The sequence below is a fragment of the Adiantum capillus-veneris genome, chromosome 1, assembly GCF_014529385.1.
Source record: "Adiantum capillus-veneris isolate H3 chromosome 1, ASM1452938v2, whole genome shotgun sequence".
Lineage (NCBI taxonomy): Eukaryota > Viridiplantae > Streptophyta > Polypodiopsida > Polypodiales > Pteridaceae > Adiantum > Adiantum capillus-veneris.
In genome coordinates, this window is record NC_140931.1 from 80,251,969 (window position 1) to 80,312,916 (window position 60,948).

The window sequence follows — 60,948 nt, forward strand, 5'->3', positions numbered from 1 at the left end:
AAAGCGCATATGGTCGACTCTCGGGAAAAATCTGACAGAGTCTCCTCTGTACGGGGAGAAGAATCTCAAACCCGACATGAGAAAATCAACGCATAAATTGACAAAAGCAGCCATTGGGCATAAGACTGACATAACAAATTGTCACGTGACCGCCAAAACTCGACGTCAAAAGCAAAAGTTTCCTTTTAGATACATGGCCTATGATGAGGATACTGAAAGAGGGGTACTGCAACAACTTGTATCACCAAAAGTGTCTTAACATTCGAGAACACCCCACCTCAAGAAAACCTCACACAAACGACCCTCCAAAGGCTAAGCAAACTCAAGACTAGCCACAATTTCAGAAAGGGCTCTTTTGAACCGAGTTTCAAAAACGACCGAGAAAATTGCCGAGATAGCAAAAAAAAAAGGCTCCACACGATACCATGGGCAGTAATTGCAACTCAACGTACATGAGAAATTGTGCACAAATAGGCACCAAAAAACTACAACATGCAGTAGACAAATCTCTGTGGGGATATCTGCTTTCAAAAGAGCTCAATGGCCTGTGTGTGCTCAAAAAGTATGCATCTGTCAACGCATAACCGCTTGCAGAGAAACTGCTACCAAAATGACTGCCAAAAATGCATGGAAGGCATTGTACCTGTTCGTATATGGAACCTATAAACTTATAAAACTCCAGTTGTAATGTCGATGAAGAACACTATGCCTTAATCGGAAAGCGATCTACCATCGGATCTCCAACGCTAACACCACCTTTAATGTCGATGCCGAATCTACGCCTCCAAGCAGTGTGCTCATGAAAATGCGTCTCTTGAGAGACCGCTAGCATAGAGAGTAGCTGCTCTTTGTGTTCCACTAATCGAGCAAAATTCTGGCTTGCGGTGAGACCAGGGACTCGGCAAAATTCATAGGTGTATGCAAGAAACCACAAAAGAAATGCATCCAAAACTCTGTTTGTGTCTGAGAGTGATGTCAATGCCGTAAAAGCAGATGTCAGAGATGTCGAGAAGAACCGATGCCAAAATTGATGTCGATGGGTGAAAATAAAAAACGAATAAAGCCAATGCCAAAAAACTGAGACGATGCTGAAAGGTAGAGTCGATGTCAAAGCCGGATGTGCACACATACTCTCTGTGTGTCGATGTCGGAGAACGGATGCCGTATACCCGGAGTCGGAGAGACAAGGCCAATGTCGGAGAAGCGATAATGTCTCTACTCTCTCTCTCTCTCTACACACACACACATGGCTGAGAACTCTCTCTCTACGCACACATGTGGAGGGAGATGTCTGTCTCTCTCAATCTCTCTCTCTCAACGCACACAAAGGACTAGAATTCTCCCTCCCCCCCCCCCCCCCCCCCCCCCCCCCCTCTCCTCTCTCTCTCTCACACACACACACACACACACACACACACACACACACACAATTTTTCTCACATGTAGCGTTCCTGAAGAAAGCATTGAGTTTCTTTTCTTCTCTTTTCGCTATCTGTTGAAGCTTGCTCTAGCATTTTGAAAAGATTAACGGTATGCTCAACTTTTCCATAGCGCTATCTTCAGTGTTGCCTTAGCGTTGAAAAATTAACGTCATTCTCTTGGTTCTATAGCGCAGAAACAAGCCAATGATACGTTGTTGAGAATTAATGCCTATTGCCTTGCTCCATTAGCACAACTTGCTGAGAACCTTAGCGTTAAAATCAAAGGGCTACTTCCTTGCTACTATAGCGTGATTTGCTGAGAAATTAACTCTTTGCTTCAAAGTCTGTAGCGCAATATTTAGGAGCTCCAAAAACTCTTGTTCCTGCTTAGTGTCGAATTGCTGAATTGAGTGTCGAGCTGCTCTAGATCTCTGTAATTTCCTACTGTAAGGCTTTGAGCCTTAGCTAAAAAACGAGAGCTCGTGCACGTGCCACCGTCAGACTCGGGAGAGCCGCTGTGCTTTGATACCACTTGTCAGATGAGCGGATGCGTGCAAGTGCGAGTGCTCGTGTGCATGAGAGTGTACGCCCCGTGTGGGTGGAGCTATAGTGGATAATACACCACTGCTCCTTATTGCTTTATGTCTTAAAGAATAAGGCTATAATTAGAGATGGGTGGCATCCGACGCCTGACCAATATGACATGCACCCTTACACTTTTCCTACACCATGTGCTTTCCCTTTGGGATAATCATTCTTACCATGACTACGTGATAAACAGTTGAAACAAAGGTTTGAGTTCCTTCAACATGGAGACATCTCTGAATTGAATTTGTCAATGAAAGAGATTGTATAAGAATAGTGCAACCTTTTACAGACACAAACAGGTAAATTTTGCAATCTTCAGCATGTTTAGAAGGCCAAGAGCCGTTGAGTATTGGAAAATGACTGCTTAATTGCGAGCTTCACGAAGATTATCTAGGAAATAAGGGAAATGATTTCTGCCATTGAAAAAAGGAGGAACTCAGATGGTGGAATCAGGCCATTCCCTCGCCTAGATGGGTAGGTGATCTTGGATGCTGGCTTTCTTAGGACAGTCCTTGTAATTTGGTATGGTTAGTAGACACCTCAAGGCTCTTATAACAAGCTAGAAGATGCTTTGTACATGTCGTCAAGATTATAATACATACACCCACTCACAATTGTGAGTTTGGCAAAAAAGAAGAAGAATAGTGGAGTCTTTGGATTATGTGCGGCCTATCATGCCGTGTTCTCTACAAACATCTTCGCCAACCAGTGAGAAAAAGAAACAAAATTAGAAGTCTGCCTTAAATTTAGTTGTAGAAAGGACTAATTAGTATGTAAAAATTTAGTTGTAGAAAGGATGAATGAAAACATTTGGGTTAAAATTGGAGTGCGGCCGGCCGACGGCGCCGGCCGAGAACTGGATTGTGGGCGCGCGCGCCACTGTCTCTAACGGCCGATTCATCAGAGCTACTTCCACGGATCCCCATTTACCCTTTCCTTCACTCAATTCTTCCCCTGGGGCCTGCACTCTCTCTCTCTCTCTCTCTCTCTCTCACACACACACGTACACACGCATCCCCAGCACACGCGCAGCCTCCGTCCCTCCTCCCACCCTCCCACCCCAGCAGCCCCTCCACTGCTCCCTGCGCAGACCCAGGCCCAGCGTCTTTTCCGAGACGGGGCCACATGCTGCCTTGCACACCCCAAAACGGCGGCACACACACTTTCGCGCATTGTCGCAGGCTTTTCGGTCCCCCTCTCATTATCGCCACCACCACCACCACCACCACTCTCACCTTAGCCCCTCCTTGTCCTCCTCCGTCTGTCTGCTTCCAGCTCTCCGCAGCCATATTCTTGCACCTGGATCCACACACACACGGCCTCACACCATGAGTTGTCTATGACGTTTCATGGACCCGTTTGTGAACTTCGTAATTCGACCTCCCAGGTGATTCTCTCAGCTGAGTAGCATCCTCTTCGCTAGTGTTTCTGCATTCTTCCTGCAAAATCGATACCAGAAAACGCTTGTTCCTGACCCGTGCATTTATCCATAGAAAAGTTCAATTTCTATCAAGATGGCCTTTGCTCATCAAAGCAGCTGGCTAATCAATCTGTTTTCCTTTGTTTCATCGTTTTTGCAGAGCTGATTACAGTATTGAAGATCTTCTTGAGCCCGAGTTTTCCATCAAGGGCCGCAGATACCAGAGGAGGGACATCGAGGTATGTGTTAATTTCTTCAGCGGATTTCACAATATTCTTGATTTTCTGCTAAAAATCTGGTTCTAGAGGTAGCATACAGCTGCTTTATGACTGAATGTTTCAGCTAAAAAAATTCTTGTCCTCAATGTACATGTTTGTGTTTCCAGCTTTAGGCTTCATTGATTTGTTTACAAATACTTCTGGCCATAAATGAACCCAGTAATTTGCACAAGTTTAACGTCTATTTGGGTGCAATTTTTACACTTTGTTCCCTTGTTCCGAGACAATTTGTCTAGCATGCAATTATTTGTTAGCAGGGTCTGATACTTTTTGATGTTATTAGGGTTACTAGCCCGCGACTTGTTCAAGGTTAATTCAATATAAGGCCTTGCAAAATGCTTTAGGTCATCTTGGGAAAACAATCTTTCTAGTTCATTGGAATAGAGCATCATCCTATAATAATTAAAAGATGTACCGTGTTTTTTCCTGCAGATTAGGAATAGCAGAGGTTATCTTTTGCAGTGCACGCATTACTTACCTTTACTTATTCCTGAGGCCACGAAACTACCCTGTGTTATCTACTGCCATGGAAACAGGTTTGCCACAATTGTTTACTATCCTTTTAGCTATTTTCAAAACATGGATTGCATTTGTCCCTCTCTAGTACCGCTTGATGAGTACAGAAACCTCATAAAGCACAGTAAGTAAAAGAATTTTGATTTGCTGAACAGTGATCTTTTATGGATCCCATGGGCCATGCAACAAGCTGTTTTCATGACATGTTTACATAACAGTGTACTGCATATGTTCAAGCATTTGGTTGTATAAGTAGTGAAGATTTGCTATGAGAAAGATCTTGTCTCTATGTGCTTATCCTTGGCATAAAAAGAGAGCATATTTGAAATTGGCTTCATTCATCCCATTTATTAACTTTTTTTGTTTTTTTGTTTTGTTTTGAAAAAAACGTTTGAAATGTATTAGAAGAGAACTGAATATCACAAGCAAACAAGTCATAGCTAGTATGAGTATGAACTGCAATATACATATGGGCAAACTTACAAGTTTTTACAACAAGACATCAGCAAAGAAGAGAACTGAATATTATGAACAAGACAGAGCTCGTATGACTATGAACCACAATATGCGAATAGGGAAAAGTGCAAGTTTTTACAACAAAACATCAGCAAAATTTTAACCAACACTCCAATTGTCCTAACTCCTTTGGTTTGCCTGGGCACTTGCTGCCACATTGCTTGATCACTTTTTGCACATGCTCAGTGAGAATCTCTGATGACAGAGGTAAATCTTCAGTCTGCTCCTGGAGCTCTGCTTGCCACTTGTAGACAGGCTTGAGATAGGGTTCAGTGTATTCTGTGGCGTTATTCATGCAACACTGCCGCTCTTGTTTCACACAACTTTCCAGGTGTCTGCGTCGAATGAGAGCTTGAGTTCCAAGTTTCTTCGGAGATTTGCAGCCCATAGCAGAATATTTGCAACCGTTCATTGCCAACTGGCTGTGAAGCATTAAATACTTCATTCTTCCTTTTTAACAAAATCTAGTCTTGTCTTATGTAATTTCAGAAGTGTTTGGGAAGCCCTTGAGATCCCCCAACAGCAACTGAGACTGGTGCATTTAATGGCCACCAACTTATGTAGGATTTCAAGCCCTTTTTTTCAATCATCATTTCAAATAAGAAATAAATATAAATTATCCTCCTGCATGGAGTTATGACGAGCAACAACATACCCAATAGAGAGGGCATCGGCTGCAGTCCATACTCCCTTATAGAAGGATGAGCCTCAGGAGACAGGCTGTCTTTGGAGGAGTTAAGGGAGTGCCATAGCCTTTTGAAGTTCGACTTCCATTGTTTTCGGTCAAGGGAGAACATTCCACCTGTCATTCAATTTACTGTGCACTGATTGGTTGAGAGGCCTCCTAATTTTGGATACCTCCAGAAAGGGTAATCCCCCTGACCATTGTAAACTGTATATAACAAGGTGTCCTTAACAACTGATTTTCCAGCTGTGTCCGTCTTGAAATGAATCTATCTTGGCACGTAGTTCCTCAAAACCTAATTTAAGCCATACGTACCACTTGTGTAGATGCCAAAATATTGTGTTAGCACATAACACACAAATGGTTTCCCCATTTCCGAAACTACTCTTCGCATTCATGAAAGAAGGTAGCCTTAAAAGTTTTAAGCACACAAGCACATAAATATACTATGCAATGCAACATCGGTATGTATGTTTCTTTTCATGAGCCTATGACTAGTGGATATTCCCACAGAAGTATATGATGGTACCAAATCCCACGGAAAGCTAGCCCACATGAATTCAAGGTCCAAGACCCAATGGAACACAAAATTTAAAACACTGAGAAAGAGATTTCAAATTATGAGGTAACTTCATATGATTTTCCTCAATGCAAACATTGCATGTAAACCACATTGACCCTTTGAGAGATCAAAGGGTGATAGTAACTAGTAGCTACCAGGGTTTATAGTAAGAAAAAACGGATCCTTTGAGTGGGAAGAGTAGTGAGGAGAACAAATGTAAAAAAAAGGAAATAGAAAGCATGCAATGGAGATCATTGAGAAGGACGTAGGAATCGGAGGATTGGAACCACCAGTGCAAGGACATGAAAATATTGCTGTATTGACTGAGTTATCTCAAGCAAATGTGCAGATTTCATTGGAAGAACTATCAAGATTGTTTCCACCCAACCTTCAGGGAGCACTTATTCATGAAGTTTTTGTAGGAAGACCAGGAATTTGCCAAGCCAATCCAGGTTGTTTCTGTTAGTGTTAATTCTGAGGATGTTTAAAATGCCTACATTAGAGGTTCATTAAGCAGGTAGAGATTTTGATGAGGTTAGATTGAGGTTCGGGGGACAATTTAATCCCAAAAAATTGCTTATCAAAGTTTTAAATACAATAGTGAATAGTCCAAAATGTCTAAAAGAAATTTTCTTAGAACCTAAATCCCAGTGGGTACAAGTGTCTTTTTTCTACTTTCGGGCTTTCAGAAACGTATGCAGATGTTTTCCTTTAAGAAAATTTTTGAGTTAGCCTATTAACATTTTTTAATGGTTATTGCTTGCTTACCAGTGGGTGTAGAGCTGATGGAAACGAGGCTGCTCTTGTTCTCCTCCCTTCAAATATTATGGTCTTCACCTTGGATTTTTCAGGATCAGGTCTTTCTGATGGTGACTATGTGAGCCTTGGGTGGAATGAGGTGAGAGACTAGTCTTACTTGTTTGGGAGTTTTTTTAGATCTTTGAAAGTCAGTCAGTTTTCCTTTTCTACCTTGTAGAAAGATGACTTGAAGGCGGTTGTGTCGTATCTGAGATCACTGAAGCATACCTCGTGCATTGGTCTTTGGGGCCGCTCCATGGGAGCTGTAACCAGGTAGTGCTCGCTAAGGTCTCTAAACTCTGTTGTTTGTTTGTTTTTTTTGGGGGGGGGGGGGGGGGGGGTGTTCGCTCTCACGTTACTTCAGAGCGTATCTTGCTGTATGTTTTTCAATTGAATTCTGGCATGTGCAGTCTTGCTGAGTTTGTTATTTACTTCGTAGGAAACCACTGCTGTGGTTTTAGGAAGGTGTAGGCAATATAGATGGGAGTCACAGGACTGGTTCACCTAAAGATTATGGATTTCCTGCTTTGTCACCTCATATATTATTTAGGCTGCAAGTTGATAGAAGGATATGATGTCCTTTGGAGGGGCACACATTGAGAACAGACATCAAGAAAGAAGAATTCTACATAATATCCTAAAAATCCTGCCAGTGGATAGAATGCACAAAACTTACTCTAGAAATATTTGCAAGAGAGAATGATAGAACTCTAATTCCCTTCATTTCAAAGTAAAGATGCTGAAATTATTCGCCTTGATTCTCAAAACAACAGAGCATAGATGGCTCTGTTCTAGATTGGGATCATCCAGCATATAAATTTTTGCTTGTCATGCAGCCTCTTGTATGGAGCTGAAGATCCATCAATTGCAGGATTGGTTCTTGACAGCCCCTTTTCCAATCTTTATAACCTGATGATGGAGCTGGTTGATGTGTACAAGATCAGACTTCCCAAGTTTACGGTATGTATTCTTGTTTTGTGCTTGTGATTTGCAGAATTTTGAATGTTTGTGGTATTCTGTGGGATAGCTTCTAGGCCAAAAGACTGTATCATTGAGGACATGGCCGTTTTGTTTTTGTATCGATATAGCAGGTACCTCAGTATGGGTTCTTTTTCCTCCTATTGATTATTTTGGGGCAGCTTATTGAACTTACCATGAAGGAACTTGTCCCCACTCTGTTAATCAGGATGTGACCACTTTCAGATCCCCTCATGTAGAGGGGATTGAAGGCTTTTAGCAAACAGAGTTTTAGGAATCAGACCTGATAGCAGTAGGATCAGGTGGATGAGAGGAAGCACTGCTCTTTCAAGAAGGAGAAGGTATGCCACAATTAGGGGACGGAAGCTACATCAGAGAGGAGTACTCGTAGAAGTTCACCAAGAAACTCGGAAGTTCTCGGATTCCAAGGCTTTTGATTCTAGAGCAGTCCTTCATTCGTGCATTTGTGCACACTGAGGTACTTGACAGTGAGGGTTCCTCTTCTGATCGAGCAGTGTCTGCAATGTCATGTTTCTAGCACTGGAGTGGATTATGGATAGTGGTGCCTCTTGGTACTTGTCTTACTTATGCGAAAGTCTTCATAATTTCTGGCTCTGCTCGTGTAGGGATATGGGGTCCATCTCTTTTCATAGCACTTGTAATCTGTCTTATTTGGAGGAGGCGCTTTCATGTCTCAAGCTTTGTATGTACCTAACATAATTGCTTTCATTGAAGGAGATTTGCAAGTTGGGCCTTTTAGTGGAATTTGGTGAGCAAAGCTGTAGTGCTTTGGATATGCCAAGAAAGCAATGTATGACTCTATACTTCTGCCCGGGACATCTCTTGATTTAAGAGCACCTTTTCATAGGCTGCCAATTTGTGCCTTTACAAAATAGGGCTTTCTAAATCCGAGGGCCGTTTGTCAATGGTCTTGCATCTCATACCACGCTGCCACCAGTCTCTATACGCTTCTTTTCTGGTGATTGTCGCAACTGGTCCAGTCAAAAGTGTATTGCAGGTGGCAGGACCTCGCCGTAAATAGTTGCAGCGGCAATTTCGGTTTGTGGAGGGTGGTCGAACCACCCTTTGATTTTGAGGTGACTTTCTGCCCAAAACCCTCGAAGGAAATTTTTCAAACCCCAATGGAAATGTTCGTTTCTAATTGGTTGGTCAACTAGAACTGCAGCTAGCAGTACTGAAACCGGCCATGGGACAGCCAAAGGCGGCAAAACACAAAATGGAACCAATTATTGATGTCTAGATTCCTTGTAGCTTTTGACAGGGAAGTTCATGTGACTTGTCACCTGTGAATGGAATCCAACACTTCACCTTTATAGTGAATGAGACAGGGGGAGAGAGAAAATGACACTAGATTGGTGGCGTCCCTTTCGGTATGCTTTTCTTGTTTCACCTGCAGAGAATTACGTAGGAGGGCTGCCAAATTAGAGATGTGCCAAAGAGTTTTGGCAATCCTCTCAGAGAATATTCGAGTAGGCTATTGTCTGGCAACTCCTCATCACCCACACAGGAGATCCAGTGGCAGGTATACCACCATGACACCTCTCTTTATCTTGTCTTGGTCCATACCACCAAATCCAAAGTACACATTAGAAATCAGCCTCCAATTTGATCACTTTTCGACATGCAAAGACGGAGAAAATTGTACGAGGACATGCGGAATTTTGTGTTGCAGGATCTTCTTGTTCATAAAGATTTGCGCAATGAAAACAGAGATCTGCGCAAAACAGTGCATCAGCCTTGTCTTTTGCGGATTTCCACAGCAATTCAAGTACATAAGCATCACCCACATCAGTGTATGCCATAAATGCAAGAACCCATATACACGGATGGGTATTATGAGCTGAAATTCATTTTTTAGAGAATTTGCAGCTATAAAAACAGCATGCTATATCGAACAGGGGGGTGGGAGTGCATTACAATGAGTACCACGGTATTATGATTTGGGGAAGCTCTGCAGCTGCATAAACCCGCAAAGTCTGTGATAATCAACCCCCAAATCATCGAGAAACTGATTTAGCGCCTTTAAGCTGCTCCCCCTGCTTCCTACATGATGACATGTCAAGCAAGTATGTTTCCTCTGGCCATGTGTCCCCACTTTCTACTTAATGCAGCCTCTAACTTTTGGCGGGTGAAACTTTGACCAAGTGTTATATCAAGGACACATATTGTCCTCTTGTTTATTCATTTCCCACATAACCTTATTAACAACTTTGTCCACATTTTAAAAGGTCGTCAACGAACCAAGAATGGGCCCACACACTCTCTGATTTTAAGTAGGGCTCAAAAACAAGTCATGCTCTTGGCCTATTGGACTTGGTCCATTTCACGTTGGCCATGCCTTTTCTTGGGACTCTTAAGCCTTGTCTGCTTGGAGCATGGCCTTGGCCCATTTCACATTGGCCATGCCTTGTTTTGAGACTCCAAACCTTGCCAACTTGCTCATATCAAGAGCTTAAGGGGGAAAAAAGTAAGTCAAATAAAAAAGAGAAAATAAAATAATTGACACCTGATGACATTGCCCCCCTCTTGAAAGATTCTCTAGTTTACCTACGTGTGGGTGTGTAGAGTGTCGGTCCTTCGGGGGTTGGCCATTGAGAGGCGTGTCGAGAGTGCCTCTTTTCATCAACTCGCCTCGTTGAGGCATCCCTATCTTTTTTCACGATCTCTTCCTTTTCCTCGTGTTGCAGCAGCTATCTGAATCTTAAGGCCTTTCATCCATGACATCAATTTCTTGGAGTTAGCACATAGGAGTGCTCCAGCCTGCCAGAAGCATTTGTACAGCTGAGTAAGGCTAGGTGGCATGCACTTTTTGCTGCCTCTTGCATACTTGCTGTTGACTAAATCAGTGCCGAGCGTTTTCCGCCGTCTCTGATTTCTTTGGCTTACCAATCATTTCTCTCCGAGCAAGGTGCCGAGATTACCTACCAATCACACAACAGTGGTTGAGCAGCCTGGTTGCTGCTTGTGCTCAAGATTGTTGCTTCAGCCGGCCAGCTTTCTTGGTACCGAACCAATGGCTGCTGCCCCATGTGCTAAAACAGTTACCAATCTCTCTTGTAGTGGCAGATGGCTTGCTCTCAGCTGACCAGCCAGAGCAGGGACTTAAGTGTGCATGGCAGCACTGTTTGATCACTGAGAGGAGGCTGGACCAGCTCCACTCTTTATACAGTCTCTAATCTCTGCCTCTCCCTCTGCCTTCCTTCCTGCTGGCATGATCTCCTCTAGAGCCACCCTAACTATCTGCTGCAGGTGCTCAAACAGTTACCAATCTCTCGTAGTGGCAGATGGCTTGCTCTCAGCTGACCAGCCAGAGCAGGGACTCAAGTGTGCATGGCAGCACTGTTTGATCACTTAGAGGAGGCTGGACCAGCTTACCAGCTTCACTCTTTATGCAGTCTCTAATCTCTGCCTCTCCCTCAGCCTTCCTTCCTGCTGGCATGATCTCCTCTAGAGCCACCCTATCTGCTGCAGGTGCTCAAGCCTCTCTCTTCTTGTTGTCAAGCTCACAGACCCCGACAGAGGCTCCCTTTCTGGGTGCTGGCTGCACAAGCCGATGTGCTAAGGCCATCTCTCTCTCTATTTCTCGCGTTGTTTTAGTGTTTCTTCTCTCAAGACCCTCTGTCTCTTGTACGGGTGCTTGGCTTGCTTCCTGCCTGCACCGGTGCTTGGCTTGTTCTCTGCTACCATCTTCACATATAGTTTGAAGTAGTTCGTACATTAAGAGGACACCTGTCATGTGACAATGAGTTCCAGAAGTATCGATTTGATCTCATGGCCCCTTTTATGGGACGCTGGTGGTTTCCTTCCAAACAGGTGGCTTCACAGTATGTTCTTTTTGTAGTCCTTTGTTCATTGCTGGAATGTTTCTTTTTGTGATCCTTTGTTCATTGCTGGAATATTTCTAGGAGGCAGTGGCATGTGGGGATTGAAAAATCTGGAAGAGAGTTCTGATAGCTCTTTCTCACTAACAGTTGGGTGTGGTTCTTGTTGATTTTTGCTATTAGTAGTCTAGTAGTTGTTTTCAAGGTAGGTAAGGAGATTGAGTGTCGTCTTGTTGTTTGCAGATCAGAGTAGCTTTGCAGATTATGAGAAGAATCATTCAGAAAAGGGCACTATTTGACATTATGCATATGAACATTGCCCAGGTAACGGAACATGCTAAAAGTCAAATGCTGTTGATATATAATGAAATGCCGCTCAGATTGTCTTGAAGCCATCAATGGTGCAGCATGTACCCAGTAGACTTTTTTGTTGTGTATTGCAATAAAGCTGCTACAGTTTACCTATCCAAAATGAACAACCTTGTTCCTTCAATTTTGATTAATCTGTCTATTGAACTTGCAGCTAGCATCCAAAACCTTCATGCCGGCACTCTTTGGGCATGCTAAAGGGGATGTTTTTGTGCCACCTCATCACTCTGACCTTATCCACCAAGAGTATGCTGTGAGTGCCTGATGATTTCTGGCTCAATAAATTATGGTTTTTTCTCCTCACCCGTGGTGGGACATGTTTGATGATTGCTCCAGTAATACATAATTGATTTGCAGGGTGACAAGAACATTATCAAGTTTGAAGGAGATCACAATTCTTTAAGGCCGCAGTTTTACTATGACTCAGTGACAATTTTCTTTCATAATGTGTTATGTCCTCCAACAAACTTAAGCACAGAGGATTCATTCAACCTCCTGGATTTTGATGTGAATACCTTGAATGTTTACCGACAGTCACTAGAGGTACTAATAGTTGTTTTGGTGGGTGATTCCAAAAAGATGAATTTCAGCATGCTTTTGTCTATGTGCTCATAAAAACAGTGTGATAGTCATTCTTGAGGGATTATTAGAGAGAAGTTGCTTTTTAACATTTTTCAAGAGGCAAGCTTTTAATACATCATGTGTAGATTTTCCTCCCAAGTAGAAGGGGTTCTTCCTGCTGGACAGCGTAGATATTTTCAAGGGGCAAGCTTTTATTGTGTTCTGTTCAGATTTTTACTATTTATTAGGGGCTCTTTCACCGAGTACGGGAGATGTCTGATGGAAATGAGGGCTCACATGGATTGCCCATACTTAATGGCCTACAGCCTACGGTACGGGCCTGCAATGTAAGCAGTGATGTACTATAAATAGGGGTCATTTGAGAGTTCTGGGAGATTTTCAAGTAATAGAATCAGCTTCTTTTTCTTGCTATATATATATATATCCTCTGTAAGCTGGAGGAGATTCTCTCCATAGAAAGCCATCTTCGCGCCCGGCTCCGCTGTATCCAGGTCCACCTGGTATCTAGCTGAGTCAGGTCCTGGCGGATTAGCTTGGTGATCTTGGACTGTGTAAAAGTCAGAGAGGGTGCATCCAAATGAGTACTGGAAGGGGGGCAATCTGTTAATGCTGAACCCATGTACCTGAAACCATGATGTCATCTCCCCATACCAGCATGCTGTATCTCCCTGCATAGCTAACTGTCAAGAGGACTCAAGTGCTAGGCAGGCATAAGCGATGTATAAAGGAGATTGATCTGGTGAGCGCCTCAACCACTAGTGAGGGGGGCAGCTAGCTCTGCCGAATAATGTCATGTGGTATTGAAGCCTTGGCTCTAATAAGCCGCGAGATCATAGAGACCAGAGGCTTCTCCATGTCTCTTCACCCATCAGTGCGACCGGACCTCCCATGATGGTCCAATGAAGGCCCCCATATTTGAACTCCATAAAGCAATGCAGAAGCCACCAGGGTGTCAAAAAGCAGAGCTCTGCTCGAGGCTCCTGAAACTGAATCTGTGAACACATCCTCTCCAATCCACCCAATGTTGCAGAGGCTCTGGTCAACTAGTGTTTGCTGCTCTCCTCAATGAAAATGCTGGTTCACTAAAGACCACCCCAAGGTAGGTGTTAGTATCTGCGTACACCACTGTCTCATGGCCATATGTGAATACGGGTGCTGATCTCTTGATCCAATGTGGGGTGGTGTATTTTTTCGACACACCATAAGGCCCACAGGGGGAGGTGCTTATCCCTTCCAAATATTAGCCATGTTACATGGTCGGGCAAGGGCCGCGTACCATCGGGCAAGAGCCACGCGTAGGCATCACCATGGCCACCTAATTGATGCACCACATGGTGGGAACAACGGAGAGAACTCGTAGCAACCAGCTAGGAACCTCCTCCTCGGGTGACCCACCCCAGGAGGAAGATGCACTGGAGTGTCCCAGGGCAAGAGCCCTAGCAACGTGAGCACCAGGTGAGCACAAGGTGTCCCTCTAGAGTGTGACCCAACAAGGGATTTGAACCCATAACCCGTAGGTTGTGAGGCCAAAGCCTTACTGTTAGACCAACTTTTGGGGACAATGTGGGGTGGTGTTAAACACCATAACCTTGGTTTTACCAAGGTTAACAGACAAACCCACTGTCTTGGGCAAACCCATGCAAAGCATCCAAGTGATTTTGCCCTCGGGAGAGTCTGAGATCGACACAATATCATCAGCATATAACAATAGCGGAATCCATGTCCCTGCCAATTGTGCACCTCTATCACCATCCCTCTCAATATAGTCAGAAACCTCATTCACATACGTACCATATAGAGTAGGAGAGAGCGGGCAGCCCTGCTTCACCCCGATCGTGGAGTGAACTAATGTAGATAGCCCCTTTGGAGTGTGTACATGCCCCACTATTGACTTGTATAATGCCATGATCCCCCATATCAGCTTTGTAGATACTCCCATCTCTTGTAGTCTGCGCATCAGCCTAGCTCTGGGCACTGTGTCAAATGCTTTGCAGAAGTCCACAAAGCTACAATATAACCGTCTCCCTTGTGATCTGTCCTCCGGCTGCTCTGAGTGTCAGAATGTGGTCAAGAGTAGAAAAACCTCCCCTAAACCTTGCTTGCCCGGCTGCGCGTATACCCTCCTTCTCTCCCCATCTGCTCAGCTGCTGCTCAAGAATGGATGCGTACAACCGTGCCAATGTGTGTCCAATCATGATAGTGCGATAGTTCCCAAGCTCCATAGGGTCTCCTGACTTGAATATAGGTACAATAGTGGATAGACTCCAAGTATCAGGTAGCCCCTCACGCATGGCACGGTTGAACATCACTGCTACAAGCTCTACGAGCAAATTCGTGGCATGTATAAAATGCTCAGCTACTAAGCCATCATGATCATATGCTCTCCCAGTCCTCATCCTATCAATGGCCTTCTTTACCATCTTAGCGGTGAAAAAAGCCCATGTGTGTTGGCATGGTTTGGGGCCGGGGGGGGGGAGTGCCCATAGAAGAGTCGCCATGCCTCACCTGAGTCCTGACTCAAGAATAGCTGATATAGATCTTGCTCTAGTCGAGCCAAAAACGCCCTCTTCTTCCGTCACACTAGGCGTTGGAAGGCAGTCTGTGAGTGTCTATGAGTGATATCTCACAAAAGTACCTCCCTCTGAAGTCTGGCTCTCGTCTCGAGGCACTCCTCATCATATTAACTATTGTGGGGCATGCTCCTAGAATGTCGTCTCTACTCAGGCTGGGTGTGTGGGTATGCCTCTGTTGCTGCATCATGTAATGTCCGTGTCAGTATAATAGTAAGCTCCTCCAGAGGTCGCCCTGGCTCCTCAGTGCACAAGCGTGTCTCCCGTGTAAAGGTGTAGGGAGTAGGGGCTGCTACCCGTGGCATGTGTGCTATACTAAATTGGAAAGAGATGGTCATCGACACAAGGGCATGATCTACTGCCACACCAATAGGTCTGGGTCCAACTGTGAGGTCTTGGATACTGGAGATGAGGCTCGGTTGTGCCATGATATAATCCACTGTGCTGGCTCCATGTCTGTGTGGGCAACGGGAAATCTTTGTAGGCTATTAAAAATGGCCAATCCATGTGCAGTCCCCTTGTCTATCAAGTGTTGTCCATACTTAGTATGCTTCACATCCTGTGAAATCTAGGTAGGCCCATCTGTGCAACATTCTCCTCTGAAATATCTTAAATTACTGTTTGGTGATGGGCAATTCTAGCATTAAAGTCCCCTAGGATGATGATGTTACCATCCCTAGAAAACTCCCATATGTCATGTAACAAGAGGGGCACCACGTGCCAACGGAAAAGAACATACTGAACAATTTTAAGCACTTCAAATAACAACTTAACTGAAAGAGATGCACGATACACAAGACGGGGAGTGGTGGAGTTCCACCCCAAGAGAGCACTAGCCCCAAACGTTGGTGCCCCTTTCGGTATTTCTTTATATTGCTTGAACTTAGTACAATGCCCGTACTCCATCAGTTCTATGCGAGAGCGTGCCAGAGAATGAGCCCTTGGTCCATATTTAAAGGCCCTTGGCCATGAAAAGCAATGACAATGAAAAGGTTCAAGTTTTAAAAGCATTTGGTCCCAAAAGCTAGCGCCCAAAGCTGTCGGCGCGATTCACGGAAATCCGTACACTTGCCACGTCAGTAGCGTAAAATGCGGAAATCCATACAATCTACCACGTGAGCATGTCAGTGTGAAATCCAGAAATCCGTACTGCTGCCACGTCATCAACTTCTACGCAAATGAGTCTCTGTGTGTGCGCGCATGCGTTGGTCCTGCTTTATTTTAATATCTTTAGGTCACTTGGCCCCATCAGAGGGGGTCCCATAAGTTGGTGGAAACTTCTGCTTCTTCTTTTTGTTCTGCTGTTGCTTCTTAGGGTTTAGGCCCCTCGATCGAGATGTGCAGGTTGGCTCCGTTCTTCAGTGGCTTGAACGTCAGCAGTTTGTGACATATCATTCAATACAGAAAAGGGGGATTGTCCTCTAGGTGGTGCATATACTAACGTACTCGAAGGAAAGTAGCAAATAGCAAGGTAGAGATATTTGCCTATCTCTGCCTTGAGTCTCACCCACATGTACCTAGCCTGCTCATCCCTGCAGGCTACATGTATCAACGGCTGAAAAACTGCCACCCCCCCCGAGCCCCGTCCTTTGTGCTCTGATCGAGTCTCGTGTTTGCAAGGTGTTTCGCGTCTGTATCCACTGACATGTGGCATAGACTGCCCTTGTGTTAGTTCTTCGCCGGATCTAGGTCTGCACAGATGACATGGCACAAACCAAACTCACACCTAGGCACAAGTAGTGAACGGACATCAGGCTCAACTCCCAACCATAGAGCCAATACGGGCTCATCCCCGAGCTTGAGAGCCTCCAGCCAACAAGCAGGCTAGCCTCTGACCGAACCCACACTAGTACGGGTGTGCGGGTAGAGATGCCAAGGGCCAAGAGTCCCAAGTGTGGTGATCACACAAGATGTCTCACAAATGAGACTCAAGTCCTATTTATAGGACTTCATAACCAAAGGGCCATGTTCACACTCGTCGGACATAACTACAGGCGCCCATTGTGATGTCTGGGGACGTAACGCTAGGGGCTTGGTGTGCCTTTGAGTAGAAGATGATGTCCCTCCCAATGAAACTATCCTCAAAAGCACCCACGAGGCGTAGAGATCCATTACAATTCCAAGTAGCAACTCTTGAGTGTGGTCCCATAGGTCTCGCACCGGCATGCGGAGCGTTGTTCCAATATCACCACTCTTCCATCTCGGTAAAAGCAATCTTACCTTTTTCCCTTCCCGCTCTAACATCCGGCATTAAATCCTGCATGTGAGCGATTTGCGAGAGCATGAGGTTATCTCCAAGAAAGATGCCCGTCTTCTTAAGAGTTGTTCTCTTCTTCAGAAAGTACTTCGCTTCCATGGAGGGGAAATGCAAGATAAGTGCCCTTTCTTGTGTGTGTGTGTGTGTGTGAGAGAGAGAGAGAGAGAGAGAGAGAGAGAGAGAGAGAGAGAGAGAGAGAGAGAGAGAGAGAGAGAGAGAGAGAGAGAGAGAGAGAGAGAGAGAGAGAGAGAGATGAAATGTTAATGTCTTCAAAAGGCCAAAGTGACCTATGAGACCAAAAAGTTACAACGTGGTGGATTTGATACAAAGGTCCAAGTAACAAAATAACAACATAACAAAGCAAAAATACTATGGAATCCTAAGCTGCTCGATGTGAACTAAACAAAGTAAGCAGCTGGCTTGGATAGCTAAATAGCTAAATCACAGGATACCTAGCATCGATCGCTTGCGGATCCCATCAATTTCATCCATGGTCAATAGTCTGACCGGGCGTCGTGTATGCCTTGCCAAAGTGATCCGAATCTTCTGATGCAGCCTCCGTCGATGTTGTGTAGTCCTCCACAGTCGTGGGCGTTTGGATCTCCCCAGCTCAATCGCTCGGTCGATTAGTGTGCCTCTGGTGTGAGACGAATGTGAGCTCTGCTGTGGGAGTAGCTCCTCCGGCTGTCCAGTGTCTGCTCTAAAGAAATCTGTGATCTGTCTCTGAGACTCGCTAGCCTCTTCTCTCATCAGGCTATCTTTGTGTCTGCGGAGTTGGAGCAGGAACAAACCCAGGCATCTCTGATCCTCGTACCCCATGACTCGGGAGAGTGGTCCAAAACTCTCTCTAAACAAGCAATGGAAGCGGCCTCGTATCTCGTAGTAGACGGAGCAGCGGCATGTGTAGTGCAACTCTGTCTCAGGCTCCATGTCACAAAAGGGGCATGTCCTGGCCTCTGCTGGTACTCCGATGTATCTACCAGTCTCATTCCGCAGCTGGTGCGAAGATGTGCGTATCTGGCCAATAGCACATCATATCCCATGAGACAAGGTTTCTCCATGTTCCCCATCCATCAGCGCGATCCGACCTCTCGTGATGATCCAATGAAGGTCGCCATATCTCAGCTCCATAGAGCAATGCAGAGGCCACCAAAGTGTCAAAGAGCCAAAGCTTCGTCCGAGGCTCTTGAAACTGAACCTGTGAACACATCCTCTCCAATCTACCCAATGTTGCATAGGCTCTAGTCAATCTAGTCTCTACTGCTCTCCTCAATGAAAATGCTGGTCCGCTAAAATCCACTCCAAGGTAAGTGTAAGCATCCGTATACTTCACGGTCTCCTGGCCGTATGTGAATGTAGGTGCTGACCTCCTGATCCATTGTGGGGTGGTATTAAACACCATAACCTTGGTTTTACCAAGGTTGACAGACAAACCACTTACGTGGGCAAACCTATGCAAAGCATCCAAGTGACGTTGCATCTCCTCCGGAGAGTCGGTCATTAACACAATAAACTCAGCACGCTGAACTTTGTGTTGATGTATGCTCATGTGTGTGTGCGTCTGGTGTATGTTGTGTTTGGGAGCATATGTTTGTACCTAGTTCTACACCCACTATTGGGCACCGACGACGTTAGTGGGGATGTCGTGGTATTTAGTCAATACTATGCATGATGGAGCTGATAGTTATATTGTCTTGTGGGTGACTACCATGAGTCTATACCTTGCACTTTCCTTCAAGGGTGAATCTGGGTATATCCTGGATTCATCTAGGTATATTTTTTAGTCGTATAGCGGACATGCAGACCTCACATTGTGAAGTTTTCGTCCGAGTTACGACCAGTTGATATTGTGCTAATTCTTTCTATCTTTTGTGGTGCGTATGCCCTATCAACTACCTTTTCTTTTGTGCTAATTTTTCCAATTTAACGCTTCTCTTAGTGCTAGGCTTCATTATGGCTGAGTCTGCCCTTGATCTCCGGAGTCATGACAGAAACTCAGCACGCTGAACTTTGTGTTGATGTATGCTCATGTGTGTGTGCGTGTGGTGTATGTTGTGTTTGGGAGCATATGTTTGTACCTAGTTCTACACCCACTATTGGGCACTGACGATGTTAGTGGGGATGTCGTGGTATTTAGTCAATACTATGCATGATGGAGCTGATGGTTATATTGTCTCGTGGGTGACTACCATGAGTCTATACCTTGCACTTTCCTTCAAGGATGAATCTGGGTATATCCTGGATTCATCTAGGTATATTTTTTAGTCGTATAGCGGACATGCAGACCTCACATTGTGAAGTTTTCGTCCAAGTTACGACCAGTTGATATTGTGCTAATTTTTCCAATTTAACGCTTCTCTTAGTGCTAGGCTTCATTATGGCTGAGTCTGCCCTTGATCTCCGGAGTCATGACAGAAACTCAGCACGCTGAACTTTGTGTTGATGTATGCTCATGTGTGTGTGCGTGTGGTGTATGTTGTGTTTGGTAGCATATGTTTGTACCTAGTTCTACACCCACTATTGGGCACTGACGACGTTAGTGGGGATGTCGTGGTATTTAGTCAATACTATGCATGATGGAGCTGATGGTTATATTGTCTCGTGGGTGACTACCATGAGTCTATACCTTGCACTTTCCTTCAAGGATGAATCTGGGTATATCCTGGATTCATCTAGGTATATAACATATAACAATAGTGGAATTCATGTCCCTGCCAGCTGTGCACCTCTATCACCATCACTCTCAATGTAGTCAGAAACCTCATCCACGTACATACCGAATCGAGTAGGAGAGAGCGGGCAGCCCTGCTTCACCCCAATAGTGGAGTGAACCGGTGTAGATAGACCCTCTGAGGTGCGTACATGCCCCACATGCGTACATGCCCCACGACTGACGAGTATAATGCCATGATCCCCCAAATGAGCTCTGTAGGTACTCCCATCTCCTGTAGTATGCGCATCAATCTAGCTCTGGGTACTGTGTCAAATGCTTTGCGAAGTCCACAAAGCTACAATAGATCCGTCTCCCATGTGATCTGCCCTCCTCAATGATGGCTTTGAGTGTCAAGATATGGTCAAGAGTAGAAAAGCCTCTCCTGACCCTGCATGCTTGGTTGCACGTATCCTCTCCCTCTCTGCCCATCTACTGAGTTGCTGCTCAAGAATGGATGCGTACAACCGTGCCAATGTGTGTCCAATCATGATAGTGCGATAATTCCTAGGCTCCATAGGGTCTCCCGACTTGAAGATAGGTACAATAGTAGATAGGCTCCAAGTGTCAGGCAATAGTAGATAGATTGCTAGAAGCTCTACTAGTAGATCTCTGGCATGCATGAAATGCTCAGCCACTAAGGCATCATGATCATATGCTCTCCCAGTCCTCATCCTATCAATGGCCTTCTTCACCATCTCAGCGGTGAAAAAGCACATGCATGTGGGCATGGATCGGGAGGGTCGGGAAGGGGCGTCTGTCTAGGAACTGTGTACAAAGATGAAGCGTATTGGCCCCAGGCCTTTGTAGAGGTAATGGCAGAGGGGGGGGGGGGGGGGGGGGGGGGGGGGAGAGTGCTCATGGAAGAGCCGCCATGCCTCACGTGAGTCCTGACTCAAGAATAGCCGATATAGATCCTGCTCAAGTCGAGCCAAAAATGCACTCTTCTTCTGCCGCACTAGGCATCGGAAGTCAATCTATGACTGTCTGTGAGTGATGTCCCCCAAAAGCACCTCCCTCTGAAGTCTGGCTCTAGTCTCGCGGCATTCCACATCATACCAATTGTTCTGCGGCATGCTCCCAGAACGGCGTCTCTGCTCAGGCTGAGTGTGTGGATATGCTTTTGCTGCTGCATCATGTAATGTCTGTGTCAGTATAGTAGTAAGCTTCTCCAGAGGTTGCCCTGGCTCCTCAATGCACAACCGTTTGTCGATCCCATCTATATATACAGAGTCCGTCTCTCGCGTGAAGGTGTAGCGAGTAGGTGTTGTTGCTCGTGGACTGTGTGCTACATTAAACTGAAAAGAGATGGTCGTCGACAGAAGGGTATGATCCACTACCACCCCAACAGGTCTGGGTCCAACCATGAGATCTTGGATACTAGAGATGACACTCGGCTGTGCCATGACATAATCCACTGTGCTGGCTCCATGTCTGTGTGGAAAGCATGTAAAACCCCCCGCAGCGGGAAATCTCTGACTGGCCATTCAAGATGGCCAGTCCATGTGCAGTTTCCATGTCTATCAAGTGTCGTCCATACTCAGTATGTTCCACAACGTGTGATAGTCTGGACATGCCTGTCTCTACAACATCTAGTCCTCTCAGCATCTCCTCTGAAGTATCATAAAATACTGTCTGGTGATGGGCAGTCCTAGCATTGAAGTCCCCTAGAATGATAATGTCGCCATCTTTAGAGAACTACCATGTGTCATCATCCAAAATAGAAAAGGGGGACTGTCCTTTGGGTGACGCATAGACTGACGTACTCGAGGGAAAGTAGCAAATAGCAATGTAAAGGTATCTGCTTGTCTCTGCTCTCAATCTCATCTACATGTACCTAGCGTGCTCATCCCTGCGGCTGATTGCGTCTCTTGTCTGCAGGCTGTCTCCCATCTGTATCCATTGATGTGAGGCATAGATTGCCAAGGGGCCTAATGTGTCTCGGAGTAGAAGATGATGTCTCTTCCAGTAAAACTATCCTCAAAAGCACCCACATCAAGGCGCATAGATCCATTATAATTCTAGGCGGCAACTTTGAGTGTGGCCCATAGGTCTCGCACCGTCATGTGGTGCGTCGCTCCAGTATTACCACTCTTCCATTTTGGTAAAAAGCAATCTTGCCTTTTTCCCTTGCCGCTCTCATCTCCGGCGTTACCTCCTGCATATGAGCGATCTGCGAGAGGGTAAGATCATCCCCGAGAAAGATGCCCGTCTTCTTAAGAGTTGGCCTTTTCTTCAAAAAGTCCTTCGCTTCCATGGAGGAAAAACGAAGAATGAGTGTCCTTTCTTTGGAGGTTTCCCCATTGCTTCCATTTTTCTTGTTGCCCACTCTCCAAGCTCTTGTGTGCATCGGTTCATGAACCCCCATCAAAGCCATGAGTTCTTTCACCTCTTTGTCCACATTATTTGTCTTTAAGGCTACAAATTCTCACATGTAAAGCGTGCACACGTCTTCTTTGCTCCTCCTCTAGTGTCAGATAAATAATAGTGGGTGTGGACGCGGACGTTATTTCCTTGCCTTTTCCTTTCTTGGCAACCTCGGTCATTTCTCGCCTTCATCCGCCTTCTGTTGAGTCTTTGTAATAACATCCACCCAAGAAGTCGTGACTTCTTTGTGCTGCTCTTTTCCCTCTTTGATGGCCCGTACTTGCTCCTTGATTGTGTTTAGTTCTTCTATTAATGAGGGTGGCAATTCTCCCTCTTCAAGTGTGTTTCTTGATCGTGCTTCAGCGAGATCCTTCTTGAGTGAGGCAATCTCTTTACCTTGAGCCGTCACACGATCTTCTAGTGCATTTATCTTGCTTTCTTGGATCAAAACGCGTCCTTCGAGCATTTTTATTGTGCCCAATAGGTTGCGGCTCATCTTACTAATGGTTTCTATCATTTCTTCTTTGCACTTTTGAATGGCATCCTCTAAGGAGAGAAGGAGAGAAATGAAATGTAATATTAACGTCTTCAAAAGGCCAAAATGACATGTGAGACCAAAAGGTTACATGTGGTGAATCTAATACCAGGTCTAGGTACAAAAAGTACAAAGAACTGAAAAGAAAATAGTGGGTAGGGGTGGGGTGAAAGCTGATACAAAGGGAAAACAAAAAGGGGGAGGTGTGAGCCGATACAATGGAGCTCTCTGACAGTCGAGGCATCATATACATATACATCAGTATCCAAAAGGCTATAGAGATTCAATGTCCTCCAAGGTAGGTACTCTATCGGGATGGCTCCTATGTCGCGCCAGTATGGTATGGATCCTCTGTCACAATCTGCGTCGATGTCGAGAGGGCCCCCTCATCCGTGGGCAACGTGACCGCCCCAACTCTATCGCCCGATCAAGCAGTATGCCTCTGGTGGTGTTATGGTGCTGGGGCTGCCCGGACTCCTCTACCTGTGACTGAAAGAAATCTGTAATCTTCCGCTGTTGCTGGATCTCTCTCATTGTGCCCCTCTTCAAGAGGTCCTCTCTGTGTTTGCGAATCTTCAGTAAGTATAATCTGAGGCATCTTTGATCCTGGTATCTCATGACTCTAGAAAGTGGCCCAAAACCCTCTCTGAATAGACAGTGAAAGTGGCCTCGTATCTAATAGTATACTGGGCAGTGACATGTAATGTAGCTCGCTGCTCTGTATCTGGATCTATCTGGCACAATTGACAAAGCCTGGACTCAACGGGTACTCCTCTAAATCTACCTGTCTCGTTCTCTAGCTGATGTGAGGATGTGCGTATCTGACCAATAGCACATCGTATCCCGTGGGATAGATGAGTGTCCATGTATCCTGGTCTGATCACAAAACCATCCTCCGTGAGTTGGAGAAGATCCTCTCTATAGAAAGTCATCTTCGTACCTAGCTCATGCGTAGGTTGTATCCATGTCCTCTTTGTATCCAACTGAATCAAGTCCTGTCTGATGAGCCTGGTAATCTCTGCCCTAGTGAGGGAGATGGAGGGTGCATCCAGAGAGTACTGAAATGGGGGTAGCAGATCCATACTAAAGCCATGTAATTGAAAGCAAGATGCCTTCTCTGCATACCAACATGATCTATCTCCCTGCAATGCCAGCTGTCGCGAAGACTCTAGTGCTAATTAAGCATATCTGTCTCTAGGGAGAGCCCAAGTGCTATGTGTCACAAGACGGGCACCACGTGCCAATAGAAAAGAATAGACTGAATAGACTTTCAACACTTCAATAACAACTGAACTGAAAGAGAGAGACGACACGTGACACGGAGCAGCGGAATTCCACCCCAGAGAGTATTGGCCCCAAACCTTAGCGCCCCTTTCGGTATTTCTTTTTATTGCATCAACTCAGTACAAAGCCGGTACTCTAGAATCTGCACCTTCTCCAAGAAGCATGCCAGAGAATGAGCCCTAGCCTCTTATTTAAAGGCTCTTGGCTTGTAAAGCAGTTACAGTAAAAAGCCTTCAAAACTCAAAAAGCTTCTGGTCCAAAAAGCAATGCCAAAAAGCTTTCAGCATATTTACGAAAATTCGTACAGTCTGCCACGTCATCAGCCAGTGCAAAACGCAGAAATCCGTACAGCCTGCCACGTCATCATGCTAGCGCAATTTTCGAAAATCTGCCATGTCATCAGTTTTGGCATGTGTCCGGATCCTGCTTTATTTTCTTCCTTTATGTCACTTGGGGCCCCATCGAACGGGGTCCCGATAAGTTGATAGGACTTCTTCTATTGCTTGTTCTTCTTAGGGTTTAGGCCCCTCGGCCACATCTGTAAGTTGGCTCCATTCTTTAGGCTTTGACATGTCTGCAGTTTGTTACACTATGCATAAATGAAACTGATCCAGTGAGTGCCTCCGCTACCAATGAAGGAGCAGTGAGCTCCGCCCTAATAATGTCATGTGGTACTGAGGCCTTGGCCCTAATCATCCGAGAAATCATAAACACCAAGGGCTTCTCCATACATCTCCATCCATGAGTATTACCAGCTCTGCTATGATGATCAATTGAGGGGCCCCATATCTCCACTCCGTACAGCATGGCCGAAGTGACCAAAGTGACCAAAGTGTCAAAGAGCCAAAGCTTTGTCCGAGGTTCTTGGAACTAAACTTGCGAACATATCCTCTCAAGTCTCCCCGATGCTGCATAGGCTCTCGTCAATCGCGTATCTGTTGCACGTCTCAGGGAAAATACTGTACCACTGAAAACCGCCCCAAGATAAGTGTATGTATCTGCATACTCCACAGTCTCTCGACCATATGTAAAAGTGAGGGCGGTCCTCCTTACCCACTGCGCTATGGTGTTAAACACCATTACCTTGGTCTTACCAAGGTTCACAGACAATCCATTGTCCCGTGCAAATACATGCAATGCATCCAAATGACGTTGCTTCCCCTCTGGAGAATCTGAGATCAACACAATATCATCAGCATATAATAGCAACAGAATCCATGTCCCTGCAAGCTGAGTACCTCTATCAACCTCTGCCTGTACATAATCTGAAAACTCATCTACATATATCCCAAAGAGAGTCGGAGATAGGGGGCAACCTTGCTTCAATGGTGGAGTGAACCATGTCGGACATGCCCGGAGTAGTGTGTACCTGTCCTACCACTGTCTTGTATAAAGCTAAGATTCCCCAGATCAGCTCTGTGGGCATCCCCATGTCTTGCAATCTGCGTATGAGTCTCGCTCGTGGCACTGTATCAAAGGCTTTGCAGAAATCCACAAAGCTACAATATATCCTCCTGCCATGGTGTCTACCCTCCTTAATAATGGCTCTGAGTGTCAAAATCTGGTCAAGAGTGGAGAAACTCGTCTGCGTGTAGGCTGGTTGTGGGGATATGCCTATGATGCTGCATCATGGAGCGTCTCTGTCAGAATCTGGGTGAGCTCATCTAGTGGTCGTCCTGGCTCCTGTGCCAGAGTTACCAGGGAACGCCTCCCTGTGGTTCCAGTGAGCTCATCAGTATATCTCATCAGTGTACACGTGATCCGTCTCCCTCGTGAAAGTATACCGAGTATGTGTGGAGGCCTCTCCTAATGGAGCCGCGTTGAACTGGAACGATAGAGTGAAAGACAAGATAGCATGATCGACTGCCACTGCAACTGGCCTAGTTCCCACCATGAAATCCTGAAAGGAAGGGAACGAGTCTTGGCGGAGCCATAACATAATCCACTGCACTAGCGCCATGACGATGTGGAAAGCATGTAAAACCACCTGCTGTTGCTGCTGCAGGGAATTTCTGTAGGCCATTCAAAATGGCCAATCCATGTGCAGTCCCCATATCGATCAAGTATCTGCCATACTCAGTGTGTTCCTCATCTTATGAAATCTAGATAGACCCATTTCTGTAATATCAAGCTCCCGCATCCACTCCTCTGAGGTATCATAGAGTACTGTCTGGTGATGGGCAATCCTAGCATTGAAATCCCCCAAGATAATAATGTCGCCATTTGGAAAAATCCCATATATCATCATCCAAAATAGAGAAGGGGGACTGTCCTCTAGGTGATGCAGATACTGACGTACTTGGAGGGAAATAGCAAATAGCGATGTAGAGATATTTGCCTGTCTCCGCCTTCAGTCTCACCCACATGTACCTAGCATGCTGATCCCTTCGAGGTATATGTATCAGTCTTCAGAGACTGTAGCTCCTCCCTGAATAAGACTGCCACTCCTCGTGAACCTTGTCCTCTGTGCTTTGATCTAGTCTCTTGTCTGCAAGTTGTCTCCCGTTTGTATCCGCTCACATGGGGCATGGACTGCCCCGGGGCCCGATGCCAGAGTTACCAGGGAACGCCCCCCTGTGGTTCCGGTGTTCTGGAGGGTTTTCATGGCCCGGAATGGTCCAGAACGGCCAGACATTCCACAGGGAGTTTTGGTACCGGAACGGCCAGCTCGGAATGGCCCGGAACGGTTACGAATGGCAAATCCCTTGCGGAGTGGCTGGGAACGGCTTGTGAGGCTCCCCCTTCTTAAGTGCCCTTCCCCCCACCTCTTACCTTCACAGTGCACACAAGCTTTCAAGGGTCAAAGCTCAAGCTCTACCCTCTCGAATCTCGAATCTTGACTCTCAAGCTCTAGCCTTGTTAGTCTAGACTTTAGACTCTAGAGTCGACAAGGCTCTCTCCCTTTCCCCCTCTCTCTCAAGCTCTCTCGAGAGTCGAGTCTCCCACTTTTAAGCTCTCTCTCTCTCTCTCTCTCTCTCTCTCTCTCTCTCTCTCTCTCTCTCTCTCTCTCTCCCTCTCTCTCTCTCTCTCTCTCTCTCTCTCTCTCTCTCTCTCTCTCTCTCTCTCTCTCTCTCTCTCCGTCTCCGCGTCCCTCCCCCCTCAAGCTCTCAAGTCTATACGACACACTAAGGTTGAAGGGTCTTCATCAACTTTTTGTGAGTATTAGAGTCAAAGGACTCTGACACTACTATTATTCAATCACACAGAGCTTAAAATTGCATTATTTGGGTGTTTTTATGCCTCCCATTCCGCGCCGTTCCCGTTCTAGACCCCTCACCGTTCCCCCGTTCCGCGGGGGATCCCGTTGCTGTTCCCGTTCCGCGTTCCGGGTAACTATGCCTGATGCGTCTCAGAGTAGAAAATGATGTCTCTCCCTGTGAAACTATCCTCAAAGGCCCCTACATCAAGGCGCAAAGATTCATTACAATTCCATGTAGCCACTCTGAGTGTGGTCCCATAGGTTTCGCACCATCATGCGGGGCGCTTCTCCAAAATAACCACTCGTCCATCCCTGTAGAAGGCCACTTTCCCCTTCTCTCGGGTTGTCATTATCTCGGGCGTAACTTCTTTCATATGAGCAAGCTGTGTGAGTGTGAGGTCATCTCCAAGGAATATGCCCGTTTTCTTTAGTGTAGGACGCTTCTTCAAAAAGTCCTTCTTTGCCTCCATGGATGGGAAGCGCATGATTAGAGCTCTTTCCTTTAAAGTCTTCCCATTTCCTTGTGTCTTCTTCCCTACCCTCCATGCTTTCGTATGAGTAGCCTGACTACCCATCATGCGGAGAAGTTCGTCGACTTCCCCTTCCACATCGACCGGTTATTCGTATGTGCAGAGGTCTAGTCTTCCTCCGTTGCTCTTCTTCTAAAGTCATGTTGATGATTGTAGGAGTGGGGATAGATGTGGTTTCTTTCCCTTTCCCTTTCTTAGCGACTTCTATCCATTTGTGAGAGAGAGAGAGAGAGAGAGAGAGAGAGAGAGAGAGAGAGAGAGAGAGAGAGAGAGAGAGAGAGAGACCCTGCAGCAACTGTGTTTACCTCTTACCACATAGGCATGGGGCTAGCACAATGGACTATGTTATAGCACAACCGAGCTTCATCCCTTGCATTCATGATTTCACAATAGGACCTAGACCAATGGGTGTAGAAGTGGATCATGCTCTTTTGACACTTTTAGTCTCTTTTCAGTACAATACAGCTAAGGTGTCAAGGAGGAGGACACATACCTGCTATACATTTACACTAGAGACTGACTTTGTCTATACAGAGGAGATCTATGATCTTCTATGTACAACAGCCATGCAAGGACTCTCAGTGGAGGAGATCACCACCTTACTGAGCAGAGGCATACCCACACTCTCAGCCTGATTAGCGACGCCGTCTTGGGAGCATGCCTCGGTATGATGAGTGTAGAGAGACGAGAGCACAACTTCAGAGGGATCTTCTCCTAGGGGTCATCAATCACAGATAGTCTCGAATAATGTTGAGCGACGGAAGAAGCGAGCACCTTGTGTGATGGATAGCGTTTTGGCACCTTGTGCGACGGAAGAAGCGAGCGTTCCTAGCTCAGATGGAGCAAGACTTATACTAGTTGTTCTTGAATAGAGACTTAGGAGAGGCATGGTGTCTCTTTCATGAGCACTCCCCTCCCCCAGCGATGACTTCACCTGATGTGTGGGGTCAGTATGCAACATCTTTATATACGGTCCTTGGATAGACACTCCTTCCACATGCTCTTGAGCCATGCCCATCTATCAGTACCTTCTTTACCACTGAGATTTATAAGGAGCTTGCCGTACTATCAAGATTGGACATACAATGGCACGGTTGTATGCATCTATTCTTGAGCAGCAGTTGAAACTTGAGCTGATTGGCAGAGAGTGAGGTTGTACATGCAGCGGGACAGGCTGGTTTCAAGAGATGCTTCTCCACTCTTGATCATATTTTGACACTCAGAGCCATCATTGAGGAGGGTAGGGCACATGGAAGACATATTTATTGTAGCTTTGTGGATTTTCGCAAAGCATTTGACATGGTGTCCAAAGCCAGATTGATGCGCAAACTACAAAAGATGGGAGTGCCTAATGAGTTGATTTGGGGGATCATGGCTCTATACAGATTAGTACTATTAGAGTGAAACAAGGTTGTCGATTGTCCCCCACTCTATTTGGTATGTATATAGATGAGCTTTCTGATTACATTGAGAAAGGGTGATAGAGGTGCCCAGCTGGCAGGGACATGGATTCCATTGTTGTTATATGCTGATGATATTGTGTTGATCTCGGACTCACCAAAGGGTATGCAACGATATTTGGATGCATTACATAGCTTTGTCGAGGATAGTGGATTGTCTGTAAACCTTGGTAAAACCAAATTATGCTATTTAACACCACGCCGTAGTGGATCAGGAGATCAACACCTACATTCAATAATGATCAGGAGACTGCGGAGTATACAGATTCATACACTTATCTTGAGGTAGTCTTCATTGGGCCAAGGTTTTGTTTGAAGAGAGCAGCAGAGACTAGACTGACAAGAGCGTGTGCGGCCTTGGGAGGATTGAAGAGGATGTGTTTACATGTTCAATTCCAGGAACCCGGAACCAAGCTCTAGCTCTTTGATACCTTGGTAGCTTCAGCTATGCTCTATGGGGTTCAGGGTTGGGGCCCTCAGTGGGTCAGGATGGGTGGAGAGGCCTATCTATGATCTCTCAGCTGATGAGAGCCAAGGCCTCCGTGCCACATGAGATCATTAGAGCGGAGTTAGCAGGACCCCCCCCCCCCCCCCCCAAAACCCACCCACCCTCTCACAAAAAAAGTAAAAAAAAAAAAAAAGAGGAACCATGGAGATAAAGGCGCTTACCAGATTAGTCTCCTTTATGCACATACTACTAGAGACAAATATTTAATATGCCAGGTCGGCCTTGGAGTCCTCTAGATAGTAGCTTTACGGGGGGGTACTGTCACAAAGTGATGACGTGGCGGACAACAGAAACCCTAATTTCTGCCAAAAACCCTAATTTTTGGAAATCGCGGAGGCTAAAAATATATATATATATATTTTAATGATGAGCGATTCGAAACTTGCTTTTTCTCCACGCCATGAGAAAGAGAGAGAACTTGCTTTTTTTTATAAAAAAAAGACTCTCTAAGAGAGAGAACTGATGCTTTTTATTTTAAAAGCTTTTGGGGCTTTGCTTTTGGGCATCCCTTGTACCTTTAAATACGTGGTGAGGGCTTCACTTCTCATAGCATCTGGACGCAAAGTCTGAGAGTGAATCCTGACCCACTCTCTTGTACTTTGGACTGATTAATATAAAGAGAAATACCGAAAGGGGCGCCAGTCTTTGGGGCCAATATCTCTAGGCACGGAACTCCGCCGGGCCAGTGCAAATCTATTGTGATCTGTGAATTGTTTTGAAGTGGTTATTTGGTGCTGTCGCGGTGGATTATGGACTTGGAGTGTCCAAGTCTGTTACAGTGGTATCAGAGCACGGCTGATTTCTCTTCTACAAGAAATCCGATCCCCGAATTTTTTTCCCGCGGCACCTATGGCTTCAGGCAATGATTAGTCGACTCCCTCTGCATCTGGAGATGCGGGCAGGGATCACAACGAAGATTCCAGCACGGAGTATGGCCCGCCTAGGCCTACTCCAGCGGAGCAGCGAGAGATGGAGCGTTGAAAATTGATCGATGATGCAACAAAGATGATGCTCAATTTTGCCAAGGATCCGAAGATGGAAAAATATATCTCTTTGGAAGAGGTACAGATGGAGTGGCAGAGAACCACAACACCACTCCCAAAACCGGCTCTCAAGAAGCCTTCTGCCTCCAAGAAATATACGGAGAAGGAACTGGAGAACGTGGTTGATGTGCGGATTGCTCAGCTTTTCAACGTGCAAAAGAAAGGCAAAAAGCACGGCAAAAAGCAGAAGAAAAGTACGGACTTCCCGGGATATTTGGGTCGTCGGTCGACATTTGACAAGGCAAAGAAATTGAAGAAGCGCGTCAAGTTTGAAGACCTACCCAGTTCTTCTTCTTCTGACAGTTCTTCTAGCTCTTCGGACTCGAGCGAAGAAGACAAGAAAAGCAAAAAGCGAAGCAAGAAACAACGCTTCGGAAAGGGCAAGAAAAAGGCAAGGAAGTCTAAGTCTCGCCCAGTGAGTGACACTTCTACAGAGAACTCGTCTACGAACAATTTAGACTCTGACAACGGAAACTTTTATGCGAACAAGAAGAATTTTTACAAAGCCAATCAGTATGACTTTCTTGAAGATAAAAGCAAGAAAGTCCGAGAGTTTAAGGAAGGTGGCCACTCGATCAAGTTTGATACCTTTTCAGGATACTCGGATGCTTCGAAGGCTTTGTCTTTTATACAGCAGTTTGACATCGCTTTCGCGGGAGGACGCTATTCAGAGCACTCCAAGATTCGGAGAGCTGCCTCTTACTTTAAGAGGAATGCTCGTACTTGGTGGTCCACGCTTCTTTTAGACAACACTGGGCCAGTTAAATGGCTGAAATTTAAGAAGCTTTTTATTTCTTCTTGGTTGACGCAAGAATATGAACGAGATGTACGAGCTGCTTGGAACCATCTTCGGATGACCAAGAAAGATACAATCAATGCTTATTGTGAAAGATTCTGGAGCTTTTTTCTACCCGCCTCTTCATTCAAGAAGATCTCGTTCAGAGAACAGATTGAACGGTTTACCTTGGGTCTACCTACAGAGATCCGAGATCATTGCTTGGAACAGAAGTCAGCTTCTATTCAGGAGTTGATGAGTCATGCGAAGCGGGGCTTTTGCCATTCACTCTGGCAGTCTGACCTACCCCACAGATGAGGCCATGACACAACGAGCCGAACAGACTTCTGGGAATGAAAGTAGAAAGAAAAAGAGCAACCCAGAGAAAAAGGATGCACGACCCAAGCTTACTCCTGAGGAGAGAGCTCACTTCATTAGAGAGGGGAAGTGCTTTGGATGCGGGGAACATGGACATATCTCCGCGAAGTGCCCTAACAAGGCACAGAAAGAACGAAATGATAAGAATGACGATAGGCCTGAGAGTTCGAGAGCAGCTGAGGAATGTGGCAGAAAAGGCAGATAGAAAAGCAGAACTGGTACCACATGGTGTGGGACCTGCACCGAATCTAATGAATGAAAGTACAAACTTTGCCGTTTTCGGGGCAAAGTGAAGGATCAGGAAGCTCTTTTGAAGGAGTCAAGGCCAACTTCTTTTCACTTGGAATTGGCGGCTCGATTTGGAATTACGCCCGACAGAGTGACGCCACAGGCGGAGGTAGTTCGACTGGCACCCGGATGGGATGTTGCCATTACACCAAGCATTGGTAAACTTTGTTTGCAATGACAAGGGTGTTCAGGGCACGCGATTGACGTTCTACTCAGGATCCCTTGGTACCACAAGAACTATGCCGTGGTTGACTATCGGGCCGAGAAAGCGACTTTGATAAATGAAGGGCTTAGAGATTGTACTTGATGAACTTCAGTTTCTTACTCATTCTTTTGGGAGAGAACTGAACGATGGATAAAGGTTGAATATGTTTTGACCTGATCAAAAGAACGCCAAGATTTTTCTCCACACTCATGCCGATTACTTTTCAGAGGGCCTGAAGATCAAACCATTGATCTGATACCTGGAAGCATGCCACCAAATCGGCCACCGTACCGTGTGAGCCGAGTACAGAATGAAAAGAATTGAACCCAGTGAAAGATCTCTTGGAAAAGGGTCTTGTCTAGCCTAGTACTTCACCGTAGTGCTCTCCAGTGTTGTTGGTTTTGAAGAAAGACGGATCTTGGAGAATGTGCATCGATTATAGCACTCTCAACGAAATCACCATCAAGAACAGATTTCTGATTTCTAGGATCGATGATATACTCGACAGGTTACACGGATCCTCGTGCTTTAGCAGGATTGACTTGAAGAGTGGATATCATCAGATCAGGATAGCGCCGAGAGATGTCTACAAGACAGCTTTTCGGACGACTTTTGGGTTATTTGAGTTTTTGGTGATGCCTTTTGGCTTAACCAATGCTCCTGCGACATTTAACCGGATGATGGACAGGATTTTTCGAGAGTACAGGCTATTTGTTGGCACTTTCTTTGACGACATCATTGTTTTCTCCAAGAATGAGGCAGAACACAGAGATCATGTGCTTCAAGTCTTTCAGGCATTACGAGATCACACGTTAGTGATTAATGCAAAGGAAAGTGAATTTTTCCTACCAAAGATACACTTGTTGGGACACAATGTGTCAACAACAGGAGTGCAAATGGATCCAGCCAAGATAGAGACTATCCGTGATTGGCCCGACTTGAAGAATGTCCATGAAGTTAGAAGCTTCTTGGGACTGTGTTCGTACTATAGGCGGTTCATACGAAAGTTTGCAGAGGTTGCTTCCCCTTTGCATATCTTGACACAGAAAGGAGTACCTTTTTCGTGGGGACCCACAGAGGTGATTGCCTTTCAGACATTGAAAGAGAAATTGACTACGAGACCTATTTTGACTTTGCCAGACTTGCAGAATTCATTCGAAGTATATTGTGATGCTTGTGGTCGTAGTCTGGGTGTGGTCTTGATGCAAGAAGGCCATTTCATAGCTTACAAGAGCCGTTTGTTCTCTAGGCCGGAGATGACAACATAGATTTATGAGAGAGAGGTTTTGGCGGTTATCCACGCTCTTACTCAGTGGTGGCATTACCTACTTGGAGCGGATTTCACTGTCTTTACAGACCATCAGAGTTTGGGCTACTTCTTGTCACAGAAGCAGCTTTCGGAAAAGCAGATGCGGTGGGCGAACATCTTGTCACAGTTCCACTTCCAGATTGTCCATGTGCAGGGATAGAAGAATGTGGTGGTAGATGCTTTGTCTCGGAAACCGTTGGTTCTGGTTATTTCGGCGATACATCATAAGAGCTTCGAGGATATGGTCGATCAATATGCCACAGATACATATTTTGCAGATATTTCTTTTGGTCGAGAGTCAAGACACAGAGAGAGCTTGATGAATGGCGAGGCTAGCCAGTCTCAAAGACGGATCACAGACTTCTTCAGAGCAGACACGGGACAGCCGCAAGAGCCACTCCCATTGCAGAGCCCCCCCTCGTCTCACACCAGAGGCACACTGATGGACCGAGCGATTGAACCAGGAAATCCAGGCGCCCACACTGATGGACCGAGCGATTGAACCGGGAAATCCAGGCGCCCACGACTGCGAAGGACTCCACAACATCGAGGGAGGCTACGACAAAAGATTCGGAGCACGCTGGCCAGGCATGCACGACGCCCGGTCAAAATACTAACCATGGAGGAAATTGATGAGATTCGCCAACGACCGATGCTAGATCTTTTGTGATTCAGCTATCCCAACAAGCCGCCCATTTTTGCTTAGTTTTTTGCTTAGATCACATCGACCAATCTAAGATCCCATAGTATATCTCTTTGTTTTGTACTATTGTTAGGTTATTTTGTTACTCTGGCTTTGTATCAGATCCACCACCTTGTAACTTTCTGGTCTCATAGGTCACTATGGCTTTTTGAAGACGTTAATATAACATTTCATTTCATTTCATTTCTCTCTCTCTCTCTCTCTCTCTCTCTCTCTCTCTCTCTCTCTCTCTCTCTCTCTCTCTCTCTCTCTCTATGTAAGGGTCAGGAGGATGGAGTTTAGGGAAGAGCTTTGCATGGATCAGTTATGCTAAAATGTTTGGTATTTGTAAGCAAAAGCTCATTACGAACTTCCTTGTTTATGTTCATGCATAATGGTGTTATTGCCAGCTGCCAAAGCTTAAACATTTGCGTTTGACTGCAGCATTTGGCATTGAGTGGGCAGGTCCTTCCTATACCTCAGACACAAAATTTTGAAGGTTTGTCATAGTTTAATATCATTGTATACTAGTCATCTTTGTGATTGAGATCATCCTCACATCTCTTTGATCAAAGCATCTTATTGTGTTTATAAATCTCTCTCTCTCTCTCTCTCTCTCTCTCTCTCTCTCTCTCTCTCAACTAGCAATGCTTGCAACAGCCAAACCATAGCTAATCAAATAAAATAACCAGGCATAAAATCATATAATTACCCCGAGGCAGCAGTTTTTGAAAAGATATGAAAATGAGGGTCAAAGATAAAGCTGAAACATTGATACAAATTGAGAAAGCAAAGGGAAATAAAACTCTTTGAAGAGGGTAACAAGGAAACAAAGGAAGGAGAGGGAGAAGTGGTAGAACAAGAGGTGCCAACCGTGCAAACTGCAAACCAGTAACACACAAACAGCTGGTGATTGGCAATAAGAGTATCCAAAAGCAACATTGAGCCTTGATAAAAGAACACTGCAAAACAAGTTGAGGTGTGCACACTAAGACGAGCAAGCTGAACTGTAAACCAGTACCACACAAACAGCTGGTGATTGGCAATGGAGTATCCAAAAGCAACATTGAACCTTGACAAAAGAACACTGCAAAACAATTCAGGTGTGCATACGAGGAAGAGCAAGCCGCCAGTGAAGAAACTAACGCCAGATAGAGATAGATCAGTCTGTGGAAACCTTGCAGTTAAGCATGCATGTGCAATAACAGTATTGGGATGGGTGACCTCTCGGGAGGTTGCTCCTCCCATGTCAATTCAGTGAGTGTCTACCAGCAGCATTGATTGAGGAGTGCAGAAAAAGAGAAGATGCTTATTTACAGTGAAAAGGGTCGTGAAAAGTGTCTACTGCTTACGGCCAATTCAATAAATAGGAGTGAAGGTGAAAGAAACATTTGGGTAGTATAGTGATCTTTTGGAACTGTGAAACCTTGGTAGAATGTCAGAAACATCTCTGCGGCTATCCACATCCGGAGAGTGCAGATTTTGTGTATATATATTTTTCCTTTGTTTTTATATGATATTCTAACTCTGGCAAATCCCCCTTGACCCTTAAAGAAATAGGTTGTTACTGGCTACTGTCTGTGTATTTGACAGTAGCAACTGCTGATAAGGTCTGGTTGTGAATCCTTTCGCTGATAATGTTTTGGGTGCGTTTCAGAAAAAGAGAGCATTTGCCAATCGTCTTCTGTCACCAAACCAGAGAACACCATGGTAACATCGCATTGCAGTCATCCATCATTTTTTTTTTGTCAAAAAGTTTCTGGACTATTTTCTTTGTCTAATACATTTCAGTATAAGCTGCAGCAATGCAAAGGTGATTTGGAACACCCCACAGAAGTCATTGACCTGCTCAAAAGAGTGAAGTCTACAATTAATGCACCTGAACATCTTGCATTGGACCAATTGTTAGAGGTAACAAAATATCGGACTATTGCTTCGCTTATTTTACTTCTCCTTACATTCCTAAACGTGTATGCTATTGTTTTCAAATATGAGTGCAGTGACAATTATAAGCTTGTCTGCTGTGTGACAGTCCAGAGGCAGAGAGCCAATTGGAGATTGCTTTTCATATCCAAGTTCCAATGGTGCTTCAACAGAAGGTTGGGGCAGGTGCTCCTCGCAGGGGCTAAGTGGTAACTCGGCGGAGGCATCACCAACAAGGGAGCACTTTGCAGAAGCTCCTTCAAATGCTGTGGATGAAGAAAAGGTCTTAGTTTCTGTTTTGCTGAAAGTTTTTGAATTGGATGAAGCTAGTGTTAAGGATGATTCAAGTAGTTTAGTTCTTGGAACATGTTTCAATTAATTCCCAAGTCTGTGAACACATTTTTTGCATTATACCAGGGGAACTCAATCCCAAGTGACCATTGAAATAAGTTTCAACTGCTCGATGAAAATTTGAAACTAGTTAACTTTAGACGAGGGCCTCGTATCAGCCCATCAACATGATATCTACAGAGGAGATCAGCCCTTGCTGAATTTGCCCTTGTTTCACAATTAGTATCTGTCTTTTATTGGACACCTTAAGAGCCATTGAACAGTTGTCATTAGCCTGAGGACTTGGTCCTTGGTTTGCAAGGTTGTGGTTAGACGATGCTTTGGCACATTGGTGTAGAAGCAGATTAAGGTGATTACAGTTTACTCGGAAGATTGTCATGTATCTCATTTTATGACAGGCGTTGCGTGAGGGTGTCAAACTCTTCCACCTTTCATGGAGGAGATATTTTACATTTTTTTGGTCTTTCTGGCCACTTCTTTATTTGTGGGAGAAAGGTCAGGTAGGCAGGGGCTTTGAACTGTGCTTGATGCAGAGCGTCTTATGAGCATATTAACCTTTGGTTGTGGATTGAGAGAACCATTTATAGAAACAGGCAGGAAATACTGAAGATAGGAAATCAAATCGAAGCAGAGAAAAGTTAAGAGGAAGCTTATTTAAAGAGGAGGTTCTCTTAATCCACAACCTTTGGTTGTGGATTAAGTGAACCATTCATAGAAACAGGCAGGAATACTGAAGATAGTAGAGATAATGAAATCAAATCGAAGCAGAGAAAAGTTAAGAGGAAGCTTATTCAAAGAGGAGGTGTAGGGGTACTCAGCATGTGCAGAGGTCCTTTGAGTGGCATCTATGGGCCATTCAGCAAGGTTTCTTGATCTCGGCCACTCCTATTCCTCTGGGTTTTAGAAATTGGGGAAGTTTTGTGGGTTGATGGACATGAACCTACGTGAGGGTGGAGAAGAGGGGGTTCAAGAGTAAGCAGAAGCGGGTGGCTTGGAGATATTGGTCTGTAGCAGTAAATGAGGAGGTAGTCCTCCCCACTCCCTTAGCTGTTAGAGTAGGTGGTTGACCTGGTAAAAGGCTAATAGTTGTTTTATATCTCAATAAACATCCAAGATGTCTGGTGCAAAACCTCACTTCGCTCTCTTTATCCTGCATTTTACCTCAAGATATTTGGCCACTGAGGTGATTATGAAGGCTTGTTGTAAGAGTCTTACTCCTCTGGCAGAACTCTAATGTACAGACGTTTCTGTGCTAGCGAACTATACATTGCCTGTACCACTTTTGATGATAATTTTCAAGTACTTCCACATAAGTTAACAGAAGCTTTTTGCGTCTGTCACAGATGTTATCAAGGGCCATTGATGCATCTCTTCAGGAATTGGACTCTGCCAACACCAAGCTAATTTTGGACACTCGAGGAATAGGTACACGGAAGAGGTGCAAGTTCGAGAGTCTCAGCCGAAAATTCAAGTTACGCTGTTTCAGGGGTGTCAGCAAAAGAAACAAAGGTACCCCATGAGTTCTGTGGAGCGGCATGTATGAAGAAGACGGGGGATCTCCTTTGAACTGTGCTTTTACCAATCCATTTGTCTTAGGCTAGTTTAGGGTGGTGAATACTTAGGGCAACTAACCTCGTAGGGTGATTGTTTGTACCATATCATGTATGTTGTATATGACGTCAAGCTGCAACGTATGGTGAGCTATTTCACCCCCTTCAAAGAAAAATTGAATACGTCTTGGGTGCCCTTATCTGTTCAAAGTGAAAAGCTCTTGTACTGTAAGAGCTGAGTCGCACCCAGATGTAGTGCGGGGAGTAGGGGGAACAAGGCAATCTAACCGCACAGTGTGAAAGCTAATGCAAAGGAGATTTCATGGAGAGAATGGGGCTCGAAAGAGATGAGGAAAAGCTACAATGAATTGAGGAACAATCAAAACCTTCATTCCTTGAGGTATTAGTAGTGCCATAGGAGGGCTTCTATGGCATTGATACTCCAGCAGAGAAATTCGCTACATTTAGTTTCCTTCGTCACCCACTCCCCACACTGACCCTGGGTGCGACTCAGCTCTAAACATCCACTTTATGTGCCTTCGGGCCCACAGACTACATTGTTGTCAATACATTTCATAGTTATGGAGTTTGCTGTGTTTACAACCAGGGAGATTTTGATCTGTTAAATACACACAGGAGTTCTCTCATAGTGGTGAAAAATGTTTAGAGCGAGTATTGAACACTTCTCTTTTCGTCGAGTTGAAACAACAATGTTATTGGTCTTGCTTCGTTATCCTTTTTCATGGGTATCTCGATTTTGTGTTTTGTTGAAGTGGTATAGCCTTCTTTTGGTTTGTAAGGTAATCAAAACTTTTCTGATCTTATGGGGTGCATGTTTAGGAGGATTGAACCTCCCTCCCTCTCTCTCTCTCTCTCTCTCTCTCTCTCTCTCTCACGATCATAGTAGGCCCTTGCCAGCCCACCGAGGGGGCTGGATTCTAATAACCACCAGCACACCTTACAAGCAGATTCCTCTTCAGATTGCCTAGATTCTTCGTGTGTTTGGTGTACTTGAAAGAAGGTAAGAGACGCCATATACAAGAGTGAGCACAGTTAGATGATGGTGTGGTACTAGAATATTTTGAACACGCCGAATGTGAGACTAGAGGAAGTCTAGAACATGTCTCCACCCAACCTCTGCCCTTTATATAGCTACCCTTGAGCTTGGTTTAGATGGGCCCGTGGCCAGACATTACTCCCCCCTTGAAGAAACGTTTTCGTTATTGAAAAGAAAAATGGAAAGTTTCTTGTTAAGAACACTAATGTTTTTTCAAGTGGCACCTTTTTTAGATATGTCTTTCCACTTGGTTGATGCTTATCGATCCACATGTTGACACATACATAGATCATTGACTTGCTTATTTTTTTCAATTGCCAATCCCATCGTAATTGATGACCTAGGTTGAAAATCATATATAAGCATGAAAGGATTAAAACCTATTGTCACATGCTTGACACTATTGTAAGCAAACTTGAGAACAGAGAGATAATCTTCCCAATCTGACTTGTTTTTTGTTAATTAATATATGTTCGTACTATATCCTCCGGCACTTCATAAACACGTGCAGTCTAAGCATTCGTTTTAAAATGATTTGTCGTATCGATATTGAGTTGTGTATCCATTCGTTTAAACATAGTCCTTTAGAAATGATTGTTAAAGTTGGGATGACCATCACTCACAATGTTGCTGAGTAACTTATACAACCTGTATAAATTGCCAACAAACAACTTAGCTAACTTTGGAGTTTTAAATGTCGACTTGGTTGGAATAAACTTGCAAAGTTTAGTTAATTGGTCTACTACCATCCATACCGAGCCATGATCTCGAATAGTGATTTGGTAAACCCACAATGAAATCTATAGAGATACTTTTTCATTTATCATTAGGAATCTCTAATAGATGTAAGAGACCTTTTGCTTTCAAGTGCTCTGCTTTATTTGCTTGATATTTTTGGCAATGCAAGACAGACTTGAACATATTCATTAGGAAGAGAATGGGGTCTAAGAGGGTCTTTTTATTTGGTAGTTTAAGAGAATCAAATCTCTAGTATTAAAAAAGTAATCAAAGAAAAACCTTTGAATTCAAAATTTTTCTCCAAAATAGAAATCAAAATCTAGTGGGTAAAATCATATCTACGTAACATATCTACCAAAAGAGCTCGGCATGTATATTATAGATCTATAATCTCCACTCAAATTGAAGATAGTATGTAGTGGTTATACAAAGCCAAAAATTGTAAAGTTGTCACTCTTTTTTTTGAGAGAAAAAGTGCATCTTTTGACCACCCTTACACACCCACAATTCTTGCACACATGGTATGCATCTATTTGTCAAAATGTTAATGACTTCCATAATCTCATGGCAAATAAAGAGGCTCTCTTAGATCCTATCATCTTCCTAATGCCGTGTAAACCTGGCCGTTGTAATACGAGTACATAAGTTTTCTTTATGTATGGACCTTGTACTAGGACTGTCATGACATTTATAAAGAATTTGTCATTGAATGACCGTGTCCGTCAGTACACAAACTCTCCTCTTGTGGACTAGATATCCATCGTCTATGAAAAAATTCTTCCATGTGTGCGGCTCATCAATCAAAAGAGGAGAAATGGGTGTGGAGGTTGAAGACACAGTACCAGCATTGGAGTGAGAAGGATCCCTCATTTTCAGATGGCCCTACACTTTGAAGTATGTTTCATTATGTTCATATTTGCCCTTGAGAGATTCCAAAAGTCCACTTCGAAGCTCAGAAAGAAGAGAGTGGATCTAATGCATACGACTAAAAGCATCAGCTACCACATTGTATTGTTCTTTATGATACCGGAGCTTTGTATCACGCCTTTCAATCCTTCAAATCGGTTTGTTGTGTAAACCATTTTATGGTTTCATGGTCAAATACAATCTCAAACTAGCTCATACAAATATATCGCCACATTTTCAAAGTAGACACTATGGTATATAGTTCTCTTCCGTAAAAACAGAATAATTCTATTCGACAGAATTAAGCTTCTTGCTTTCAAATGAAATTGGTCTTCCCTCTTGTAGAAGGACTACTCCAATAGCACGATTACTAGCATCCATTTCTAATTCGAACGATTTCAAAGGATCCACAATAGCTAAAATAGGAGATGTAACTAATGCATCATTGAGCGCGTCGAAACTTTGCTGTTTAGCTTCTTCCCATCAAAAGTTTTTCCCCTTGGATCTCACTTGGTCCGTCCTCAGAACAACATTGTGAGCATAGATTTTGACAAACCTACGGTAAAAACCTGTAAATCCCAAGACAATTTGTAACTCTACAGATTTCTGAGAGAAGGTCACCTCTTAAAGGTATTCACTTTGGACTTATCCATAAGTAACATGATAGCTGAAATCACATGGCCCAAATAGTAAGTTTTCTCCTTGAAAAAATCACACTTTGATTTCTTGACATATAACTTATTTTGTCATAACAATTTAAACACCCGTTTCAAATGTTGTAAGTCCTCTTTCTCAGAGGTACTATACACTAGAATTTCATCGAGGAAAACAATAATAAACTTGCCCAAATATGGTTTCAAGATAGTTTCCATAAGCGGCATGGAAGTTGCTAGTACATCGGTAAACTCAAAGGGCATGACTAAAAACTCATAGTACATAAACCTTGTTTGGAATGCAGTTTTGGATATATCGGCAAGCTGAATGCGTACTTGATGATACCATGAACGCAAGTCTATCTTTGTAAATATAGAAGCATGGGTGAGATTATTAAATAACTCATCCACTCTTGATAACGGATATTTATTCTCAACAATAACCACGTTCAGTCCACGACAGATGCACATGTGCATACTATAATCTTTTTCCTTTACCAAAAATATGGGAGAGACCCATGGTAAAGGACTAAGTTGTATAAACTCTCTATTAAGATAATCAACAAGCTAACATTCCACCGGCCTCCGAATGACTCATTTTATATGGTGGCTTACTTAGGATTTACTGTCTGCAACCACGTCTATGCCATGTTGCACATCACGTTTTAGTGGTAACCCGGTGGCAAATCATATGAAAATACATCTTTATATTTCATTAATAAATCTTTTAACATATTAGCAATATTTACTTGTTTTGGTGAGAGAGCAAGAGAAGAGAGAGAAGCATGCGGTGTTGTCATTTAAAACATTATCAACATTTGACAAAATTGACACAATGAATGACATATATTTTTTTTCTATTTCATCTTGAGAGGAGATCTTTATAAGAAGGAACATCTTTCGTCCCAGTAGCAGCACTTGCATGCCATTGGATTCAAACATCAAACTATTGTGCTCATAGTGACGTTTTAACGATGATTTTAAACTATATAACCACTCTTGACTAAGGACCACATCTGTCTGATCTATATTCATGACTTGCAAATTCAATTACATGTGATACCCTTGAATTTTCAGTAGTGCATCCTTCACTTGAAGATCCCACATATCGACGTCATGGTCGTTAATCACTGTTACCTTGTAATGGTCGTTAATCATTGTTACCTTGTAGTGGTGGGAACTCAGAATGTGGGGCAAATTGAGTCGTTTCACGAACTTATAGTTTATAAAATTGTACAAAGCACCATTATCTACCAAGATTCACACTTTGTGATCTTGGATAAATCCATGCATATGCATCAACTCATGTAGACTAAAGGTCAGCTGTCACATTGAGATCGAGATACAACACTTTATACCGCTTCGTTGTGTGTTACTTCGACATCGGAAAAACAAGAGGAGGACTCGAGAGGTAGCAATTTCACCATGTGCATTGCTTTCTCCTTACCTTGGGCAATAGATTTTTCTTAGGACAATTCTTTTTGTCATTTTTACTCTCAAAACATGCAAAACATAACTTTTTCTTCTTAGCCTTCTCAAACTCTTCACTAAACAAATGGATCCTAAGTGGATGCATCAAATGCACCCACTATAAATTTTCTCTTATTATGTCCATACTGTATTCATGCATTTGTAGGTGCAGTTTCAGACATGGGAGTGTTAGGCAATGATTTCTCATCGGGACTGCCGTGTATCTTGTACTACAGCCTCCTTAAGTATCTTTGACTTCTGGATCTTAACATGTTTCTTAAGCTCTAGTATCAATCCACGGATGAACCCGTGCACTTACTGAAAGGAGCTTGATAATCACATCATGATAGTGCGAGATATACTCCTACATTGTCTTATGCTGACGCATAGAGCACTTGTCCCATGCAGACCAATTTCTGTCTGCTTAATTTGGAGGCGAAAATTCCTTTTTGAACACATTCTCAAAGGCTGTCCAAGTCTCTGGTATGATGCCCTTCTTCTCGAGTGACATCCACCATTTGTAGGCCTTACTCTTTAGTGTCAGACTTGTTTGTCGTGCCTTGATTGCATCTAGAGCGTGTCTAAGATCATGAATTTAATCCCATTTGCTTAAGAAGAATATTCATAATATTCTTGTTTGTGCTCCCTTTCTTCTGCTCTTAAAATCGATGGTTTGATAATTATTAACAAATCATCCACCTCTTTTTGAGAGAGAAGGTGCAACCCCTCCATATTGGAGCCTTGTTCTTGTAGAGCAGGGGTGTTCCCGCTAGGCACGGGTACTGCAAAAACCTTAGTCTTGTCATTAACTTGACCCTTGGTCGACTGTTGCATAAATTACACAAGCATATCTTAGTGACATTCGCATTCAAGTGTGCAAAATTGGACTCTAAAAACAGTCATGCGTATTTGCAATTCTCTAAACTCTTGCATATCAAACAATTCAATGCTATCATTCGGTCCTATCTCCGCACATCCTCTGTGAGAGTAGCGGACCGTGGGGAAACAATAGACGGAATTGGTGCACGATTTTCAAAATGAAAGTATGCTACATGTCAATATCCGAATCCATGGCGTAACGTGCTGTGCTAGCCATAGAAAAGATGCACCTTAGAGAGAAAGTCGCTTGTCAAAACCAAATAGGGATGGCTATGAACAATCTCAATCAAAATCCACTAGCCTTGCTAATTCAATATCGTCAAGTCGTAGTCAATCATCGACGTCGATCACGAACTTCATAACTCAATGTCCAAACACGAACATTGCTGATATTTGAAAATCCGACGGAAAAGACCACGTCTAATCCGATAACTAAAAACCATCAATTTGATAGATAGCAAAAAATGTTTTGTTAGAAATTACCAGCTTTCTATGGCACAACCTATGGTTTAGGTTGTTTTGGTAGTTGAAAACGTCGTTGATTGAAAAATATCGAAGAGATATATACTTTGAAAACTCTCAAAATTCTGTAGATTTTTTTGGATTTTCAAAGATTTGGGAACTTTGCTTCGCTTTTGCTTACCTCCTCTACCTTCACTTGGTAGCTAAGGTGGGGGAGGGGTGTGTTGTGGTCACCCTCCCTTGAGATGGTTTTTTGTTGAAAGTATCCAAAGTGGGCTTGCCCTGGACGCCCAAGTGAGAACAAAACTTGTTTTGGAGAGATCAACACCGGTGGCAACATTGAGGAAGAAGATGGCTTTGTTGTGCTCGTTACAAGCTGTGTGTGTGTGTGTGTGTGTGTGTGTGTGTGTGAGAGAGAGAGAGAGAGAGAGAGAGAGAGAGAGAGAGCTATTGTGATGAATTTTTCCCCTCTCCCTTGTGCAAACACATCGGGCTCACCCTCCGGCGATTTAGTGGTGGATGACTTGCCACTCCTTCTCCCTTTAAGCGGCCTTGTCCACGCCTTCTTTTTTGTCGAGAGCTAGAGATGGGGATTGTTCATGCATGCGCTTTCCCCAAAAATAACTCTACGGTTTATTTCCCAATTTAGCTCTCCACTTGGCAGCCAGTCCATCCACAATAGTAAGTGGCATGGGGTCTTAAATGGCCCCAAGCAGTGGGATCTATGGAGGAGGTTAAGGGGGGGAATCTCGAGGATGACGAGGGTGGTCAAAAAGTCAACCCCGAGGACGCAAGTGGGATTTGAACTTAGATGGCCGCAGTGAGAGGCTCATGTTCTATCCACGTGCACGCGAGCATTTGATTGTCCAAAGGAGGAAAGCAATTTTATATAAATCAAACCAAAAGTTGAGAAGTAAACTCGCACTTAAAAAGTAAACTCGGACACATTTGACGATTGAACATCGTTTTGATTTTCATGTGTTACTTTCCTGCTATCGATCCCATCGCTCATGCTTCCTTCAATACCTTGCATTACTTAGTCTTAAGGCCAACCCATCTGTGTGTGTGTGTGTGTGTGTGTTTGTATCACCTGTCACCACTACATCCAACCAGACTCATGTCCCAAAACAAGCTGTCAACTTCCAATAATGTTTCCTTTGGCCTGTGGAATTTTGTTTGAAGAGGAGATTAGAGAATGAACTCAAGAGTCAAAGGACAAAGCCTAGAGAAGAGAGGTCACACATGCTGCACAATGCACAATGCTTTTGATAATCACTGATGACTCATGAGTAATGAGTGAGGCCTTGATTGAGCCTTGCATCCATTGCGGCCTACTTTTGCAGTACTGCATATGTTCTGAGCTCCTACTGGAGCCTGCCACCTGTGCCCCTCTCAAAGACATCACTTTTCTGAGAAAATTCACAATTTGAGGTGTGCCGCCGAAATCTGCCAGTTAGCTAGTTATTTAATTATCAATCATCCTTGAATTCAATGCTACTAGTTGCAATGTCGAAAACATCGACCATCCTCTTCCTCCAAGTGCAAGGCAGGATGCTATTATTCTAATGTTGAAGAGCTCCTCGTGGGCACCACTCTCTGTGTTTTGAAGTCTTCGAACTACATGAGGTTTCAATGGTAGCATGCATGTCGCCAGATTGATGGAAGAGGAGCTGTCTCTTGGGGTTCTTTTTCAATTCGAAGATAATTCTTTCAAGCCTGAGGCTTGTCCAAACATGTGCAAAATTGCTTCTCTTGACTTGAGCCTCTATGTAGAGGCTAGGCTTAAACTTGAGGGGATACTACACAGATGTGCATGAATGTCTTGGGAAGATGGGCATGCTACGAGGTTGGAGTCTTACAAGATGGCGAGCAAGTTTTTTTAAGTGACAAAAGAAATGAGCGAGTCCTTCAATAAAGTTAGTTGTGAATTAGAGAGATTTCCAAAAGTGATAAGGGAAAAGAGATAGTCGTAGAGTATGACAAAGAAATAAAGATGGTCTCTACGTAGAGATGGTCCTCTGTCCACGTGTACGTGGCTATCATCCCCCTCATCCACACATGGAGCCACCTCGGACACTATGTGAAAAGGCACAAGCTCCAAAGTAGCTTCTTGCCTAGTTGTCTCTAGATCTTCAGTCACTGAACCAAACCCAAAGGTCTCTACTCTCACTCTCATCAACATGATTACATAATAATCAAAATCTTTGGTGACAGACACTAAACTGGCTTGATCATTGTAGAGAGGATCATGACTCAAGAAAGCCCTTCCTCATCTTTAAGTACCACGACCAATTACTCGACTACATAATTAAATGCCCTTATTGTTTGAGTATTTAATGTTTAGTATGAGATATACACTTTAAATTGGCCAATAATGTGGACTCATGATACTCTCATAAACGCTAAAACACATCTAGACTTTTCTTCACTGAAACTACGACAATTTTTTAAAAGAATGTATTAAATTTCATCATAGTTATATTAAACGAAGGAAAAATTACCAAAATACCCTTGAAATTTTTGGAAATTCCTTATAGACCCTTGCATCATTTTGGGATGTATTTGCCCTAATTTTAACACAATCTAATGTTTATGACAATGGAGATCTATTTTTAGTGTCTTAGAAAAATTTATTCACCAATAAGCTCACAAACAGAGGTATTCGTCTCCAAAAATGATGAACAATTTCATTTGAAGAGGTGAATCAATCGTCCTATAAAGAGTTGCAAAAAAAATAAATTTTATAAAGATGTTTGCAAGGTTAATTAGGGGCATATGGGAATTTTGGTAAAATTGAAGGACTTTTTGGGAATTTCCGGACAAATGTGAGGAATTCATTGGGAATTTTGAAAATTTGAGGGGTATTTTAGTAATTTCCCCTTTAAATAATAGGCTCTTGGGCATGTTGGCAAAGTTGGACAGCTGCTAGAATCTATTTGCGATGCCGTGGACCCATTATGTTCGACTTCTCCAACATGTCCGAGAGCCTTTTTTTAATCATAATTGTGATCAAGCTTTACCAAGTTGCCGATTGTATATATAAAAAAAAAAAAACAATAACAGCGCCCGACCCGTCGTAACGATGCTCGGATGTGCGATCGCTGGCAATGGCAACTGCCCGTACTAGAACTGGTCCACACCACCGTGGATTGGTTTGAATTATGATCATGAATGTCATATGAACTCCTGCTGAAATTGATATTGTTTTTAAAAATAAAAAAACCTTCATAGTAGGTAGCTTTGAAAAGCTCTGATTGGGAACCTGCTGAAACCAGTCTGAATTGGCACGGACTGGTTTTGACAGGTTTCACAAGAGAGAGTCGTGTCGACAAAATTTGATTGCGAACACCAACTTCACTCCGTTGCTCTCTAACCGTGTCCACAGAGTGCGCGACTTCTACACCTTCTAATGCATTCTAATCTCCACGTACCACCATTTATAAACCCTGATAGAATTCAAAAACTAAGCTTTGTTCGCTTTGTCCACTAGTTAAGTAAATCCTATGGAGGCGGATTTGGGAGAGAGAGAGAGAGAGAGAGAGAGAGAGAGAGAGAGAGAGAGAGAGAGGAGGGGGAGGAGGAGGAGAAGAAGAGAATTTTAATGTCATACAAAACTATCCCAAGAGACCTTAAAGATCTATTCGATGAGAGAGAGAGAGAGAGAGAGAGAGAGAGAGAGAGAGAGAGAGAGAGAGAGAGAGAGAGAGAGTCTTATCTCTAGATTCTATCTAACTAGGGAATCTTCACTCATTTCCTCACACCGGCAATGGTGGTGTCTACATTGACTTTGGTGGCTTCTTCACCCAAATGCCTCGATGTGTCAACTGTGGGACACCATCAGGGCCGCCATATATGCCCATTGCCTCTACTAAGCAACTCTCTTTTGACCGGCCCGTGAGGCCCTTCTTTTACTCTTGCTACATACTAAACAGAGGAATACAAGAGAATAGTCTTCTTGAGAGAGTTCCATCTAGACCTTCCACATTGCAGACGAAGCCAACTAGATACCTCGCTAGAATGTCCTTGTTTTGCTGTAGAGGTCGGGGCTTTCTGACAAGCATATCTGCATAAGCTTCACTTCAACCAAAAGCTCTTCGCTCACTTCTATCCTTGGCAACATCCACCAACAAGGCATTTAGTTGACCTTTGACGTTGCCAATGACAGAGTGGCATTCACTATGGTAGGTTGAGAAATGAGATGGCAACAACTATGAGACATGATTGTTGATCCTTTGCGACCAACACCTGGAACTTTGGTAGTGGCAGAGGGCCCTAAACTATAGCCATCTAAAGTTGAAATGTTGCAGCACAAATGGTTTGTTCTTGAAGACACTGATGTAAGCATAGAGTGGAATCGCAATGTCAGAGCTGGTGGATCTATAATTAGTGCATTTCGTCCCAAGTTCAGGGACGGTAAGGAGGTTTGATAAAGATAAAAAATAACAAGAGATTTCCAGAACAAACTTGCATAGAGAAGAAGCGTGCATGCCACATTGGTGTAGGAGGTAATCGTGGTCCCCCATGCATCACATGTGTTCCATGTCACTATAACTGGGTCATTGGAGAAAGGGGTAAGTTTTGAAGTTTGAGATTTTGAAGCCTCCGCTGCTTTGTGGTGATTTTAGATGTACGACTCTTTTGGGTTGAGGTGCTGCTTGAATCCAGCATGACATGATTATTTTCTTCAACATACCTTGTGCTCACATCAATTTGTCAAGGTTGTCCATATTTGCTCGAAAATTGGTTTCGCTCGATTTTCTTTGCTCATTGATTGGAAACCCTCCGAGGTTGGAGTGATTGAAGAGGCTTGATGGCAACCAAATGCAAGAAGCTTTGTTTAGCAAGTGTTGTAGACTACCATCATCTTTCTCTCTTTCTCTCACTTGATTTTTGATATGGGCAATTTTGGGCTAATCACCACTAACACAATCTCCACCATAAATCCAATCGAGTTGTTGGAGACGAGCTAGCAACAACAAATGCTCATGTTTTACAAACTCTTGCAGTTGTGTGGATGAGGGAGGGTAGGCAACATTATGTAATATAATAGAAAAGGGCCCACCTTGGAGAGAGAGAGAGAGAGAGAGAGAGAGAGAGAGAGAGAGAGGTTATATTGAGAGATAAGCTTCAATAGGAGAGGTTAAGGGCACAACTTGGGCTTCATTTGCATCAATCTTTGCAAAAGCAAGCATGGTGTAGGATGCAATTGAATGTTGCCTCTGTTGGTGTTTTATGATTTGCAGCTTTGAGAGGCTCTTATAACCTGCTTCATCTTGATGTTGCTCACTTTGCATTTTCCTTTGCATTTGATATTCATAGCAAAATGTTACCAGAAGAGACGACTTGTTATTGTGATTTGTGCTTGATTAAAAGGAGAAATAAATGCACCTGTCGTTGATGAATTCAAGAATAATTAAATACACCTATATTTGTTTACCTTTGATCCCAAGTTTCAATATGAGGAAATTGATTCTTTTAATGCTCATTGCTCCATTCTTTTCTTATTTTTGAAATTGTATGCTTAAGATAATTCTATCAAAGTAATTGCCTCTTTAAAGTACTTTTCTGCCTTCGACTCCAGAAGTAGTTTTTGTTGCGCATGCTTTCGTGAAAGGGAATGGAAAAGGGAACCAATGTGCAAGTGATGTTACACTCACATATGTGGCTAGTGTAGGTCCTAGCCATTGACTCTCTTGTAAACTAATACAACCATATTACTATAGTATGCCAAGAAAGGGTTGCATCTCATTGTCATTGACAAGCCTCATGGGTTTATCACTTGTTTTATTGTAATCATCTTAGGCATTTTCAAACTCTCTCTCTCTCACTCACTCTCACTCTCACACACACACACACACACACACACACACACACACACACACACACACACTTTAATTGAGAGTAATGAAGGTCTCTTACATTGCTTGCAAAGTGCTTGACATTTCAAAAATGTCTATGTACTTAAAAAGGCTCCCATTAAGGTGTATAAAAAGGTCTTTAGCGACCTTTCCTAGTAAAAGCTACGACCACAAGGTGATAGTAGAAAAGTCGGGAAATATGGTGGGAGCAGTTTTTATTGGGAAAAGGACCTTTCCTGGCTATTGGTCCAGGGGATGTGGGCCTGATGAGATGCAACACAACAGTGTGAGGATAACAACGCATGATTCATGAATTACTTTCAAGAGTATAATGATATACTTGTTTTCATGAAAAGTAAAACTGTCATGAATCATGAATCAATCACATTATGATTCATGACAGTTTTACTTTTCATGAAAAATTCATGAAATAATGAATTGGATCTCCTTGTTGAGTAGGCTTGTTTTGATCACATGAATTTGAATATGTCAATTGTGATGAATCGCTGGTACTTGAGAAAGTGTAAGTCATGAGTGCTCCAAATGCACCATAGTAGTGAAACGGTTTAGGCCAATAGAGCATGGTCTTTTTTGTGGTTAAAAAAAGCGGGTGGGTACTATTACTTGTTAAAAATGATGTGCCACTTGTTCACTTGTTATTCACAAGGTTTGAAATTATAGTTTTCATTCAAAAGAGTATGAAGTTTCTCTTGCCTTTACATGGATAACAAAGAATATGGACACTAGCTCTGTTAAAAAGAAACTCTATTTGTGATCTAAGTTGCATTATACATAAAATATTAAATATATTATACGCATTTATTGGGCGTATAATACATTCAACATAAAACATCCAAATAATAGGGGGATATGTTATTGAATTCGATCCACCCAATTATTTTTTTGCTCTTGAGCGAAGTTTTTGGTATATAGAAGGCTGCTGGATGCTTTCACATCATTTCAAACAAGTATATCATTATACTCTTGAAAAGCAATTCTCTTTCTCTTTCAATTAAATTTTTTAAATAAAAGATAATTGAAAAGATAAAAATTTAGGTTAGATATAAATTTTACTTGTTAATTCTATATTTAAATTTTGCAAATAATTATAAATTTTATTAGAGTTTGTCTTTTGCTTTTAATTTTTAAGCTCAATATTTTTTAATAATTTTAAAAATTAGCAAGTTGGGCTTTCGCAATGTTATTTTCATATTGCTCACATTGCCGGTAAGCACAATCAAGTGGCCGATGCACTTTCACGACGACCAAAAGTTAATGCAGTGTTTATAGCAACTCACAATGATCTAACTTCTATAATAGATGAGTATGCTAGTGACCCTGACTTTAAAGAAATAATGTCAGCCCTTGCTTTGGGAAAGAAAGAGTAACCATTCACCTTGCATGATGCTTATCTTCTCCATGGCAAGGAGAATGGTTCTATTGGCCTACCATGAAAGTGGACATACAAGTGTATGTTTCAAAATGTGTAGTATGCCAAAAGACTAAGTATGATAGAGGGAAGCAACTTGGATTACTCCAACCATTGCCAACCCCTAATTCACCATGGGAGAGTATATCCATGGATTACCTAAGTCTATCCATGGGAATACGTGAATATGGACACTAGCCGACAGGCTTAGCAAGCAAGCACACTTTATTCTTGTTAAAACTACTATTAAGCACACCAAATGGTAACTCTCTTCATATCCCATATTTTCAAACACCATGGATTGCCAACATCCATCGTGTCAGATAGAGATCTTATAATGACCATTAATTTTTGGAAAGGTCTCTTTGAAAATCTAGGTACAAGATTGAATTTCTCTTCGGCTTATCGCCCACAAACGGATGGCCAAAGTGAGAAAGCGAACCTTACGATTCTTGATCTACTAAATACTTATGTTACAGAAGTAGATCAACGCTCTCAATGGAAAAGTAATTACCTCTTGTAGAGTATGCATACAACAATACTGTCCATACCTCTAGGGAAAAAGCACCTATTAAAATCATAGAGGGAAGACCTAAAAGTCCCTTTCGACTTAAAGTACATGGGAAAATATTTGTTGCCAATGAGTATAACCTTGATCTACAAGATTTTTTTCAAAATATTAAGGAGGCGATATCCATCTCTCAACAAACTTGGCAAAAAGCTGTTGAAAGTATTATGCTAAACTAGCAAAAAGATACTATGGTCCTTTTCAAATCTTGAAACCAATGAATGAGACGGCTTATTAAGTTGCCCAACCATTGGCTCATACATAATGCTTTTCATGTGAGCCTATTTAAGCCCTACAAAGGAGAGCGAGCCACCAAGTGAATCAATTAATGAAGACCCTCCCGAAATCCAGACCAAGAAGAGGTGCTACAACCTGAAGCTATCCTTCGGCATGAAGACAAGGTATTACGACATGATAAGATTATCTAATGGTATCTTGTTAAGTTCAAAAATTATCCTTTTGAAGATGCTTGATGGATGGAAGGAACACAGCTTAAGGATAGTATGAACCTTGTCAATGCTTACAATGCTACATTAGAGTATACAAATGTACATGTTTCTTTTAAAGATCAATGTTTTTGTCTTATAAGACTAATTCTCTTTTTATTGTACACAAATTTAAATAGTATACGTGCTTTCTATCATGTTTGTGATGATGAAGTCTCTCAAACACCAAGTAGAATTTGTCACTCTACTTTGGGAGAATGAAATGGACTAAAGAGCAGACATGATTGTAGCAGCTACGTTTCCCAAGCAACAAATGGATTAGTCATCCATCGTGGAATGATGTCATAGGGTAAAAGGGGATCCTCTACCCCCTAAGAAACATTGACTAATGACTAAGGCTTTATCTTTTCTACCTCATGGTCTAGGACGACTATGATTTCAAAAGAGAGGTAATGTCATAAAATCCAATATCTAACCAACCCAAAAATCAAATATCTAACCAACAAAAATGATTTTCTCATATTAAATTGATCATTTAATGTGGGATAATAAACAAGAACAAGGGTTAGAATATAAACATGTGGTTACGGGTCTATCTTAACACGGGGCCAATAGTAAAGGATTCCAAATGAGAGATGATCTATCAAAGAGCAAGGCTAGCTAATGGAGCTTAAAGACCTTAGGGTTAGCTGCATTAAAGATCTCCAATGGTTAGTGTTGAAAGTCCTTTGACCTTAGGCAAGCTAGGGCTGTGCTTGAGGTGGGAACCTGGCCCAAGCTTGAAGTGCTTGTTGTGCTTGATGACTGAGATGCTTGTCATGCTTGAGATGCTAGGGTTGTATTTGAGGTGGGATCCCGGCCCAAGCTTCAGGGGCTTAAGGGCCAAGCTTGTGGTGGGAACTGGGCCCAAGGTTGAAGGGCTTGAGGTGTCACCAGAGTCAACAAGGTTCCCTACAAGGAGGGGGACAGTCCTACAAGTACGGACATGAGAGAGAACACACACACCCTCACACAAGGAAAGCCTAGACCAAGGAGGCAACAAGGACACATCTCAAGCTCCCCTTCATGTTGCCCTCATGTTGTGCTTAAAGCCTATTGGTTGGCCTCCCAAGGGGTCCAATGATAATTTAGTTAATTTAATTAATTGTTTATGAATTTATCAAGTCCTCTCTCTCAAATGGGAAAGGGGGACACTTGTCCCAAGGCTACCCTTGTTGCTTGATATGCACTAAGCATGTGATTGGCTAGGCTTGAGGAGGTCCAATCAAGTGGCAACTAGTGGTAGAAGAGGGGGTCGACCAAAGCAAGGAGGGGGCTAGGTTGGGGGGTATACTTCCCCCCCCCCCCCCCCCCCCCCCCCCACACACACACACACACACACACACACTCATTATGTGAAGTGCAAAGTGCAAGAGCTCCATCTCCTTCTCCAAGCTAGTAGAGAAGTTGAGAGCCTACACTAACACTCTTGGCTATGGAATGCAAATCCAACCAAGAGCCATGCTTCAATGCTTAAGCTTGCCATCTTCTCCATCTTCATTAATATGCTATTATGTATGCTAGCAAGAAGAGTGATGATAAGTAAGGAACTATTTCTTTCTCCTATGAATGTTTCTTCTTCCTCTTCCCTACCCTCATTCCGCGCTAACTCTCTCCATCTTTGAAGGTGTTTGAGGCCTTGGGACTGAGGCTGGGGATAGTAAATGCTTTTTACAAAGTCTATGTTATGCTCGTGATGCATGAAGATTTCCATCTTCTTGCATCACCTAGGTCACAAGGAACACAAAGATTGTATTGTACCAAGTCTCTCTTGATGGGACAATTTATAATACAGAAGCCTATTGGAGGGGGGACCGGCTCCACATAAATCCGGTCCTCATGTTGTCAAGTTCTCTAAACTCTCTCTCATGCAAAAGTATTGGTCATGCCAAGTTAATTAAGTATTATGATTAATTTGCTACCGCTATATTAGTTCACCCTCTATGTTCTCAAAGTAGTCTCACAAAATGCTCTCTTTAATTCTCCAAATTTTGCTATTCTCAAAGTTCACATGCCATTTTCATTACAAATCATCAGCTTGATGCTCTCATTGCTGGCGTGTACTATTGTTTAGATATGAAATGAGCATTTGAATCTACAGAAACTAGAGCATTTCAACATGAAAATTCTGATTTACCTTGGTTGGTTGTGGGTTTGGTGAATACATTAATGTCTTCACCAAAACGTTATTTGAATATCTCTTTGTCAGAATGGTATGTGAACTTTGCATCGGACAAGATTTTGACGTCTTGATATCCACATCTTTGTTTCATCTTCTCAAGTAGGAAGTCACCTGTTTATTATGTCTACATCCATTAGATTGGTTAATTTGATGTCAAAACCATAATGAAGCATTTCGATCACGTATGGTGAGATCACCTTCGTTTTTACCAAGGTTAGTTCCATGAAATTTATGTCTAGCAACATTCCATTTTTTAAATCGAACTCGAGGTTGAGTTTCTTTAGAATCTCCTTCTAAAGTCGTGCATGGAAATTGTTGATCCTATTGGTAGTGAAGATAAGAGCAATGGCTAAGTTTGAAGGGGGATTTTATATTACCTATTGCGAGTCGTTGACCTTTGATCTTGTATTATACTTGTTGTACGGTGCACTGCAGCACTTGTATTATAATGCTTCAAGTCTTCCTTGTTTTTGTATCCCATAATGACTTTGGATGGATATTCACCGACCATGTTGAGTAGCCTTATTTGGCTAGATGTTGCGAATATGACTGTTGTCTCTTTGTTGAGCAATGCAAGAGCGTCTTTCTTGAATTCTGCAAACAACTAAAATGGAATGTTGCTTTTGTTTATAGATCTCTGATAAAAGTGTTAGGGTAATTCCAACTTGAGGCACAATATGGGAAAGCCCTCTAGCCAACTAGGAAAAGATAAATAATGAGATTGTCCAATAGCAAGAGGATGCAACCTCTTTAACAAAATTAAATGACTGCTTTATGTAAAGCAGTAATCCTACTTAAGAGGATATTCTCTAATAAATCAATTGCACTTTTGAGTTCTATCAATTGTGTCTATTCTCTCTCTCTCACTCTCTCTCTCTCTCTCTCTATGCTCTTGGCCTTAGAGTAGTCCTAACCCTAATTTGCATTACTCTAACCTTAACCCTAGTATCATGGTGAGCTTAAGGCTTCATCCATCATAGCCTAGCTAATAATAACACTTAGAGTCGAGCACGTGATACCCAAAAAGTGGTATCAAAGCTTAAAAGGTGATTAGCATCTCCTAATCACCATCAAGATCCTCTCTCCCTCTCTCTCTCTCTCTCTCTCTCTCTCTCTCTCTCTCTCTCTCTTTGGGTGTAGGCACCATTATTCTGAGTGTAGGCATCATTGCCTTGTGCAATCTGTGTGTGTGGGAAGCACTTCTTGAGGGCATTTCATAGAGCTTCTAAGTGCAAAAATTGGTCAAGCTTTTCTTTGTCTATTGTATGCGTAAATTGCTACTGCATTCAATTTTCATTAGACTACTTAATCTTTGGATTTTGGCCATATTAGCCATCTCTAATTATTTCATTATTTTTAAAGTGTTTGAGTTTTTGTGGGAACCTATCTCTCTCAATAAAAGCAAAGGATTTATTTGGGAGGCTTGGTTGAACCAATTGGCTATGTAAATGAGGAAAATGAGCAATTTTATTTTGAGTCAAAGCCCTTGTCTTTTGCTCACTATCAAATCCACTTCTCTCACCCAGTCGGGTCAAAGTGGAACATCATGGAGCAATTCAAACTCCTCACTTAGTTGTGCTCACATTGGAGTGCTAAAGAGTAGCCATATCAGTCGCAAAAAAGCACGATAACATTGTTAATTCCTAGTTCTATTCGATGTTGTGCATACTTTATTGGCATGCATTTGAGTCGTTGGCTTCAACTTTAAGGTCGTTGGCTTCAATTGTTGTTGGAATTAAGCTTGCAAGAAAACACACGCAGCTTTGAGAAGACGAAGCAAGCTCAAGGCACACAACAGAGAGTGTATTACTTAGTGTGCAATGGAAAGATAGATAGCCCTAGAATGATGGGCGTATATACAATGCACGAGGAAAAAACCCTCCTGAAGAGGGAAAAAATGCCCTGGCGGTCCTAAGTGTGTTCACACACATCACTATCGCATGTATATGGTAACAAACCCCCCCTAAAGTGATGGGATTTGCCTCATTAGAATTTACATTCATACTTCCACCACTAAAAAGAGGCAACAAAGTGTCATAAATGTCTTGTGAGCTTACAATAATGTCTCTAGTACATGATAGCAAGGCCTGAACAGAATCTTCCACAAACACAACATCCCGTGAAACCAAAATACACTTTGTTTGTGGATGATACAACCTGTAACCTTTGCTTTCAGCACTATAACCAACAAAAATACATTTGACAGTCTTATCATCCAATTTCTTGCACTATGTTTATGGCACCAAAGTATATGCCAAACAACCAAAAACACACATGTGCTCAATAGAAGGCTGTGTATCATGCCATGCTTCATCTGGAGTAATAGACTGCAAAGCTTTTGTAGGACACCATTTTAGTACATAAGTGGCACACATGATGGCCTCAAGCCAAAACGAATGCGGCAAAGCTTGACTTTTGACCATACATTGTACCATTTCTGTAAGTGAGCTGTTTTTCCTCTTAGCAACACCATTTCGTTGAGGCATATAAGGCACTGTTCATTAGTGTTTTATCCCATGACTAGCCAGAAATGCATTAAGTTCATGAGACATATACTCCCCCCCTCGATCCGAATGGAGGGTGTCCACAATACATTTGGAGACATTTTTAGCCATATCCAAAAATTGTTTGAAGCACATAAATACTTCAGACTTCGCTTTAAGCGGAAATACCCATGCATGCCTGGAGTAATCATCAATGAAAGTCACGAAGTAAAAGTAATTGCCCAAGGACAGAGTTTGCATGGGCACACAAACATCACTATGCACAAGCTGCAACCTGCATGTGGCCCTAACTGAACCATCCTTTGGAAACTTTGAACACTGCATCTTACCCAAAATACAACCTTCACAAACATATTTGACAGGTGCTTCAAGAGGTGGCAAAGAAGCAACCATATCAGATTTCTGCAAACGCAGCAAACTGGCAAATTTCAGATGACCTAAAACGTGCATGGCAAAGTTTTGCATCTGAAATAGCCTTTGAATCCACAACTGTATTTGCAAAATTCTGTCCACACTTGTCATAAAAAGTGAGCTTATACTACCCACGACATAAAATGCCAGAAGCAACAATTTCATCACCGACACTAAGATCACGTACTATACATTTTTCATCCACAAATTTTACTACAAAACTAAGTCTAGCAAGTGTAGATACAAACAAAAGATTATTCTTAATCCCAGGTACATAAAGTGCATCAACAAGTGTGAAAGAACTACCATTTTTGCAGCAGTAAGCACAATCTTTCCAACTCCCTGAACCGGATAAGAGGCATTGTTGGCACAAGTAAGTGAATTCTCGTGAGGGTCAGACTCAAGAGAGGTGAACAAATCACGATGTGAGGTAATGTGCTTTGTACACTCTGCACTTTAAGCCCATTCTGCATCAACATCAGTATCACAGTCTCCTTTCATAGAAGACTCAACAATAGATGCATTTGTAGTGGATCCAGCATTTGCAGTAGAACCACCCTCTTTCTTCTTAGCCTCTTTGGCCTTCAACTTAGGACACTACTTGATCACCCTTTCTTTGAGCAGTAATAAAATCCTGTTCAACTGCACACTATCTAGTCCTGTTTTCTTTTGGAAAGTGACTCTTGCAATAGAAATGTACACAATGCATCAAACTTGACAACTTCAGGATTTCCTTGGGTCCTAAGTCTCCAAGTACTAGCAAAAGTTTGGTAACAGTCTGCACAAGGCATCAAGAACAGTCTGCACAAGGGAGCTATCTGAAATGACTTCACTTGCAAAAATAAGGTGCTCATTGATATCCTTGACACCATCAAAGAAAGTGTTCATATCATCTTCCTCATGAAAAATCTTTGATTCCAGTTCTTTACGTAGCAATGCAATTTTAGCCTCATTGCGACTTGCATAAAGACCAGCCAGAATATCCCAAGCATGCTTGGTAGATTTCGCTGAACGGGTGTGGGGAGTAATAGTGCGATTCATAGACAACACAATCAATGTCCTCACATCTTTTACATCCCAATAAGCTTGCTCAACTGTAGGCAAAACAAATCTAAGAGCATCAATCCTTGCAACAAGACCTGCAACATCCTCAACATTGCCTGCATTGTCAGAACCAAGACGTACATTAGTGCCTTGCACAATATTCTAGACGCCCTACGACAAAGAACATGTTGCATCATATAAGCCCACATAGGGTAATTTTCCGCATCCAATTTGTCCTCAATAGAAAACATCTTGAACACATCTGTGTTGTTGTCAGCCATGGTAAATGTTGCATCTGATGTGAAAATTGCCCGAAAAGAGGAGAAACGAAGCGAGAAGAACACATGTTATATAACACAAACCGTAGAAGACTGTAAGGGACCTGTTATGTAGAAAACAACACTGACAATTTTTTTTCACAAAATGATACAATAGCATGTGCAATACTGCCTGTAGTGGAAATGGAGGCCGAAACGTGCCCGGATTGAAAATCTGAGTAGACCTTGCTCTGTGAGCTTTTTTGAAGTATTTTTCGACCTGTTGACGCTCGCCAAAGATCATATAAATCAGAGAAAGTGAGCAAGCGTGTATTGAAGCTGCTGGCGCCTAAGCTCGGGGGGATGCAACGGTTGTAGGAAACACACACAGCTTGGAGAAGATGAAGGAAGCTCAAGGCACACAACAGAGAGTATATTACTTAGTGTGCAATGGAAAGATAAGATAGCCCTAGAGTGATGGACGTATATACAAAGCACGAGGAAAAAACCTCCTAGTGAGAGGAAAAATGCCCCGACGGTCCTAAGTGTGTTCACACACATCACTACCATATGTATATGATAACAATTGTGTGGCCATATTTGTCATGGAGCCCACACAGGCCATGGCCTTGCAAGTCGTGGTGTAATGACCAAGTTTTCAACCGTGCTTTAGGAAATGGCTGCCATCCTCGTGCCTCTTGCCACATGCTACATGCCTGCATCTACTCCCTATGCTTGCATCTACTCCCTATGCTACATGCCTGCATCTACTCCCTATGCTTGCATGCAATTTACATTACATGAGACAAACCTCGCTCTTTGCAACAAACTTGCAACAACAACATCACCACGTGTTTGTTTGGCTACTAATGCACACATGCAATTAAATCCTTTTTTATTTTGCAAGAGCCCAGTCCCGCTACCTTGTCCTTTCTGACATTCAAAAGTTTAGTTGTAACTTATATGCTTCTCATAAGGTGCTAGCCCTACCACTTCTCAAATCAACTTCCACACAAAGGAGAGAAAGGATGGGTAGGAAGCTCATGCTTGGTGATGATGTGGCATTTATTGGAGCCCACCACAAGCTTGCTCTTTGGTGCTGGAGCAGCCAGTGCTTTGGCGTCCAGCTAAAAACACTTCCATTAAGGAAGGAGAAGAAAGATCTCAATGGATATACCATAGTTCAAACAAGATTTCTTGTTCTAAAAATGTATGTAAAGTCAGTGCTTGAAAGCACATTCAGATCCCACCTTTGTTGCAATCTTGGACAAGAAGGCACTATATGCACATGATCACAAGACTAGATACTACCATTTTACATGGTAAGACCTTCCCAACACACACAAGCACACAAAATTGCAATGTATGTGTGTTTTACATCGTTAGCCATGAAGGCTGCATCCTTGCAAGAACGGACCAACAAACATTCAAGAAACCAAATCACAACATCGAAATACGAATGAAGAGAAAGAAGACAATAATGACAACAAGCGACGATGACAAGAAAATGAAGATGCTTTTGAAGAGGATACACATGATGACCTCTTCACACATAAATGAATGAAT

At 43.1% G+C, this 60,948-nt stretch overlaps 1 protein-coding gene across 5 annotated transcripts; it reads left to right on the forward strand.

Annotated features, from left to right (window-relative positions):
- The first annotated feature begins 3,013 nt into the window (after positions 1-3,013).
- On the forward strand, positions 3,014-39,065 carry LOC147465042 (uncharacterized). 5 transcript variants are annotated; one of them, XR_015188827.1, is made up of 14 exons: positions 3,014-3,396; positions 3,590-3,668; positions 4,140-4,243; positions 6,758-6,884; positions 6,963-7,057; positions 7,621-7,744; positions 11,848-11,928; positions 12,128-12,226; positions 12,331-12,516; positions 35,100-35,154; positions 36,313-36,365; positions 36,447-36,566; positions 36,693-36,861; positions 38,273-38,409. XR_015188827.1 is itself a non-coding variant. In XM_086517654.1 (14 exons), the coding sequence occupies exons 1-14, from the start codon at positions 3,359-3,361 to the stop codon at positions 38,447-38,449; spliced, it is 1,512 nt and encodes a 503-aa protein (XP_086373780.1). In that variant the 5' UTR covers positions 3,022-3,358; the 3' UTR covers positions 38,450-39,065. The 5 variants fall into 5 exon arrangements, 3 of the variants coding, with proteins under 3 accessions (XP_086373805.1, XP_086373780.1, XP_086373789.1); XR_015188828.1 differs by having other exon boundaries at positions 3,017-3,396; positions 36,459-36,566; XM_086517654.1 differs by having other exon boundaries at positions 3,022-3,396; positions 36,688-36,861; positions 38,273-39,065.
- The last annotated feature ends 21,883 nt before the right edge of the window (positions 39,066-60,948 follow it).

Bases quoted from the DNA above. Each gene is read 5' to 3' on its own strand.
- LOC147465042 (XM_086517654.1), top strand. From the start codon at position 3,359: ATGGACCCGTTTGTGAACTTCGTAATTCGACCTCCCAG. The intron at 3,669-4,139 runs GTATGTGTTAAT...TTTTTCCTGCAG, and splicing joins ACCAGAGGAGGGACATCGAG to ATTAGGAATAGCAGAGGTTA. The intron at 36,366-36,446 runs GTAACATCGCAT...AATACATTTCAG, and splicing joins CCAAACCAGAGAACACCATG to TATAAGCTGCAGCAATGCAA.